General features: G+C 36.7%; 1 protein-coding gene and 1 long non-coding RNA gene across 2 annotated transcripts; one reads left to right on the top strand and one right to left on the bottom strand.

The window, feature by feature from the left end:
* Nucleotides 1-1786: 1786 nt before the first annotated feature.
* Nucleotides 1787-38152, bottom strand: ASIC5 (acid sensing ion channel subunit family member 5). Its single transcript, XM_003822561.6, has 10 exons — nucleotides 38062-38152; nucleotides 35324-35630; nucleotides 25969-26206; nucleotides 24125-24250; nucleotides 15632-15781; nucleotides 14158-14305; nucleotides 10771-10827; nucleotides 8751-8919; nucleotides 3887-3978; nucleotides 1787-2109 (listed from the first exon to the last, which is right to left on the bottom strand). Exons 1-10 carry the CDS (start codon nucleotides 38099-38101, stop codon nucleotides 1919-1921), a joined length of 1518 nt encoding a protein of 505 aa, XP_003822609.2. The 5' UTR covers nucleotides 38102-38152; the 3' UTR covers nucleotides 1787-1918.
* Nucleotides 26630-38079, top strand: LOC117980095 (uncharacterized). The gene is made up of 4 exons (XR_004671237.3): nucleotides 26630-26756; nucleotides 27190-27218; nucleotides 30722-30772; nucleotides 36385-38079. It is a non-coding gene; the product is annotated as an uncharacterized LOC117980095 (long non-coding RNA).
* Nucleotides 38153-72089: the final 33937 nt, after the last annotated feature.

Genomic DNA, 72089 nt, shown 5'->3' on the forward strand with positions numbered 1-72089 from the left:
TCAACTGCATATGTATTTGTCGTTTTCTTATCCCAGGAATATTGGAAGATAAATTCATGAGCCATATGTGATACTTAATATTTCTTAAAATATAGACTTCCTCAAGTTCAAAAAATAGGAGCATTTTCTCAATTATATTCTGCTACTTGACCCATTTTATGTTAGACACAACAAAATTTGTGGAGTCCTTCTATGAATCACTCAAAATACAAATTGTTTCAAGATTTTTCAATATATTGAAAAAAAGGGGTAAGAATGGTATCTTCTAGCTGAGTTTATTAAGGGGTGTCCAATCTTTTGGCTTCCCTGGGCATCACTGAAAGAAGAATTTTCTTGGGCCACACATAAAATACACTAACACTAATGATAGCTAATGAGATGGAAAAAAAAAACATCCATACATCATTTTCATAATCTCCACCACTACAGATAAGCAAAAAAGCTATTGCATTCAAAGGGTTACACATGGCTATAATTAGAATCAATATTTGGATAAGTAGGCCGGGCCTGGAGGCTCACGCCTATAATCCCAGCATTTTGGGAGGCTGAGGTGGGTGAGTCACTTGAGGTCAGGAGTTCGAGACCAGCCTAGCCAACGTGGTGAAACCCCATCTCTACTACAAATACAAAAATTAGCCAGGTGTGGTGGCAGGTATCTGTAATCCCAGCTACTTGGGAGGCTGAGGTAGGAGAATCGTTTGAACCCTGGAGGCAGAGGTTGCTGCGTAGGTTGCAGTGGCTGAGATCACACCACTACACTCTAGCCTGGGCGAAAGAGCAAGACTCCATCTCAAAAAAAAAAAAAAAAAGATAAGTAGAGGAATTGCAATAAAGTCAGAAGCTGCATGCCACATCTGTGGGAGAATTTCTCCAGAGTATTTACCCAAGATTGGGATTTCTGAGTCATGAGATATTCGTATTCCTAATGTTAGTACCATGAAATTGCACTGGCCTCATTCCCACGGAACTAGCACTTGCTTATCATTAAGCTGGAAAACAATATCAAGACTTTTAGGAGTTATTCTCTTACATCTGGGAGAAATTGCAATACCACCAAGAATAAATTAGGGGATAGATTCTTTGACTTGATTATTATTTCTTAAATATGTTTGAGAAATCTTCTAAAAGTCACCTTTAATTGAATATTCTGAGACACCAAAAGTAGATCTATTACCCGAGTGGGAGAGAGAACACTGAAACTCCTGAGTTTCCTCTCTGGACTAAATATGTAAATAGAAGTACTTGGGAAAAAAAATGAGAAAATGCCATGTATTTTCAAGATAGTACAGATTTAACTTTATTTTCATTTAGATTGATGTTAAGTACCACCTGTATGGGAAACAGATTTCTGTCCCTCTAAAAGTCATTTACAATAGAACACTCCAGATAAAAGGGAAAAAAAAGTATGTTGAATCTTAATGAAAATAAAAATTCTTTAAAACTTTATAAAGCATAAATTATACATATCATTTCTTGAATAAAGAAATATTTTGTTTCCTCATGTATAGTTTATTTATTGGGTCTAGTTTACATATTTAGTCATAAAAAATGTCTCTTTTTCACTACACCAATATTCATTCATTGAGAAACATTTATGAGATGTCTATTACATAATCTTGACTGTTCTAGGTGGAGGGAACACAAAGGTGAAAAAGATAATTCGTATTTCTTTATTTCATATATATATACACATACACATATATATACACATGTATATATACATACACATATATATATACACATATATATACACACAGACAAAGACAAATAGAAAGAAATATATATGAAGAGATACATATCTTTAATGGCTTTTATCGAACTCTCAAAACTATAGCAAAGTGACGTAACAATGAATTAGTCATGATAAATCTGAAGGTATCATGAAAAGAAAAGGAAACTATTTTATTCTAAGTGACCATTAACACTCCTCTATCCTATTTTTATTTGCCAGATGATTCTGAGGTGGAGGAGTCCACTGGGTCATTTCAGATATCTTCAGCAAAAAGAAAATGCATATCCAGTAGAAATTGGTGAATAGATATTCAATAATTTCTATGATCGTGATCAGACTGGCCCCACAAAATAGACCCAGCTGACCACCAAGATCTGCTGTAATAAAACCAATAAAGATTGAATGTCATTATTTTTCATAAAAAACAAATATTATTAGAAGTTAAATTAGTTGAAGCAAAATAGAGTCATAACTGAGATGAAGATTGGTTAATTTTATTATTTTAACATTTGATATGAATAAGGTAATAGCAATTGGTAATATCAAAGTGATATTCATACGAATCATCATAAAAAGCAGAGAAGAAAAGCAAACATAAAATCTGATTCCAAACATATAACTCTAAGACTTTGGAGGATATAAAATCTCGGTAAATTCATTAGAGATTCTAGATAATTACAAACTCATTTCTAGGTGTTAAATGAAGAGCAGAAAAGTGCCAACCAGAAGGCACTACTGGATGATGATGTTTTCCAGAAAATTAATTTCCAAGCAAGTTGTGATATCAAGTGTCAAAACTGTATTTCTTTTTATGCATTCATAATATTTCCTTTAACCAAAAATTAACATAACATTGCCTTTTTGATATTTTAAAATTTTATACTTATATTTACTGTTTGTGCTTTTTTATTGTGGTAAAATATATATACCCTAAAATTTACCATGTTAACCATTTTTAAGTATACAGTACTGTGGCAATTAAGTACGTTCACATTGTTTTGCAGCCATTCCATAATCTTTATCTATTTGCAGGATATTTTCATCTTCCCTAACTGAAACTCTGTATGCATTAAACTCTAACTCCTCATCCTTCCTCTCCTTGGCCCATGACAACCACTCTTACTTTCTGTCTCTGAATCTGATTACTCCAGCAGTGCTTTCATAAACAGATTACATTATTAATCATTATCTCATTGCCCTAGGCCATTCTTAGGACCATTCCGTTTTTGTAAAGTGTGATAATGAAGTATAGGCTTCTCCAAGACCTTTGGCAAATTTACATATTTCCTCCATATTCAGGGTCTCAGCTGTGATGTCTGACTGCTATCACTTTTGCCTGAGTCTAAGGCCTTCTTCTGTCTCCGACACAGCTTCCTCTAAGATGCGGTGAGATCTAGGAAATTAGCCATTATGTTTATTAGGGACTGTGGAGAAGGCAAGTGAGCAGGCAGTGGTTGCCTAATTTTGCTTCCTCAGGTTCTTCTTTTTAAGCCACTCTAGGGTAGAGCCCTGTGTGGAGGTATGAGGTGGCTGACATTTACCCAGGTGTAGCATTGCTGAAACATTCTACAAAGTCACTTGATGAGGGATCTAATGGTAAAGTTTGATGTGAGTGTGAGTAGGAGATGAAACACCACCAGCCTTTTCTTTATAAAAGTCCATGTGAGGTTGTACAGTGTTTTCTAGGGAGTGGAAATATGTCAGATTTAAATAGCAGCTGAATGACAAGTTCAGTTGATTCTTGTCCTCCACGTGTAAGCCAAACCTTAAATATCAAAGAAAAAAAACTGATAAAAATTTTTAAAAATAAGGAGCAATTAGGCCGGGCACAGTGGCTCATGCCTGTAATCCCAGTACTTTGGGAGGCCAAGGTGGGCGGATCACGAGGTCAGGAGATCGAAACCATCCTGGCTAACATGGTGAAACCCCGTCTCTACTAAAAATACAAAAAATTAGCCAGGCGTGGTGGCAGGCGCCTGTAGTCCCAGCTACTTGGGAGGCTGAGGCAGGAGAATGGTGTGAACCCCCTGGGAAGTGGAGCTTGCAGTAAGCCAAGATGGCGCCACTGCACTCCAGCCTGGGCTACAGAGCAAGATTCTGTCTCAAAATAAATAAGTAAATAAATAAAATAAGGAGCAATTAAATAACACTTACCAAGTAACTCAGACACACTCACCGCCTTTTGCTGCTGGGTTATCTTATAGTTTAGGTCACTATAGTTAATTTCAATTTTTACAAGATTCTCCCTAGGGATAAAAAATAGAGTTAATATAGCTTAAGATTGTCAGCATTACTTTTAATTCCCGTCGAATAAAGGTAATATTCATTTTTGTTTTGTATGCTATTTAATGTTAAACTGGACACAGAATTGTTAATATTAATCACAATTAGCAGGATGTAGAAGGCATTTTGTCATGTTGGTTTTTAAGAAAAAATAATTTTCCCCAATAATTTTCTGCACCTCATTCCTGAGAAACTAGAAAAAGACATTAAATGTAAATGTCTACTGAATAAAATATTTACAAACATTTAAATGTGTGTTTGATTTTCCTTCAAATCTTGGTTCTGTCTTTTGTTACTTACATGACCTTCAAGAAATCACATTGGTTTTTTTAAGTCGTGGTTTCCTCATGAGTAGTCAGGATTTTAGAGCTGAGCTCACAGAGTTGCAGTGAGGCGAAATTAAATTATGTATATGCAAAACTGACACAGAGCCTGACGTATATTGGGTGTTCGATGAACACTAATTATTAACTATATGTCATTAATATACCTAGGCAAAGACTCTGTTTTCTTAACGTCTGTTTGAAATCTTTATACGTGACCAGAGTGGCTAAACATCTTTTAAAATTATACTAATAGCTCGTTACACGGTCTTGAAAGCCCTCACTTTCTCTATCACCAGCCTAGACCCCTACCTTGAACTTCAATAATATATTCAGTTCATTCTTATATTTCTACTTGGATGTCTAATAGATGTTCCAACTTTAATACGTTCAAAGTCAAATCCTTCACATTTCCCTTATTTATAGTGTAAATTTTCACACTCCATAGCCAGTCCATCAGGAAAGCCCATTTTTTATGTTACCTTCAAAATACATCTGGACTCCTACGACCTCTCACCCCATTCAAAGCTACCACCTTTGCCCAAGCCTTCATGACCTCTCACCTGGATTTTTGCAATAGCTTGCTAACTGGTCTTTCTGTTTCCAACTTTAATGCACCCCACTTCAACAAATATTGTCAGGAAGGACTTTCCTAACAATAATCCACAACCCTGAGAACAACCCTCCCTGACCCTGGCTTCCCCACACTGCTTTTCTGCCGCCACTCTCTCACAGCACTTAATGCCATCTGACATGACTATATACAGTGGTCACCAATTTCCATCCCAGTGGACAGGAGTGCAGCAAGGCAGGATTTTTGTCTTTTGTACACTGAGGTATCTCTAATACCTAGACGACTCCTGAATCCTAACAAATAATAGATTGTCCCTTAGATATATGTAAAATGGACAAATAAGGGAGCAAATTAAAGATGAAACCAACAAATGAATGGATCAATATTACCCTGTCAGTGTTATAAGATGAATCTGAAACCAAGCACCTCATGATTTTAAAATGGCAATAATAATAATAGTATTCATTAAGAGTGGATACTATTAGCCGAGTTTCCTAGAATTATGTGGTGATCTTTAATACACCTAAAGAACATGGCTGTAAATCACTCTCCTTAATGTTTACAATTTTTGAAATCAATAATTCCAAATATACTTAATTCAAAATATATCATTAATATATTTACTTAATTTCCATTGGTTTAACCCTGAGTAACAGGAGAATGTACTATGTTTAAGTAGATAATCAGGGACTACAGTAATATTTACAAATGATAAAACAGTTTGCAAAGTAATGGAAAAATAAAGTTGTCTTGGAAGTCCAGAAATTTTAGTAATATTCCAATCTCTTTGGCCCCCATTGTGCTCCTAATTTGCATGTGCACTGATAATATTGTTTAATTTCCCAAGCAGAACATTCATAATCATATCCAAGCATTATCCACCTGTGATTTTGAGAGAAGATAAATTCTTCCCCTGCAAAAATATTGTGATATTTGCTCGACTTCTCTCAGGCAGTTGTTTTGTCTAATCATTTGGGTCTCACTGAATCTGTGCCTCATGGCAATAGTGAAATTGTTCAGGATTTAACAGGATTTGAGTCCAAAAATATTTGTGTCAGGAGAGGCACAATTATAAAGTAAAAACTAAAAACTGAATTTTTTTATTGTATTACAAAATAGTTTTTAAAAAAGCTTCCAGATGCTTGAACAGGAGTGCTGCATTAGGGGAATGAATTAATTTGGCATAAAGAAAACAATTTTATACAATTTTTATTTCAAAATTTGTTAAGTTAAAACAGAACAATTTTTAAAATTCACTTGTTTTGCTAATGACGTTGGCCTAACTTCAGACACAATTTACCCTTATCTTCAAGGGTAAACTCCACACTGCCTGCTATAGTCAAGCTAAGCCTCTCAACATTTTGAGGTACAGCAGCAGCCCCATGAGGCCGTGGATTGACCATGAAGTAGCATTTATTTCTGTCCCAGTAAGACAAACATACAGCTCCATGGTTAAGTTAGGGGTCGCTTCTTTTAAAATGACTGCTGCTAACATTTCACATTTGCCGTCCTGACAAACTGCACTTCTGTTTTCTGATTTACCACTCTCTAATTTCCAGTACCTTTGCACAAACCAGTTGCTTAATTATATGTGTGACTTCTAACTGTCTCTGTGTGGGAGTTGAACAACCCCTGAGTCCAGCCACCTTTGTTCAGCTGCTCACCTTAGTCTTCCTGGTAATGGCCTCCACTATTTAAAACCATGTAAGGTCCCTACATGTACATTATGTGATAGGATTAATTGGATAATAATTTATAATTATATGGACAGGAAACAGAAAAATACTGGGTAGAAGAGGGCGGTTCCCTGGCAAAGGCCCACCCTCAGACCTGGATACCCGTGGCCCTAAATGAGAACAGGCATTTCTGTTTTTGCACCCAAAAAGTTGCCTTTTGGCCCACTACACCCCCTATCCTGCCTCCATATGAAACCCAAACCCCAAGCTCCAGAAGAGACGAGAAGACCAACAGATCGACAAACCAGTGATGACAAAAAGATGTGGCAGAGAAAGAGAGAAGAGGAGGCACATCTGAACACCAAGGGGAGCTCGGCCGGGGGTGTTCAGAGAAGAATCTAGTCACAGGCTGCCTGACTCCACGCGAAGATCACAATCCCACTCCATACCTCCTTCTGGCTCCCGATCCATCTCACTGAGAGCCACCTCCACCACTCAATAAAACCTTGCACCCATCCTTCAAGCCCGTGTGTAATCCAGTTCTTCTGGGACACTGGGAAAGACTTTGGGATACATAAGGCTGTCACACTGGCCCTCTGCCCTTGCGATAAGGCAGAAGGTCCATTGAGCTGATTAACCCTCCAGCCATCTGTAGACAGCAAAGCTGAAAGAGCTTTGTAACCCTAGGGTTGCAGGCACCCAATGCTAGACACTACCATGGGGTAGGAGCCCAAAGCGCTTCCCCTGGCCTCTGCACCTGCCCGTCTGCATGTTCTCCATAGGAGTTTGAGCTGCGGGGATACTGAACAGGCGAGCAACACCCTGTTGCACATTTTGCAAGGGGAATCAGAGAATTCTCCTGTTTCAAGAACAATCTGAGTTTTGGAGAAAAAAAAAAAAGAAAAAAAAACAGCATTCCCTAAGATCCTCTTGTTTCATACATGGCTTTCTTTTCTGATTCACCAGTATGTCTCCAAAATCATGCCTACTTTCTCTGTATATTAAGTAATTATGAAACTCAGGAGATTTCTATCAACCAAAAGACACAGGAAGTGCTCTTCTAAGTCATATTTAAATACATCAGGAACAATATTAAAAGCAAATCAGTTTCCCACATTAAAACAAAATACATAAATAGATGTCTGTGCTGGAGTCGGAAGTGTAAACAAACATAATTGTAAATTTTACAGCCTGTTTATCATTTTATCTGCTGTTTGAAATCACTCCATTAGCCCTGTTTTGATGAAAATGTTTTTTCTTTCTGTAAAGACCACTTTATTACCTCAGCGTTTACATGGAAATATTTTTTTTATTTTATTAAAGTAAGCACAAGGCTAACATTGGAATCTAAGCATGCTTTCCAAATTATGCACACATCTGTGAAAATGTACGTCAACCTTAAGTTAGTTAACATATTTTTATTTTAATAGATATAACTACAAATACCAATATACTGTATATATTGCTGCTTCATGTCCTAGTCCTAAAAATACAAAGAAGAAACAAAGAGAAATGCTAATGTTGCTTCCCTGTTAAAAAACGAAGAGTTATTTATGAAGCTTGATTTGTAATTTTTAAGAGGCTGTATGGTATAGCAGAAAGAGGACTAATTTAATTCTCAGTTAATCAGGGGACGTGGAATCATGTATCTGAGTTGCAAAGACATGGGGACCAGCGTCAAAGTTCTTGGGCATAACTTCTTTCTGGGCCCCTGACTACCTTCACAGAACCATTTCTTAAAATACGATGTCCTTCAGTTTCCTCTTCTGTAAAATTAGAATATTAATTTCTGTTTCATCTACCTTGTACAGTTATTAGAAGACTCAAAGTGTATAACGTACAGGTAGGAAATTTTCATATTTTAAGGCATCCATTATTATCAGTCAACATTATTATTTTCCCCAGTTTGGGCAATAAATGTTTGATCATGAGCAAATTACTCAAGCAAGCATCATTTTCCTTTTCACACAATTACAGTAAGGAGTTGAAAGATATGATCTTATTTACTTTTAAAATTCTATGGTTTCATTGTCAGTTCAGTGAAAAAAGCCATTGCCTCCCTTGATTGATTAGAATTTCATTTCCTGAGTCTTTGAGGGTTTTCAATAAAGAAAAAAATATCTATGTTAATTATCAATAATTTAAAAGGCTAGTAAGGTTACCTGATGTATTTCCGGCTTTGATTCAACTTCTTGGAAAGATATTTCAAAGCTTTTTGACTTGGAAAAGAGGAATAAGAAATAGTGGCCGGGTATTCTATTTCTTCACAAGAAACGGGGCAGCTAGAGTTATGTGTTCCTACTGTACATAAATCCTTAAATTCAATGTGGTCTGAAATGAAAATCAGGACAGGGAATTCAGAGAAGAGAAATATTTCATCATGGGTAGGATAGTTTTATAAAGTTTATCATTTCACTTTCAATGTTAAAAAAAAGCGGTTACCAACAACAAATGGTGTTTATATGTTACTCTGAATATAGCAGAGGAGATACAATATAAGGCCTGGAAGTTCCTATCTTTGAATTCATTAAGTCACTGGATTGGGATCTTTATTGGATTTAAGAAATTATTTTCAGGAAGTATCTGTGTCTATTTCTGTAAAATATCAGATATTTGGACAGAAGAAAGATGGAAAGTGTGTAAACATCTTCAGATTTGTCTCAACATACAATGGTAAGAAATGTGCTCCTGAGTATTTGCAGTTCCTTATTTCTGTTGGCCCAGTCACTTCCAAATCAACCACTGAGGTTCTCTGTTCAGTGATCTCTCTTGGCTCCTTCAGAGCAACCAGGCTGTCCATGCAAATGCATACTAGAAAAAAGTCTCTGTAGCAGGTAGTGTTTGTCTCCAGCTTCCCTTTGGACCACCTCCCAGTGCTCATTCTCACTGCTCCTCATTCGTGGTAGATACTCAGGTTCTTGTTTTTCCTTTGGTTTTGATACTGAAACCCTTTGTTCTCGTGAATCAGTTGTTTACCAAGACCTCCTGGTTACTGACCAACTTTGGGTTTGCTTTTCAGACTCTAACTTTGACTTCTCTAGGAGAAGTCAAAGCATGCATCTGCTAGTTCTTTAGCATTGCTGGCAAAGACCACCACTCTTCCCCTACACTCACATGCACTCATACACTCCCATACACACATAGGCTCACATACACATACTCTCACACACACACTTACATACATATACTCTCATGTACATAATACTCTCTCACACACACAAACACACACACTCTTCTGACCCCCTTATCCCACAACAGTCCGCGCTGAACTGCATGCATGGTTTTTTTCCCCAAGCTCTCCCTCCAGCCTCCAACAAGGATAAGAAATCCGAAGAAATCTGGCAACATCATTTCAAGTCTATTGGTTAGTAATATGGCTTTTGTATATTCAGCCTGTGATCTACATAAAAAAAGATTCCTTCTACCTATAGCCATACCTTGAAATATTTTACAACCATTGAAAAGAACCTTTTAAATCTATTCCTGCTACCCTGGAGATATTTCCACAATGGGTTAGAAAAGCAAGTTGCATAGAAGGATATATATTGGGATTCTGTTTTAATAAAACAACCAATGACTTCAAGTGATAAATATGGAGATGTATATGTGGAGAAAGTTACGGTAGGATATACTAAAGTGTTAGCGATTATTGCAGGTGAAGGTAAGAGGTGTGAAAGCAAAAAAAAGAGGGGGCTCTTTAATAAGAACTTGTCCCCAATAAATATGGCATGTACAGTTATAATTCCATTTATGAAAAAATTTTATATGCCAAGTGCATGCAATAAAGTGAATGAATGAAGGACTATTCCCAAACAGTGAGATGAGTTCTCAGTAATAAAACTTCTACTTATTTTTACATGATTTCCTTTCTATTCTGTAGTATTTTAACTATTCACAATAAACTTGTTTTATTTGTGAAACAATAAAAAGCAACTAGGATATTTTGATTATAAAAAAGAACAAAATTTAAAAATTTAGATGTGTCTTAATATCAGAGGGTTTTTGTTTGTGTATACTGCCTGTGCTTGTTAGCTACTATTTAAGAACACTTACAAAAAGATCTTCTCTTATATACTATATTCTGTTTAATTTCTGGGCTATCCATAGTTTGACTTAATGTCTCATATTACTTTGAGCAACTTTAATATAAATCCTGAAAATAAAAGTAAATTAAGCACTTACCAAGTACAGGAGAAACACAGCTGAAGTACTTTTGTAGGTCACATTCTATCCCATATCCTTAAAAATAATAAGTGTAACATATAGAGACTTTACATTTTGTAAAATAAGTGATCTAATGACAAAAATACCTTTCTTACCTACATCTATCCATCCCTTCATCCATCCACCCATTCTTCTATATGAACATCTATTCTTTCATAAGCAAAACTATGGAATCAAGTTAGTATCCAGTGAAAATATGTGTTGGGGGGAAGAATAATGCTTTTGTTTCTTTCCATACCTCTTTCCATCTGTCTATATCACTCTAAAATCTTTAAGCGGGAATAATAATTTTAAAATGTGAGTAGTTTTCAAATTTAAAATTACTTTCACAGTTATCATCTCATTTGATACGGTTCACAATCCTGTGATATGAGAATTTTCATTTTACAGATAAAGAAACTAAGCCTCAGAAAGAGTGGCTTGCTCAAGACCACACAGTTAGGGGAAACTTGGTACATTCTGTATATCTTCCATCCTGCTCCCTCTATCCATTTACACACACACACACACACACACGTTCCTGACAGACTGCCATTCCAGAGGTAGGATGGGGAGGGGGCAGGTAAGTACCAATATTTGTTAAGTACCCACTATAGATTGTGAGATAAGTAGTAAAATCACTATGTATCAGAACTGGGTTTACTCCTACGGCTGATTCTAAAGACTTAGTCTTTTAGCCTTAATACAATATTTGTCTATTGCTATAGCCCATGTGACTCAGCAGTTAGCCACAATGTTTAGTCAGTAATCTTGAAAATAACCCAAAGGAGATTGTCCACTTACAATGTGCGGACAATTTGTGGAATGTTTGGCTAACTGTAAGGAAGTGCTCTTTATGAATAAAATAAAATAAGTAAAAAAAAAAAAAAAATCTACCTCCAACACTGAGTTAGGAAAAAACCTCATTTTTCTGAATTATTTCTTGCTCTGGCAATAATATTTCTTCCATTATAAAGAGCAATTCAGAAAAAAAGATGGTAGATGGAACACAGAAAACAAAAAGAAAAACAAACAAACAAAAGAACAATGAAATTCTGGAAATAACCAATATCTGAAAAGCTGTTTTGGAGATTGCTTCCTCAAATTGTTAGTGGAATTACCTCAGCGAATTTGTTTAACGTTTAGAATCTTCCGTTTATTCATATATCAGTACACTTAAAGGGATGTGTGAGAATCTAACCAAATAAGATCATATTCCTGAATGCATTTGATATATATGCTAAAGTTCATGCAGATATCATTCTTTGTGTTTTATATAGCACCTTGCCTAGTTTCTGGTCCACATTAGCCAGTAGGTTTTGGTTTAATAATAATAACTTTTTAGAATTGTAAACATTATTCTGCATGAAACAATTCAGACTTCTTTCCAGCAACTTTGCCAATAAATTAGGAATGAGAAATCAGAGCCAGAGCCAGCAGTTTTATATAGAACAGCAGTTTTTGCAGTGGCCAGAGATCAATAATCTGGATACTAAAAAGAAGGATGTGATGATTCTGGAAACCTCTGGAAAATAATGAAACCACTTTTGCAAAATTTATATCTTTTTTACTTTTATTATTTTTTATATTATATATATGTATATATAATATAATATATATTTTATATATATTTTATATTTATACATATTTTATATTTATATTTTATATATTTTTTATTTTTATTATTACAGTGAAAGAGATTTGACCTAATTGACTCCATCTTGTTTCTAACCTCCAAGCTGTCCTTGTTCATTCTTGGGCGTTAGCTGAACTAACTTTGGGAGGAACTTAGTTTATGGTTTAGCTCTGAAACAAAGACAATAACAGCCCTTTTCCAAAACAAACTCCCTTCCTGCCTGGGGACTAGATTGCCTATGTAGGGCTAACAAATTAGCCACAAGATTAGAAATTATGTTTAGGGGTCATGCAGCTGGAGAGTGCAAGATTCTAAACCTCCCCAAATTGCTTATAGTGATAACATTACTATTGTAAAAGCTAAGATCAGTGCTTGAGATATGTTGCAGACCCTGCCTCCAATGATCAGCTGGCACCACCCAGATCAAAATCTGGCCCATCTGGTTTTGTGACCCCTACCCAGGAATTGACTCAGCGCAAAAAGACAGCTTCAACTCCACATGATTTCATCACTGATCTCACCAATCAGAACCCCTGATTCACTGGTTCACTGGTCCCCTACCCACCAAATTATCCTTAAAAACTCTTATCTCTGAATACTCAGGGAGACTGATTTGAGTCATAATAAAACTCCAATCTCCTGCACAGCCGGCTCTGCATGAATTAGTTTTTCTCTATTGCAATTCCTTTGTCTTGATAAATCAGTTCTGTCTAGGCAGCAGGCAAGGTGAGCCCGTTGGGCAGTTACAATATTTTGGCAGGTAGATTGTGTTACAATATATCTTTCTAGATATGCTGTGGGAGGGGGATGTAAGAGACCTGAATAAAAATATCTGACATTTACATAGACTATATCCTGTGCCAGGCACTATTTGAACCACTTACATACCCCTTTCATTCTTACAACAACCCTATAAGATGGGATTATTATCCCCTCCTCCATTTGACAGCAGAGGAGAGAGGTTATGTCACTTGTTCAAGATCACCTAGGGGAGAAATTGTGGAGCCGACATGAGCAGCCTGGTTGAGATCCAGCTCTTATTCACCCTGCTCCATTGCTTCCTTGAATGCTTGCCTCTCACCCATGGTTCTGGAAAAGTTGCAAATTGTATGAAAAGGAGGCCTGAAGTTAATTTTACAGTCGCAAAGAAAATAGCTTTTCAACAGTGAAATCTTCAGGCTTGGTAAGACATATCCATGATCTAATTTTTCTTTCAAAATTAAGAAAATCTTGGTGTGCTGTTTTAGATATTTGATACCGTCAAATTTTAGCCTTTGGGAGTAAGTATTGGGGCCCCACACTGATATCACAATTTTCTCTTCCAGAAATATCTGCAATGATTTTATAATGTAAAATTTGTCAGTCGAAGTTGTACTTGGCAAATGGATAATTTTCCAGTGTAGAATTTCAGAAGAATGGAAAACAATTTAGTGATATGTTGATGTGCTATGTTTCAAATTAAGTAAATATAAACATAAAATTCAAAGATATTTAGGACTAAACTTCTGGTGACTTTGTCATTAGTTGTCATTTTAGTCTGCAAAGAGAAGGAACAGGCTTAAGAATATAATAATTTTTCTGTGAATGGGTCAGCAACATCTGTAATTACACTTAATAATACTTAATATTCCATTTGTATTTCAATACTCTATTTCTCCCAGACCTTTTGTAACCCTCTAAGAAACACTTAACTGTCTAGTTAAGTAAGGGGGCAGTTGGTCTTTATTTACCAGGAAGAAGAAAAGGCACACATCCACATTGCTTTTTTATGTGCTGGGCTTTGCATTCCTTCAAGCAACCGGAAGTGCTGTAGCTGCTAAAATTCTGCAGCTTGATGTTAGGATTGCATTCTCCCCAAGGGTATTCTTGATGAACTGTCTTAAGATAAGATAAATACTGGGTTCAGGAGATGTGTTTACATCAATTCACTTATTTTCCATCAAGAAGCTGGCACACATTTTTATTTTCCTCTCAGAGCTCTTTGATTTTCAAAACCAAAATTGGTTACATTTGTCTATTTTGCCTACTTTATTGACCTGAAATTCCCTGAAGCTAAGTATAATAGTGATCCTTAAACATATATCCCAAATGTGAATTAATAAAGTCAGACACATTGAGTATTCCAAAAATCAACTCATATAAGGAAAAAATATCATTTATGTAAATGTTATATTAGTGTAGTAATCAGCTCACCTACAAAACAGTGAAGAAAATCACATTTTAAAAAGATCCTTTAATAAGCAACTATTATGTGCCAGGCAACATGGTGTTGCAGAACTTTCTCCTTAGTTCAGCTAAAACTGGGCTCTTGTCACATGACCAGGAAAAATGAGGCTCGCGGACAAATAGAAGGGTGAGGAAAATGGAATTTATTGGGTGCAAAGGAAAAAAGAAAAATGACTCTCAGCTAAGTGAGAGAGAGTCCTGCTGGTAGGTTTCCCACCTCACAGATTGAATCTCAGACCACCCCACAGGAACAGGAGAGGCCAGGCTCCTCCCCACGGCAAACAGTGCAAACTTCCCAAGGCTCCACCCCTTGCTCCCAATGTGCAGGTGGGCATTTTTCAGAAAGAATCAGGTGGGAAAGGATAGCCTTCATCTGGGACAAGCAGTCCAGTTTTTCAGCCTTCAGGCTGTTTTAGGCTTGAAGGTGGGGTTTCACCAGGGGCCCTTGGCTGTCTCCTGTGTCTATCAATGGTAAGTGCTTTCTTTATGGTACTTCACTTAAACTTCCTTACTATGAAAGAAAAATATTACCCCTTCCCTATTTGTGCAGAGAGGAGATGCAAATTCAGGAAGCTAATTAAAGAAGTTACCGAGCAAGTAAGTGGCTGGCAAACAGAGACCTACCAGACCAGCCTGACTCCAAGATTCCTGCTTTTCCCACTAATTTTCTCCTTCCCAGATAGTCTCATTGAAGAATCATAGCTCAGCAACTTAGATACCTCTTTATACTTAATGACCCTTTCCATTTCTAATGAAATGTAAAGTTTGGATTTGATAGGCTTCCCAGCTTTCACTTATATAGTTTCTGTTTCCACTAATCATGTACCTTCAGATAAAGGAAAATAATCTGAAATGAAATTTTGGAATTTCTAATGGTGTTTTACAGGCATGGGAGAAAGGAATTTCTAGTGAAAAGCATTACTTATGTGTTTGATGCATTCACTACCGCACCTAATTTCCTCAGACTCAAGTATTTACCTTCACTTGGCGGATGGTTACCCTTGCGTGCATTCCCACAGGTGACAACAAGCCTAACCCATCAAACTGTGGCACCTTCTTTGGTGAATGGATAACAAAGATGATCCCAGCATCAACAAAACCAAGGGCTGGGTTATCAGTGAATGCCTCCTGAAACAAAAATATGTTTTTGCCCAAATTTCAAATTGACTATATCAGTTCTATACAAGTTTAGGATTTAGTTTTATCATCTCATGATAGCATTTGACTAATCCTAAATATTTTATGTTATATTTCTATCTCTTTTTGTCTAAAGTGTATGAAAATTAAAGACATACTTTAGTGGTTGAATCGGTGAAAGGAAAATATCTTGGGTCCCTTCAAGGTGGGGTCTACTCAGGACAGTCCTGAAATAATTGAGGCTTGTCTCATCATTTTTCTTGATTGATGTCTGGTAACCACAAAGGGATCCTGAGTGAAGGTGACCTGGCCTGCAGTAGCTAGCCTATCAGTGCTTGGTACCAGCTTGGGCACCTTATAGCCCAAACCAATAGGACGATTGCTGAACTCCAGGAACTCTTTCCTCCAGGGATCCCTGATCTTCCATTGTTTTTCATTTGGGGGTCTGAGGTTCATTCGCTATTTAAAAAACAAAAAACAAACAAACAAACAAAAACTCCTTTTGTTGTGGGAGTTTCCACTGCTTCCACCAAGGAATGTGAACCTACCTGCTTCTGCATCGGCAGAGAGCAGTTTTCAGCTTGGGCCCCATCACCAGGTAAGAAAACTGGTTTGGGATTCTTTCTTGCAAATTCTTTTTAAAGAACTAAAGTTAGCATTAACAACCAGCTGATGCTAATTTCTGCTTACACTTAGAGCGCTCAGAAATCATATAATTTGTGTAATCACTGTTAGTTTTGCTTAACTGTTTTGTTGTTTGTTTCTCTCTTGTGGGGTTTGTGTGTGTGTGTTTTGTTTTTTTCTCTCATTGGATTTGACCAACTCAAAACCCTCTAGCTCATGAGTATAGAATTTTCCACTCCAAAGAAATAGAGCACCTTGCTCCCCTAAGCCTTTTGGGACATTCTCATGTGACTGAGAATCACATGGGGGTGTCTGGGAGGAACACTCCCTAAAATGTGCAGTGGCTCTAAATAAGTATCCCCCTCAGAAGAACATACGTAGGGTCTAATCTCAGCTGGCAGGTGCATGTTAGGAGCCAACCCCTGCTGCATCTTGAGCACCTAACACACTGTGCCAGGTAGCTGCAACACAGGATGACTAATCTTGTTCAGGAGTAACAGCCCTGAAAAGCTAGGTCTGCTAGCAGCACATTTTGGGTCCAACACGTCCCAACTTGGTCAAATCCAAAGGGGAACTCTAAACTATGGGGAACAAGGCCTCTGAAGTGGAAAGAAAACAGCAATCAAGAGGAAAAAGAAAGGAAAGATTTTTTATTTTGACTACTAAAGGGGCTTTATTTACATAACAAAGCCACCTTTTTATCAGCCAGACCAAACTGAAAGAGCAATGGCTGTACTTCTGAAATATGGTAATGAGGTCTAAAAAGAATTTTTTTAAAGAAGCTCAGTGGTTCAAAGTCAACTTAATTAAAAGATTAACATCCAAGATGTGTGTGTGTATGTGTGCATGTGTGCATGTTTGTATTTAAAAGGCCTTCAGGTTTTTGTGGGGTTTTTTTGTTTTTCTCTCCTAAGACTTTGTCTTTTTTTTGAGCAAAAGTTTTTTTTTCCTTCAGTTGACTGAATTCTGTTTTCACCTGATCTTTTGACTAAAATAGTTATTGCAACAGAGGCTACTCTTGGGTTTTTAAGGAAGAGTGTAGTTAAGACACTCAGAAATATCTTTGTTAAAAAAAAATTTAAGTGCACTCTGAAAGCATCACATGGTCTAACCTCAAAATAATTCTACCGTTTTTTGGAGACCCAGGATTCAATGTGAGCTCTGCCCAGAGCTTAGAGATCCAGTTAAAATATAGGTAGTCCCTATCTAAATAAAATTGGTCTCCTTATACAATATTATGATAGAGTTCTATAATTTTATGTTAGATTTGGCTCAAAGAAAAATAAAAGCATCTCCCTCTAGCACCAACAGACTTTTTCTCTCTGTACCTTATGATATAAAGTTTGCTATTTTATTTTCACCTGAGTTGTTTCCTATAATAAGCAAATTTAAGGCTATTTAGCTAATAACTGCCTAGGGTTGTAAAACAGGTTATCAAGAATCTGAATGTCTAAGATAGGAAAAAAATAATAAAAGGGTCTTCATGAATCTATAAAATGTACCTTTATTGGCATACCTAATATGTCTATGTATTTATATGTCATATATACAATATTTCACTACAGAAAATATATAAAAGGGCTCTAATTAATTGGCTTAAAGAAAAATAAAAGTGTTTAAATCATATATTTTATCAGGAAAAAAGAAAAGACAGTTCAAATTCTTTTTCAAGTTTATGTAACTTAAGTAAAATCTTTAATAAAAAAGCTAGCTTTAAAATTACTAGTAAAGTAATATCAGAAATGTCTTAAGAATTGCCAGCATACTTTTTTTGTTTATGTTTATTAATCAGGCTATTTCAACTTATCCCTGCTAAACACTATAAAATGTCAAAATTTGGCATAGAGATTACAAAACTGTAAACCCAGCCCCAAAGAGAATGATCATTACTTGTGTAGTTTTTAATAAATAAGACATTGATATTGGTTTAATGAAAATAGCTGCATCTTAAATTTTCAAAATTACCATAATTTTTTGTGGCTTTAGGCAGCCTAGTCCACAGGCAGTAAGGAGGTTTGTTTGGGAAAGGACTGCTATTGTCTTTGTTTCAAACCTAAACTATAAACTCAGTTCCTCCCAAAGTCCAGGAATGAACAAGGACAGCTTGGAGGTTAGAAGCAAGATGGAGTCAATTAGGTCGTATCTTTTTCACTGCCTCAGTTTTATTTTTGCAATGGCAGTTTCATAACTTTAAATCATGACTATCGCAGTTTTCCTAAATAATCTAGGTGAACAATTAAAATAAAATAGTTAGGTAAGGGATAAATACTTGTAGACAAACATGTCATAACTTAGAATATAAAGTTATATTCAGTTAAATAATAGATATTTCATTATGTGGGTATTTTCCAATAAATATAGAAAAACATTCTTGCTAAAAAAAGTGTGTCGTTTTTAAAAAAACATAAACAAATTTTGTCTAATTCAAAGCTTATCTAAAGGTTATGTATAAAACAAGGTAAGAAGAACAAGGAAACAAAAAGAGATGTAAAGAAAGTTATAAAAATAAGGAGGTTTTTTTGTGGTAAGACAGCTTAAAGAGAAATAATATGGTAAATTTAGTCCTAAAATAAAATGACTGGTGGTTTAAGAAAGGAGAAGTGTTCAGGTCAAACCAGAAAGTTCAAGCATGTCATTAATAGTCAGTGTAAGTCACAATAAGGATTTATTTTTTAAAAAACCAAAAACTTTAATATGATCAAGTTGTCACATTATTATTGTGTTGGTTTGCTTAGGAAAAAAACTGAGATAAAAATTTTTGTTTTCAAATTAAGGTTATTACATCCATGTATCTTCCTGTATGTGCTTTTAAAGTCCTTGTGACATTAAGTTACAGGGCTTTGACTCCAGGGTCTAAAAAGGATACCAAGTCCTACTAAATCTTAAACACTAACAGCAATTAAAGCCTCATCTTCAGGCCCCATAGCAGATTCCAATAAAAATAAAATGCATTCCTGGCCAGGCACAGGAATTCACACCTGTAATCCCAGCATTTTGGGAGGCTGAGCAGTTGGATCACCTGAGGTCAGGAGTTCCAGACCAGCCTGGCCAATATGGTGAAACCCCATCTCTACTAAAAATACAAAAAAATCAGCTGGGCATGGTGGCGCATGCCTGTAGTCCCAGCTACTTGGGAGGCTGAGGTATGAGAATCACTTGAACCCAGTCAGCGGAAGTTGCAGTGAGCCAAGATCATATCACTGCACTCCAGCTTAGGTGACAGAGTGAGACTCTGTCTCAGTAAAAAAAATAAATAAATGAATAAAATGCATTTTTGAGATGTGGGGCCAGAAATTAAAGCCATTCAACTCCTCGAGGCCTAGGGACTATTGAGGAAGAGGTGGGCATGTGAGATTGCAATGGGTGATATTAAAAGACAAAATAAGTTCAGTTTCTCTATAAATTAATCATGACTGTCAAAGGCACAATGATGCAAGACCAGCATATGGACTCCTGTGTCACATTAACAAGGTTTTCTTGAAGCATTAACTAACTCCTTAATAAAGATCATAAAGGTTATAAAAGGCTTATGGAAGTTATATTTTATGGGCAAGATTAAATTTTATAGATTGTTTACAAAATTTTGGAAAACAAATTTAATTGGCTTCATGCTGTTTTTATTAGGGATTCTTATTTGGAAAATTAAGTCTCCTCTCTCAAAGAATGAAGTTTTTTTCTTTTTTTAAAAAAAAATCCTTGAGTTATCACTTTGGTTAAATGAATGACTTTACAATAACCTGTAATCCTATTTCATAATATCAAGTATTTTACACCTTTGATATTTGAAGATCTTTCTAAAATCAAATTACAAATTATGTCTTTTTCTGACCTAATTAATCCTTTAAGATATTAGTTTCCCTAAAGTCCAAAAATGACATAATTTGGCTTACTTGGTATAAAATTATACAGGAAGCATTGTCAAATATGAAATGGTGTTTGGTTTTATTTGGGCTGTATTTATGTAAATGTTATTGGTAAGTGTTCCAGAATTAATGGAAAGGCCTGTAATTCTGATATGACTTAGTGTACATTATCAATAATAATAATAATTGTTATGTTAAAATTATTGTGTACCACTGAGGTAACAAATTTCCTTCTCAATTGTGTCTTTGACTATGTCTGCCCTAAAACCTTTTTTCATCCAAGGACAATTGTGCTCATGTTTTGATCCTCTTTAGAAGGTGTTTTTATAATCAGCTACAAAACTCTAACAGGTGCCCTTAAATGCAGGTTTCTGATAATTTTGGAGATTGTAACATCAGAAAAGAGGAAAAACTTTCAGGACTCATGGAGAGCTAAAATGTTCATGAGTATTAAACAGAACAGGAATTAACTGCATGGACTCAAATAATCTTTTTTACTTTTTACTTAAAATGTTTGCTGATCCTTTGTTTTGTTTTTCAGAGTCTTAAAACTTTTATTTTGAGCTACAATTTAGAATACTCCTATGAACAAAACGTGGAGCATACTTTATTCTGTCTGCCTGATTTCTCCAGAATTTGGAAACTATTTGTGGGTATTCTTAACTTGTGGCAATACAGTTATTTGCATAAGTGCAATAAGAATCTGTTTTCACTTGTAACAGGACACAATTGGAGAAACTGATTATTTTACCAAGGCTTTTACTGGAATGGTGTGCTTTCCTTTAAGGAATCAAACTTGGCTTATGAAACAAATAATGTCCTTGGAAAAACTGACCTCATATTTTGTGTACAGAGTCCCTGTACAGGGTTTCTGACCTGTGGTAAGTAAAGAATGTCACTTTCTGACAGGCCCAGAAGCTCCAAGTTTATCTCGGAACCTCGAGTGGCAAGGAGATTCACCCAACTCATAAGTACTTGATGGCACAAATCTATGGCTGGGCTCGGCTTTTAAAAAGTCTTATCTGAGATTCCTTCTATGGAACAAAGTTCCACCAAAGGCAATTTAAAAGCCTATGTAAAAAATAACTATTCTTGGTGCACTGTATACAAATAATTTGGCAAAGTAAAATAAAGCAAACTAGTCCTAACATGATTTGTCTTTAGCAAAAATGGGAAATTTTATGTCCTAATTAATCCTTTAGTTAGGATTAGAGAAGAGAGAAAAATTATGTTTCCAAAACTAGGGTACACCTGTTGTTAGATTCTAGTCTTGCCCAGTGTTTTTCAATTTTTATTATTTTCTACAGTTTGGACCAAATTCTATTTTTTCTTGGCTACAAGCCTTCAAAATAATGTTTTCAATTTTTTTCTTTTTTTTCCCCATATTTCCTAATTTGGAGTCACTGAAAACTAAGCTGTGCTTTCTTAAAGTCCGGCAAACTGAAGCCAGTCAATTTAAACTTTATAAGAAAGTAACTGCAGCCTATTTACATACATAAGCCACTTTTCATACCTGCCTACTGATGTATGGACTTCAAAGTAACGTGGCCTATATGAATTTTTCCAGGATTGTTCTTTTGTTTGCTGTTGTTTTTCTCCCTTCCTCCCCCTATTTTCTCTTCATAGAACATGAGACTTTGCAATCTGCTAAAAATAAGCTTTTGGGACCTACCCATCTAGTAATAAACCATCCTAACCACGAGAAATCAGATGAAAACTGAGACCAGAGACTCATATTCTCCTAAAATGCTTTCTCCTAAAGATTTTTTTTTTAAAGGGAGCAGGGGAATGGGAAAGGAAATTATCTTGGGCCCTGTCAAACTGGGAGCTGCCTCCCATTCTATTTAAAGTTATTCCTTTGCTCACTGAGATGAATGCCTATTCTGATTGCCTCCTTTGGAAAGGCCAATCAGAAACTCAAAAAAAAATGCAACCATTTGTCTCTCACCTACCTATGACCTTGAAGCCTCCTCCCTGCTTCAAGTTGTCCCCACCTTTCTGGATAAAACCAATGTATGTCTTAGATATATTAATTGATGTCTCATGTCTTCCTAAAATGTATAAAACCAAGTTGTGCCCTGACTACCCTGGACTACCTCAGGACTTCCTGAGGCTGTGTCATGGGTGCCTGTTCTTAACTTTGGCAAATAAACTTTCTAAAATGATTGAGACTTGTCTCACCGTTTTTCTCAATTGACAATCATTGCTCAAGACCTCTATAGTTTTCCATGGATCACATTTCATCTTAGATAGGTGCAGGTAAGTATTTACAATTACTGTTAATGATCTTGTTCCCTCTGGCCTTCTCTTCACCTAGTTGCCTTTTAGTTGCTTCCCTCTTGGCTGTTTTCTTTGACTCATTTGCTTAGAAAATCATTTGGCCCTCTTCATTTTGCAATTAAAATCCCTGCCCTTATGTAAAATTCAAATTCATTTTCCCATAAGAGTGAAGATTTACACTATTTCTTTAACACTAATGTTCTTTTTAATAAATCTTCTGTCAGATGAAGAAATTTAAGAGTAAACTTCTGGTGACTGTCATTAGTTGTAATTTTAGGCTATAAGAAGAAGGCACAGGCTTAAGAATATAAATATAAAGAATATCGCCTACGAATGGATCAACTGCCTATGTAATTACATTTAACAAACATACTAAATATTCTATTTGTAATTCAAAACTCTATTTCTCCTGGCCCTTTTGTAACCCTCTAAGAAACACTTAACTGTCTAGTCTGGAGAAGTATCTCAATGTTATTTACCTGTGGAACATTGCATTGAATTTGTAGATGTTCATTGCATTCTAAAAATATTTGGAAAATTCTAGTTTGTAAAAACTGATAATATAATGTTTGAACTGACCATAGGGCTAATGTTTGAATGACTCGAAAGTATTAATCAAATACATTACAAGTATATGTAGGTACATGCATTAAAGTTTGCAGTGTTATGTTTGGACATAAAGAAAAATATCTTGAATGGGATACAAAAGGAAGCTATGAAGAGTACATTACTGGAAATTCTTTAAAAGTAGCCAATGGCATGATTCACTTGGATTGGGAGGTGAATGCAGGAACATCAATTTTATTTTTCATCTTTGTCATTAATTGTATGATTTTGGATACTTAATCCATCAGCATTTTACAATCCTCTTTTATAAAACCATAATAATAAAGTAGAATGCCTTAAAATGTGTAATACTAGAAGTAGTTATTTAAACAAAAGGTCAGAATTAACTAATCTTGGGTGGGAGCTATACTAGGAACCCTTGAAGAAAACACCACTGCATTTCTTAGGTGTTTGAACATCTGCCTCCCAGGACTAAACACTTAGAACTTATTAGGTCAATTTCAGCTTTCCAAAAGCTGGGCTTGGACAAAATCTATTTATATAATATTCTTTATATAACCATTATGTTTTCCATCACTTTTCCAGATATACATTCTATAGTTTGTCAAATGTGTATGTAGAGTTTCTTTCTAAAACATGTGATATTTACATAAACGTATTTCTAAAATTATTGTTCAATGCAAAGAGTTCTCTTAAAATAGCTACATACATTGCAACTTAGAATCTCTGGGTTTTCTTATTTTGTGGCATGAACATTCCCTGGAGTCAATAATTTAAGTCAGTAGGATAGCTAAAAATCTCCAGTTTATGCCTCAAAATTTTGCCTGTTTAATTTCTAAGCCAGTAGTTATATAAAATCCATAGGAGTCTAGACTAAATTAACAAAAACTGAAATAATATCCAATGTGTGGGAACTATCTGATATGGCCTAATAGTCTGATCAAGTTTTTGAAACCCCCACACATTCTCGTTTGTCTTGAACCTGGAGAAAATTCAGTACCTGATTCACATTGAAGAGCAAGCTCAAACCTCTTCCAGAGACACTCACTTTTCTCTTTGCTTGGAGAGTTTCACCATGATTAAAAGTAAAACAATTTCCATATTCAGTGAAGACATGTGCAAAATCCTCCAATATGTAAATGAACCAAAAAAACCCATCAATTTGATATTTTTGTCACTTCTCAAGTTTGCTATAACCTTTTTTTAAAGCACAAATACCTAACAAGACTGCAGAAATATCAGAGAGAATAGTCTGATTTATATGTGTATTCAGTGATAGTTTTTTTTTTTGGTAATATGCATTCGTCAATTTGCATGTGATTATTTAAAGGAGACATTTTCATATAAAATTAAGCATGTATTTAAAACATTTAAAAAAATTACTTGTTTAATGTTTTCCTGAAGATGTATGGAAACATGTTTTTATCTGTGGAGCACTACTTCAGCATCCTTTCTTGGAGGAGCTATGCCTAATGTAACCTGTATGGTCACAGTGTGGCAGTCAATCACATGACCCTTTTACCCTCCTTTTACACTCCTTTTCCAACCACTACAGAGGTGTGCGTGGGACACAAGCTGGGCCAAGCTTAAACCTCACCTTCTTGCCTCAGTGGTTGGTTCAAGAATTGATATGTGTCCCAAGCGGAGCTAATCAGAGTCTTTGGTGAGATTATTAAGTGGATACTGGAGTGCTAAACTCTGATAATGAGTCTAGGGGGAGTCAGCAGCCATTTTGGTGAGGTGTGGGGAGAACTGATACAGAAAGAAGCCAACCAAAATTATGAGATGGAAACAAAGTCAGAATCTTAAAGACAGTCTTGGAGTCCGTTGGTTCAGCATTTTTTGAAGCCAGACCTACTGTTGGAGTTCCCGCTTAATTAAGCCAATTCATTACTTTTAGTCTTCAGTTTACTAGAACAGAAATGGGTTTCTGTAATATGCAACTGAAAAATTTCTCTAACACGAAATTTTTTGGTGGTAAGTTAAACATGTTGGTGAATAAAAACAGCATAAGAAAGCTTACTTTCCAAGTTAAGAGTTTAGGCCAGAACCTCACCTCTGTGAAATGTCTCTCAGGCATTTTTTTCTGCTTACTGTGTGCTAAGGCGGCCTACCAAAAACATAAGAAATTGTATTGAAGAACCAAGAATTTGTGTTTACTTAGGCTCCCCTAACAGCACAGGCTGCAGAATTGCTGATATGGGAAATATGGCATCAAATTGCCTGTATAGTTCTTTATTAATAGATTACAGATAGATCTAGTACTTTACCTTAAATGTAGATTAATTTTATAAACAATGATAACAGGATTTTGTATTTGTTATGTATTTGTTTTGTATTTGTTATGAGTGAATGTATTATATATAATATATACTAGTTATTATATATAATATATAATAATAATATGTAAATTTTTCATAGTTGGATGCTGGGATCCTCTTATTTTCTATAGTCTCTAATGCAATACCATAAGCATATAAGCAGAGTGATGGATATTTGGTGATTATAAAAATACTATGTTGGAATAGGTTGTTTGTTGATGAATGAAAAAAATTAAAATATCCTCTTGTGTTAAATTGTTTTTCTTTTGGAAGGACTATATTACAAGAAAGGCAATCAAGTTTTCTCTTTTCTATCTTTCCTTATCTAACTGCTTGAAAGAGGAAATTTGTCTCATGTGTATTCCATACCCCTGATATCATAAGGCTGAGCTAATGAAATAGAATCTGTAAGCAAATTTGGATTGATTCACCATGGGAGTAAATGCCGTGGGAGCTCAATGTGAAACAGTGCAGTAACGGAACTTATTACTTTGATTATATTTGAAGAATAGAAAATCGTTACCTTTGGGCTACATGGCTTTCCAAAAAACTCACAGTCCAACAAAGTGCTATTGTTGAGATAAAAACCTTTGTTCCTGATAAATTCCGCAATGCTGAAGTTTTGGTGACTTGCAGCAAAATCAGTAGCCTCTCTAGAGCCAGTGGAATTGGCAGTAATTTCTTGAAGATGGAGGACTTTGGATACAATGTGCCATAAGAAAAAAATAACACCAAATTTGGCTACAGCATCTGTTTGGAACCTATTAGCAAGAATGAAGGCAATAGTTAGAATAATGAAAACTTATAATTATCTGGAAGACAGATACCAACATCTAGATTCTATTAGCTTCTTCTTATCTCCCACACTCTCCCTTATTTGCAAGACATTTAAGCAAAATTTGATGCCTAAGAAGTCTTTGACCCATTGTGCAATTCATCTTGTATTTGCACATGTAGTTTCATTTACCTAGAATATTCCCCAGACCTTGATCTGGATGACACCTAATGGATCTTCAAGATTCAATTTAAAGGAAGAGGTGGGAATATATAGTTGTTAAAAATGCATTTAGGAGCCAGATTTCCTGTGTGTGGCCTTGTCCTGTGTCAGCTTAGCTAAATTAGAACTGCATTTCCCAGCATTCCCATTCTTGTATATATGTGAGTTTCACTGTCGTGCAGGAGCTGTGGTAGCTCACCCACACTGCAATCCATCTGCTGACTCAACTTGCTGGTATTGGGCAGCAGCCAGGACCACAGCTCCTCCAGCTCCTTTGTGACCTTTTCCTTCAGCTTCTTCAAATACTGGGTTAGGTAAGAGCGCAACCTGGTAAAGATGACAGCTATCCTGCAGGTCATTCACACTATCAAGATTGGAGGTAGTGAAAAAGAGACCTACATTTTGAGCTTGTATTTGTTTCCCCGACTTCATATCCATTTTCCCTTCCTGCTGGCCCTGCTTACTTCAGCCCCAGCACAAAGAACAGGCGAAAAGACTTACAAAGACTGCTTAACCAGCTCCTGCAACGAAGTGGGGCTTAATCCCTAGAAAAAAAGCCCTTTATTCTGTCATTCATGGTGATTCTGTTTCTCCAGTTAGGTTCTAATTGTTACAGCCACTTGATGGTATGACTTAGCAAATTTTTTTTCATTTCCTTCTGACTTAAGTTTCCTCTCTTGTAAAATCTGTATAACCTACCTCAAAGTGTTCTTTTAATGATTACATTGTTTTTCTTAAAATTTTTAGACACCTGCCTGGAATATAGTGAGTGTTAGGTAAGTACTTATTAAATAAATGATTCATTCTGGCCACCAAAGCAAAAGTAATCTACTTAACTTAACGACAGTATCACTTTCTAATTCTCTTATCTTGCCGGGCAATTTTGTTCTGCATTCCATATGGTTCTTCATTTGCATGCCTTCCATTCCTTTACAAACATGATGAGGACTTTCATATTTTAGATATTATAAATTTTGAAACTGAACAAATGTTCTCTCTTTAAATTGACTGCTAAAAGCATAGAACGGAATGCATATTCCATTCTTGGTAAGTATATGGTATATGTGGTTTGTATGTCATACCTGAACCTCCTTTGTGTCCCAGATTTTATTTCTATTTTGCTTTATATTATATTATCTTATTTAATATATAAATATATATCTATATGTGTGTGTATATATATACATATATATAAAGAGAGAAGAAAATAAAAATATTTACTCTAAAAGATATTTTTTGACATATTTTGAAATGGCTGCTGCAGGGTCAGCTAATGGAAGTGGCCTTGCAAAGCTGTCTTTTATGTGGAAAATTTGCATCTGTAGAAAACGTCCATTAATGCAGCCGGGCCTCCTCTTGCTAGGCATTTGCTAGGTATAGGAGAGATTGAGATTCTGACACCTTTAAAAGTCTAAAAATAAACATTTGCCATCTTGTCTCTGAAGAAGCCTTCATCTATATAACAAGGTCACCTTTGCTAGTCAAGCCTCTTCCTTTCTCCCTACTATAACCTGTATAACCTGTCTTGGTGTTAAAACCTGCTTTCAGTAATGTTCTGAGCCCACATTCTTTCTATAATCTCAAGATGATAAATAAGCCTTTGTATCTGGGTTGGGATGTTGGGCTTTATTCTGAAGGCTCATGTGTATACACATTAAATATCATTGTAAGCCTTTTCTTCTATTAATCAATCTGCCTCATGTCACTAATTTTTCAGCCTATCTTTAGGGGGCCCCCACAATATATACATATAATTTTTCTTTCAAATTCAAGCCATATTAAATCCTTTCTCAGTCAAGGTAGGGCATACACAAAACACAAAAATGGAGAAACAACCTCAAGCCAACATTACATACTCTTTAAGAGATGAAAAACTGTTTTCATAGTCAATAACTAATATTGTAGCTTGCTTAACTGGCTCTGATCCTTGCAAAGCTAGCCCAGGTCCTAAAACTCTGTAAATATCCTCCTCGGACTTCCTGATTCCAAGGCACTGTTGGTCATCTGTCATGGTGGTATTCTGTCTAACTACAGTTCGTCTAATAACCTTGCATTTCTTGGTCAAAAGTATTTCTTGGATCATTAAGGAATTAAGAGTTTACATCAGGAACAGATTTTGGCAGAAGTACAGTGTAAACCCTATATTGAGAGATGGACCTCCAAGCTACTTCAGGTTTCCAACTCCCAGTGACAGACAGGTTCCCAACAATCTGCTCCAAAACCCTACAACTGTGAAATCCTGCACAGTCAGAGCCAGTATTCCCTGAATATATTCATTGGATTATATTCAAAATGATTATGCAGAGAAATAAAGGAATTACTATACATATGGGAGCAATGAATACAATATACAAAAAAGTTAAATAGGAGGGCATCTTAAAATATTTTTAAGCTTTTTAAATTATACTAATAATATTTGAGACCATGAGAGTAATTTATATAGATTAATTAAATTTAATAAATAAAGCCTAACAATACTAAGCCAAGGAAGAAAATTTTTTGTGAGAAATATTGTTTTGCATAAAACAAAAGTGTTTTTCACTGAGTTTATTGTCAATTTTATTTTATTTTTTGAGACAGAGTCTCAATTTGTTGCCCAGGTTGGAGTGCAGAGGCACAAACATGGTTCATTGCAGCCTTGACCTTCTGGGCTCAAGCAATCCTCCCACTTCAGCCCCCCACATAGCTGGAACTACAGGTGTACACCACCATGCCCAGCTAATTTTTGTATTTTTTGTAGAGACAGAGTTTTACCATGTTGCCTGGCCTGGTCTCAAACTCCTGAGCTCAAGCAATCTGCCTACCTTGGCCTCCCAAAGTGCTGGGATTATAGGCACTAGCCACTGTGTCTGGCTTATTTTTAATTTTAAATTTAACTTCAAAACTCTTCTAAGTTTTCCTTTCAAAAACCTTGCTTAGCTAGAATCTGCCTTACTCTAATTTAACACAACTGGTAAGAGCCTAGTAGAAGAAAATAACACCAAAAATATATTAATTTGTTTAAACAATTTAACATCTGCTAACCAGTTATTAGATATGTCTTTCTTATGTATATCAATGGTTCTAAATGTACTTCTCCAAGTTATATGACCCAAATGAGTAAGTTCCATCTAAAATCCAAGTTGATGCCTGACTCAGGCCTTATTTGAGTCCTGCCAAAACAGATCCATTTCTCGTACATTTTACAGATAATTTTATGGAGAAGGAAAATGAGGAACAATGTCTGCCTTTTGTATTCTTCTCTGAGCAAATTTTAATGTCTTACCATTCTTTAATTAACTAATGAAACCTTTGTTGTGTCTTTATATTTGTATGAGAAGCAATGATTTTACCTTTGGTTAAAAATGCTTGAGCAATTTTTTCTTGCATCAAACAAATTTGAAATAAACAAAGAATCACAGTGATTATAAACATGAAGACCCAGTATACGAGTTACTCATAAACAATGGATCAAATAGCATCAGTAGTCACTACATCCAATTATTATTTCTGATTTTAGTGGGAGAAAATAAAATTCTGAAGTTTTTACCAAATGAATATAAATTTTTGATGAATTTTGTTATAAAGATATTTTAGTGAAAATTTTAGACACAAAGACATTTGAAAAGCACTAGAATTGATACCAAAGAACCAAGTCACAAACAGTATTACAATTTCTGGAATTTTTTGTGAAATGTGACTTTTTATGAATTTCTGCCAATTGTATTCTTAGGAGTTTGTCTTTCTGTTTGTATAACCATTGCTTCATGTGAAAGAAACTTTTGAAAATTAAAATTAATAAGTATTCTTTAATCAATTACAAGTAAAACTAGACTAATATGGCTGTGCTATGGAACATCAATACATGGATAAAGTTAATTTTGATGAAGTCATTGACAAATATTCATAAAGAGGCTAAAAAATGGAAATACAATGCTATTATTCATTTCTGTGTAAAACTAAAGAAAATGTCTGAGGGGAGCCCCAATCATTTTAGAGGTTTATTTTGCTAAGGTTGAGGATGAACCTGGGGAAAAGAAACAAAATCACAGAAATATCTGTGATCCATGCTTTTTCCTAAGAGGGTTTGGAGACACAATATTTAAAGCGGAAAGCATGGGCAGTAGGGGAAAAAGGAAAGAACTAAAAGGGGAGGGTAGATAATAAAGGCAAGCCGTTGCATTCTTTTGAAGCTTTGATCAATTTCACTGAATTTACATTTTACCTGTGAAAGGAGTGGGTAGTAGAATAGTCAACTATGTGTTTGTCTGGTGCTCAGTGAATCTTCATTTTTATATAGGATAAAGTAAACATAGACCAGAGGAAGAAGTCAAATACACATTTGCCTCAGGTGAGTAGAGGGATGACTTCTAGTTCTATATTTGTCCTGTACCTGTGAAGATAAGCTGTTGATTTATATTCTCAGGGTGAAATTCAGTACAACTTCATTTTACAGTAAGGATCTTGGGGCCCGCAGGAGATTTTCTGTGAGAAAATTGTAATAGAGGGCCCCTGAGAAGGTATGTGCCTTCTATCTTTGCGGTTATCTATTTAGGAACAAAATGGGAAGCAGTTGTGTGTGACGCAGTTCCCAAGCTTAACTTTTCCCTTTGGCATAGTGAGTTGGGGGTCCTGAGATTTTATTTTACTTTCACAACTGGAACAGATTTTTAAAACTTTAAAAAACAAAAATATGTCAGTGTCCAAAAAGTATTAATGCATTACTTTTTCTTATTTTTGTATTGTTTATTTTATTTTTTAACATTTTTATTGACATGAATATATAGGCCATTTTCATTATTTGTTTGATTTCATGACTATTACCAAAAAAATTTTGTCATATAGAGGAGGGAAGTATTAAAAAGGGATCTCTGACATACACTTGGTATAGGGTCCTGGTACCGATTGTGAAAAGTAAACCCTTTCTAATAATCCAAAGTCACTTGGCAAAGTTTCTTCATCTCAGGTGTCCATTTTCTACTCACAAGGTGGTTAAACAAAAAAAGTATAGAAATTGGGATCTATCAGCAGACCTGTCCAGTTTCTAACTTGGTAAACTCTAATTAAATTACAGTGTTAAGCTTTACTTTTTTTTCAAAAGAATTAGAGAAAATGCAACTTAGAACAATGGGCTTCAAACTAGAATGTGCATATGTCTGAGTGTTCTCCTGCACAGAGAATTTTAAGGAAATAAATGTTCCCATCCTCTTTTTACAATGGTTCTTCTCCCATATATAGAAAAGTGTTAACTTGTCACCCATCACAAATCTTAACACAGAATGCATACTGGTGTGTAACAACCTCAGGGCTCCTAATATAGGCATACAAATTGTATTTTGCTTCAGGGGAAGACTCCTTTAAAAATTAATCAAAGCTCCTAAAATCTTGTCTTGGCTTGTCATACACATATTTGTAGCTAGGGTGAAGTTCTGCGTTAGACACAGGGTATTTGGCCCTTGCTTAAGACTGAATTGACAAAGTCTTAAGTAGAATAATGAAAGTTGTTATTTTAAATGTAACTAGACTATTTGTTAAGGCTTCCACATTTTGGGTTATTTGAATATAATCCACAGATAAAAATTAAAATGATTTCTACTGGTGTATTTTAGTCAATAAAGCAGTTAAAATTTCATGAAAATATATGAAATGTTTATTCCTATTACAGTAAATCCTTATCCTATTTTATCTCATAAATATAATGATATATAATACTTATGTTTGTGATAATATAATTTGATATAAAATACAATATTTTTCACCTCCTAAAAATAATAAATAAATATACTTAGGGTTATGGCTAAAAATATAGACATAAGCAAGTTAAATACACAGTTTTTCAAATTTTTTATATAGCACATTAACTAAAATATTTGAAGATCATTGGCTCTGAGAACTAGAAAATAGCTTGAGTACTTTTCCTGATCTGTCATTAATTTGCTGAGCAATGCTGAGTATAATGTTTAAAGTGGGAATCCAAATTATCTTTCTGTAAAATTATACTTTGGGAGCTGGAGATACCTTCAATGCCTGTAAACTGATATTGTCTTAATTTTTTGTTCCCTAAGGAAGAATAATTTTCTTATAATTAAGAATTTTCCTGTTCTATCATTATAGCCTCTAAAATATTAAATCTTCTTTTGTTGGTCTGGATACTTATATCTAACTGAGCTAGGATATATTATCTTTTTTTCAATGTCATCTAACACAAAAGCTGTAATCATTGATTTGAGATTTGAGCTATGCAAAATGGATTAAGTTTCCATACCAAAAATTATAAAAGTACTCAGATCATAGGTTATTAAGTATTTTTAGACTTCTTTTTCTTTTTAATTTAGCTGTTTACAGTTACAACTTTCCCTATAAGCACTGTTTTAGCTGCATCTCATAAGTTTGGTATGTTGTGTCTTCATTTTCATTAATCTCAAAGTATTTTCTAATTTTTTTTGTGATTTCTTCTTTGACTTCTTTGTTATTTAGGTGTGCATTGTTTAATATTTACATATTTGTGAATATCCCAAATTAATTTTGATTATTGACCTCTAATTTTATTCTATTGTGATTGATAAACATATTTGAATAATTTAAAATATTTTCCACCTACTTTACCTTGTATATGGCCTTGTATATGGTCCATTCTAAGAGAATGTGCCAGGTGCACATGAGAAGAATGCATATTTTGCTATTGTTGAGTAGAGTGTTCTAAGGATGTTTGCAAAGTCTAGTAGGTTTATAAGGATGTTTAAGTCTTCTATGTCTTCTATTTCCTTGTTTATTCTCTGTCAAGTTGTTCTATTGATTACTAAAAGTGGAGTATTGAAAAATCTAACTATATAGGTTCACTTATATCTCCTGATAGATTGATCATTTATTCAACATAAAATGACAATTTTTTATATCAGGTAACATATATTACTTTAAAGTCTATGTTGTCTGAGATTAGGATATCTACTCTAGCTTTCTGAAGGTTGACATACCTTTTTCCATTCTTTTACTTTTAACCCACTTGCATCTTCAAATCTAAATTGTGTCTCCTGCACACAACATATAGCTGGATCTTTCTAAAAAAATCCATTCTGATAACCTTTGCCTTTCAATTGGATTGTCTAATCCATTCTAATTTAATTTCATTAGTAATATAGTTAGATTTGCCTCTGCCATTTTACTTTTTGTTTTCTCTATGTCTTATGCCTTTTGTCCTAAGTATACCTTGGCTTGTGGCAAAACCTTATCAATCTCTGCTTCTATTTCACATGAATTTTCCCTGCTGTATCTCTGTGTGTTCTCTCTTCTCCTTATAAGAACTTCAGTCATTGGATTTAGGGCTCATCCTAGTGCAGTATAACCTCAACTTATGTAATTATATTTGTAATGACCCAATTTTAAAATATGATCATTCTGAGGTTCCAGTAGACTTGAATTTGAGGAGATACTATTTAAATGTTTCTTTTTTAAAAGAAAAGTTTGCCTTTTAAGATAAATATTTTTCACCAGTTATGGTTGGTTTTGAAGGGGATAGAGTTTATGGACTTCCTCACTTTGCCATTCTGGAAGTAATATCTACATTTTATTTCAGTCAAGGATAACTGCAACCAATCTCTGTTTTTGTTAGAACACATGCTACTTAAAACAGTATGAAGCAATAGTATTGAAAATCATTTTTTGGGGGGAAAGGATTGATTTGTTTTGACTTGTTAGGACCCTTGATACATATCTTGAGTTCTCAAAATATTGACAATCATACAAACAGGCTATAACATCTATTATATATTGAGCACCTGTTCTAGAAGTCCCCCAGGAATGAAACACAATGGAGTACTTATTACCTTATCTAATGTAACAACAAATATGTGAAGTAGATGATATTATCTCATTTTATAAATATGAAAATTAACACTAAGAAGACTGAGTGGCTTCCCTAATAGCTAAGTGGTGAGTCTTAAGAAGCCCTCCCTTCCTCAGCAAAAATCCTATGTATGGTATTTCATGCTTCACCACAGGCAATTACAAAGCATTGCCTGGAAGCCTAGTGGTGGAAAGTTGTCCTCCTCTTAGCAGATTTGGTGTACAGTCAATGGACTGCAGGTTTCTGGAATGAGTTGCAGTCAAGGACTCAAGACACTGGCAGTAGAGCATTGAATCAAGTGTAACCCTTTTCTAAGCTCAGGGCTCTTTGCAGCCGCACTGATCACAGACCCATGGAGTTGGCCTTGCCTCTACTACATTAAGTAGCTCATCATATGTACACCAGAACATTTTATATCGTTATGTGTTTGCAAAGTAGTTCCCTCTTCCATTTCTTCTTCATCTCCACTTAAAACGCTGTAATCATCTTTTAATACCAAGATTTCCATAACACCCAAGATGGAGACTATTAATCTGTTCTGTGGGATTTCAGAGCCCTTGCACATTGTTTTATTTTGTTTTGCAATTACCATATTGCACTATGACTATTGATGTTTCTCTTTTCTGCTAATTAATGAACTTCTAACATGCAGGGATCAAGACTTTTACATCTGGCTGGGCACAGTGGCTCACATCTATAATTTCAGCACTTTGGGAGGCTGAGGCAGGTGGATCGCTTCAGCCTAGGAGTTTGAGACTAGTCTGGGCAGTGTAGTGAAACCCCCATCTCTTTTACATCTATTTAATGATAGGATTTGGTATGTTACCTAGAATATGATTGTGGAAGGAAGGAAGAAAAGATGGAAAATAAGTGAAAGAAGAAATTAATGAATTCTTTGCTCCCTTAAATTTGTGCTTTTGAGTGCAATTTAAGTGCAATTTAATTCAGTGGTTTTACATATGATAATTTCCACATGAGAAAACTCTTTGTCAGTCATCCAAGAAAGATTATACTAGCAAATTTATAGGAACTAATTATTTTTAAAAAAGTAATTTTTACCTGTTCAAATTACAAAATGTCACAGCTGGGAACTCCATCTTTTCCACATATTGAACCTCAATGGACGTTGTGGTTGGCCATGTGAAGTAGTTGAGCAAGCGAATGTAGATCTGCCATGTCACAAGTGAGACTGAGCCCAGAACCACCACCAACCAGAGCACCCTGCGAATTTTGCTCCGGTTCTGAACAATATTGTGTATCCCATGAAAGGAAGTGGAGATGGCAAAGTCATGGTCAAACTTCTTTCGCTCAGTGGGAGATGGCAGTGGTTTCTTTGAAAGGCAAAGCTTTATCTTTTCTAAGAGTCCTTAAGGTTTTGCCCATAAAATGATTAAACAAAAAAAAGTAATTAGGAAACCTTAATGCTATCTGTAAAAAAACACAACTCACATAATTTAAAGAGGTGACTCTTTTTACTTGTAATTCATAGAAACTAAAAATTCATCTTTTGTTGCATGATTTATTCAGGAATCAAGAAGTGTAAGTGTTGGCTACATGGGTTTATTGAGAAGATGCTAATGCTATTCATAGAATGGCTATTATTAATGTAAATGTATTAGTGGTATGGTATTAATAAGTGACTTCCAGCTTTAAAACCAAGTTGGTTACAACAACTCATAAACTTTAAATATTAACTCTTATTTTTAAAATGCTCTTTCTCTCTGAAAGTCCTTTAGAAGTCATGAACAAAATGAGGCTGATTCCTCTGACAGTCCTAAGTATGGCTAAAAGTAATCTGTTCTTAACTAATGTTTGTCCTATGGTGGTATAATTTATGGTAAATGTAACTTTCATTCTCGTATACTTTAATGTACAGCTATTTTATATTTTGTTGGTTGTTTAGTCAGAATGTTCAGTGTTCAGTTGTAGTATTAGTTAAGTAAGCTATTTTCTACCTCTTCATGGAATTAATTCATCATTTCAAGTCTGTCAGGAATCAATCAATAATATTTATTGATATTTATTGGTAAGAACCAGGGAAGGTAACACTAAATTTTTTTGGCAATATATGATATGTTGACAATTTTATTTTGGTTAAATTTCTTTCCATTTGTTCATAGGAGAAGAGGCAATGAACCCCTTTGTGGAGGGAAAGGTTCAATATAGTTAAGAGCATGAGATGGGCTTCACAATGGAAGATCAGGCTTCTGGTCCATTCCTCGCCTCTTACAACCTGCACAACTTTAGCCAAGTTTCTTAGTCTTATACCTTTTCTGTCAAATGGCAGCAATGGTATCTGCCTTATGAATTTGTTGTATTAAATTTGTTGATAATACCTGGAGAGAGCTTAGCACATTATCTAGATCATAATAAGTACTCAAGGGTATTAGCTATTTTTATTATTCTGCTAATGTAGTGGTGATGTGGTAAATAGTAAAATATTCAGGAATTTTAAAAAGCTTTAAAAGTATCTTAAAAAATTAGTTCTTAATGGCTTTATATATGTTCATAATTAAGTGAATTAACTTTTATATCCTTTGCCAAAATAATACTTTTGGAATATAGGTATTCAACTATCCAGCATTAATTTACTTACAAGACATTTCAAGCTTCATTTATTATTAAATCATTATTTAATACAACATAAATAACCAATCAATTAGCTAAGCTTTTTATTCAGTTATAGGACATATGCTATAAAAAGGTGTCTATTAACATTTTCTAAGGGAGTCCATTTCATTCACTTACAAATTATATTATTATTATTTTACAAATTATATTATGATTATTATTCACTAAGCAGGATAGCTTGTATTAATATGATTAGCTTGAAGTTGGACTAAAATCTTAGAATAGCACCGTTATTAATGTTGTTTTTAGTATAAAATTAATGAACATGTATCAAGTAACTGGCATAATCCCAGAGAAAAATCAGAAACAAGAAAAAAGTTATTGTTACTAATTAGCAAAATATATTTAAATATGCTCTTATGTGTATTCTTTAGTCATGACTTGCAAACATATGTGAAGAATTTACTCTGATAAAAGAACAACTCAGTGTCTGGATAACTTGTACCATTCCTACAATAGGGATCAAAACTATTAGAAGGGGAAGACTAATGTAGTAACTAGTTACTGACAAGCAAAGTGTGGCTAGTTGCAAGCATTACCCCAAAACATTTAACTTTCAAGTTTGCCTGTCAAAAATCAACCCATTTAATATACAACTAATCCTTGACAATTGGTTTGGCCGTTCTGGAGTAATACCAACTATTTTCTAGTGTTTTAATAGAGTTTTTTTATTATTGTTTTAGGTAAATGTATGACTGTCAGGAAGATTAAAATTGGTTGAATAAATGGCCCACTAGTTTGCAAAGCAGAAACTTCTTACTCTCCTGACTGAAGTATATACAGTGTCATTATGACAACTAGACCTTGCATTGAGTGCTGATCAACATAGAAGCATTTTGAGGAACATCAAATTGGCTTTGTTACATTTAAAAAATAAAACCTGCAGGCCCAGGATAAATAGAAACCAAAAGAAATAAAACAAAACAAAGAAACAAAATCAGATTCTGGCATATAGTAATATTTTAAAACTATTTTTGAGTCCCTCATACAAATAACTTTTTTTCTAAGTAAAACTATTCATTTTTAAAACTTATATTACTTGTATTGTGTTCAAGTAACATTGGAAATCAAATTTCACAAATGAAGAAAAAAAATCTCTCTTTTCTTACTTCTGGCCTCTAGAAATGAAAACTATTACTGCTCTGAGGAGTTCACTCTTTACTCACCGTTCTCAGCATATACTTTTGATTTTTCTGTCTGCTCCATTTGTGATTTCAGTTAAGCAAGAGTCCTCAGGGTAACCCAATTTTCATCAATAACAGTATTCATTTTGTGGCCTTTATATAAAATACAGCAGTTGAGGTTGTAAAACATGGAAGCAATTTAAATGTTTGTGTTGCTATGTTTTGCCTCATAAAGCACATAATCTGAAAACCAAAAATGTTGACAGAACCAGGTATGGGCATTTATGGACTGATGAGAAGCTAACCCAGAGTGATTTCATGAGTGAAAAGCAAAAAGTATCATTAGGAAACCATTTTCTCACAGTTAAAGGGACACTTCCTATCAAATATCTGTAGTTTAGCAGCAGCCACTGACCAGGCTAGTTGACACTCCAATGACTCACCCGGGAACGTCTTCTTAGCTTTTCTTTTTACCTTTGTCTTTATTCAACTTCAAATCAAAACGCAGCTGGAATAAATTTTTTTTTATGGGAAAGGTGTCTTCCCTTGTCGGTGTTTCTTTCTTAGTAACAGAAGCTGTTTCTAACAGAAATAATAGCCAATAAACATGACAAAATAAAACACCAAAAAATATCTGCTCAAGAATAAATGATTACTGAAAACAACTTACTAAAACATAAAGTCTAATTATTTTTTATAGGAACACTTTTGGAAAATTGTTAGAATTTATTATATTGAATAATAAATGGAAGAATGTGCATTATTGTGCATGAATGGCATCATCTCTTGACAGAATTCAGTGATTGCATGTATCTGTACCTAATAGAGCTTGTTAGACTCACCATTTTATAAGCATCTCACCATTAATCATCAGTATGATTATGTATATTTTGCATATATTTGAAAACTTGTAAACTCAGCACTATAAGTTCAAACTAGTCTTATACGGAGGCAAACTAATTCCAAGTGATGTAAGTAAGGAATCTGGCTAGAGGTCCTCAGTTATCACAGTAAAGATTTCAGGAATAGGATAAATTTCATGATATATGAATTTCTCCATTAAAGAGCTCTTCTTTGGGGTTAAATTATGTATTATTCTGTTCTCACACTGCTGATAAAGACACATTCAAGACTGGGTAATTTAGAAAGAGGTTTAATTGACTCACAGTTTCACATAGCTGGGAAGACCACGCAATCATGGTGGAAGGTGAAAGAGGAGCAAAGTTGCATCTAACATGGAGGCAGGCAAGAGAGTTTGTGTAGGGGAACTTCCCTTCATAAAACTATCAGATCTCTTGAGCCTGTTTCACTCTCATGAGAACAGCATGGGAAAGACCCACCTCCATGATTCAATTAACTCTCACAGCGTCCCTCCCACAGAACATGGGAATTATGGAAGCTATAATTAAAGATGAGATTTGGGTGGGGACACAGTCAAACCATTTCATTCTGCCCCTAGCCCCTGCCAAATCTCATGTCTTCACATTGTTCAAAGCCAATCATGCCTTCCCAAAAGTGCCCCAAGTCTTAACCCATTTCAGCATTAACTCAAAATTTTGTAGTCCAAAGACTTACCTGAGACAAGGCAAGTCCCTTCTGTCTATGAGTGTGTAAAATCAAAAGCAAGTTAGTTACTTCCTAGATACAATGGAGTACAGGTATTACGTAAATACACTCATTTCCAAATGAGAGAAATTGGCACAAATAAAAGGGCTATGGGGCCCATGCAAGTCTAAAATCCAATAGGGCAGTCATTAAGCCTTAAAGTTCCAAAATGATCTCCTTTGACTCCATGTCTCACATCCAGGTCATGCTGATGCAAGAGGTGGGCTCCCATGGCCTTGGGCAGCTCCAAACCCTGTGGCTTTGCAGGGTATAGCCCCCTCCTGGATGCTTTCATGGGCTGGCATTGAGTGTCTGGAGCTTTTCCAGGTGCATGGTGCAAGCTGTTGATTGAGCTAACATTCTGGGGTCTGGAGAACAGTGGCCCTCTTCTCACAGCCCTCTTCTCACTCTTTGTGGGGGCTCCAACCCCACATTTCCCTCCTGCACTGCCCTAGCAGAGGTTCTCCATGAGGGCCCTGCCCCTGTAGCACTCTTCTGCCTGAACATCCAGGTGTTTCCATATATCATCTGAAATCTAGGTGAAGGTTCCCAAATCTAAATTCTTGACTTCTGTGCACCTACATGCTCAACATCACATGGAAGCTGCCAAGGCTTTGGGCTTGCACCCTCTGAAGCCATGGCCTGAGTTGTACCTTGGCCCTTTTAGCCATGGCTGGAACAGCTGGTAAACAGGACACCAAGATCCTAAGCTGCTCATAGCAGGGGGACCCTGGTCCTGGCCCACAAAACCATTTTTTTCTCCTAGGCCTCTGGGCCTGTGATGGGAGGGGCTGCCATAAAGGTCTCTGACATATCTTGAAGACATTTTCCCCACTATCTTGCTGATTAACAAATAATAAGAGGAAAGCAAGCTTCTTCTTAAACTTATTTGCTCAAATTTGTTCCTCTCTTCTATGATATTTAAAAACAATAAATGTATTTGCTCTTTCTCACACAAATCTGGTAACTCCTCATCTCTCTTTTACTTTAAAATTAGCTTTTAAACACTTTTCTCCTTCTGTCTTTAGCTTTGAAAGTACTTCATTCTCACTTCTACCTTATTACTGATTTTGGTAAATTTAAATTCCATCTTCTCTGTTGAGTTAGGAAATCTTCCATTTTCCTTCATCTCCCCTAATTGAAATCAAAGCCAGTATCCTCTTCACAGTTATACCTTGCTTCTCCTTTGTGACCTCAAGTTCCTTAACTTTCTAAGATATCTCATTAAAAACAAATATGGAAGTGCCCACTTTCCTTCCTTCTACTTCATCTGGTCATTAAAGTTGTTTTGAATAGCAAATGTGTTTGACAAAGGTAGATTTTCATTGAGAGGGACTTGTAAAAAAAAAATAAGAAAAAAATTTAAAAGATAGATTTCAAATTTTCTTCCTCTCTCCCATACCACCCAAATACCTACACACATAAGGTAGGTAATTACATGACAAAACAAAACCCAGTGAAAATCTAGAGTTCTGAATAATTATTATCCAATACCTCTGAACAGGTAGCATCAACAATAACAAGAAAAAAAAACTACCTATTAGTGTTAATAAATGCAAAGGATGAAATTAAAAAGCATGCATAGAAAAACAATGCAACCAACTTTTATCTGACCCTGCATTTGAAATTAGAGCCTAAGCAACATTAAAAACAATATGCAGTGTCTAGAGGAGTATATTCTTTCTGACCCATTACCAGTTATATAGACACATAAATGTGTGTTGGTCAAATATTTCCTGTTAATTCTATTTTTAAAAAATCTTATGTGTTTTAATACAAATTATGATTCTGTTAAATTGGCATATATCTAAAGGTATAAAAATCTTTGACTAATACTTTTTAATTTAGCTTTAAATTAAAATTTTATATTTTATTTTCTGTTGGTGATACATGACCATTAATAATGATATAATTAATCTTTTTAGATTCAGACAAACAAGATAGTGCCTACAAGGCCTGCAAACAAAGACAATCTAAGGAATCTTTTTTAAAAACCTGAAATAGATATTTTATTCTTAATCTCAGAAGGAAAAACCAAAGCAACCTCACAGCTTAGAATGTTTTTAAAGTAATAAATAATTCAGTGGTGTCTTGCTTTGGGTCTGTAATAATACAAAAGACAGAACTAATAGGGCCATTTTCTGTTATGGACTATGCATAAGTGTTGTTGGTTAGTGTTTTTATTACAATATTTTTATAGAGCTCTAGGTGGACGAAATTAGCCACGGTATATCTATTCAAAGCAAACAAATTCATGCATCTGAAATAATTCCATGTAGTGAGGAAAGAGACTACAAAATATCAAATCCAATACTTATTATCATTCCCCACCCTCATCTATTTAACAATGGAAGCTCAGAAATAAGGAGAAAGAATGGAAGTTCTACAAAGGAAGGACTTTTTGCCTGTTTTGTTTGTTTAGCTATCCAACTGCAAAGAAAAATGATGCTCAATGAGTGAGTAAGTCCGTCCCTGGGCTGGGCGTAGTAGCTCACACTTGTAATCTGAGCACTTTGGGAGGCCAAAGTGGGGAGATCACGTGAGGTGAGGAGTTCGAGACCAGCCTGGAAAACATGGGGAAACCTTGTCTCTACTAAAAATACAAAAATTAGCTCGGCCTTGTGGTGCACACCTGTAATCCCAGCTACTCAGGAGGCTGAGGCATGAGAATCACTTGAACCCAGGAGGCAGAGGTTACAGTGAGCTGGAATCAGACCACTGCACTCCAGACTAGATGACAGAGCAAGATTCTGCCTCAAAAAAAAAATTTTTCAAAAAAAGAAGTTTGTCCTTTTTATTGCATATTATAATGAAAATTATTGTAATTTTTCAAACATTTTATTTTAAAAAGTGCAAACTTATGGCAAAGTTACAAAAATTGTACAAGGAATACCCACATATACTTTACTTTAATTCAATGATTTTTAACATTTTCCCACATTTGCTGTATCTTCATTATTAAATGTATGAACTTCCCATCTCTTAAGCAGGATATCCTCCTGCACAAATACAATATAGTGATCTCATTTAGAAAACTTAACTTTTATACAGCACTTTATGTAATATGCAATTCATATTCAAATTTTCCAAATTCTTCCTCAAATTAAATTTATGATGTTTAATTTTCCTAATCCAGAACACAATCAAGAATCACAGCTGACATTTAGTTTGCATGTCTATTAGTCTCCTTTAATCCAGAAAATTTCCCTAGACATTAATTAATTTTTTATTTATTTGTCTTATCATTACATTGCTATTTTCAAAGAATCCATCTCAGAGGCTTTGCAAAATGCCTCTCAGTTAAGAGTTGTTTTCTTCTTCATGATTAAGTTCAGGTCAAATAGCTACAATAGGAATAATGCATAGGTGATATTGTATCCTTCACAGTGCGTGTACATATCAGGAAGCATGTGATCTCAGGTTCTCCTATATTTGGTGACAGTAATTTTGATCTCTTGATTAAGGAGATGTCTGCAAAATTTCTACTTTGTAAATGTATCGTTTTCTTTTTGTAACTAACTAGTAATCTGTAGAGGCAATTATTTTAGGTTAGAGTATTTTGTTCCCAATCTTTCACACAATGTTATTAGCATAAATCAATGAATCCTGTCTGAAATAAATACTTTTATGGTGTTTCAAGATGATGACTTTTCAGTTTCTAGCATTCTTTCTATATTTATTTGTTGGCACTCATGTGTATAAAAGAAATTCATCTTCTGATGTTCCTAATTTTTAAATGTTTTTAAATGTATTTGTGGACTCATGGATTATTTCAATATTTTATGCATTATAACCTATGCTGTGGTTACTCATTTAAGAAATTCTTCAAATTGGCACCTTTTCTAGAAGGACTAATTAAAATGAGTTTACTCATTGTATTAGTCTGTTCTCACACTGCTAATAAAGACATACCTGATACTAGGTAATTTATAAAGGAAAGAGGTTTAATTGATGCACAGTTCCACATGCCTGGGGAGGCCTCATAATCATGGCAGAAGGTGAATGAGGACAAAATACCATCTTACATGAGAGCAGGCAAGAAGACGTGTGCAGGGGAACTCTCCTTTATAAAATCGTCAGGTCTTGTGAGACGTATTCACTGTCATGAGAACGGCATGGGAAAGACCCACCCCCATGATTCAATTACCTCCCGTCAGGTTCCACCCATTGTTTTAGAAAAAAAAACCCAAAAAACCGGGTTCTTGTCACAGGACCAGAAAACGTTAAGCACACAGACACTTCGAAGGGTGAGGGGGAATGGAATTTATTGGATGAAAAGGAAAACTAACTCTCACCAAAGCAAGATAGAGTCCTGTTAGCAGGTCTCCCATCTCACAGATTGAATCCCAAGTTCCCACCCAGGAACAGGAGAGGCCAGGCTCCTCCCCACTGCAAACAACATGCACTTCCAAGGTTCCATCCCATCCTCCCAGTGCACAGGTGGGCACTATTCAGAAAGAATCAGTCAGGAAAGGGCAGGCTTCATCGGGGACCAGCAGTGTGGTTCTTCAGCCTTCAGGCTATCTTAGGCTTGAAGGCAGGGTTTCACTGGGGGACCCTTGGCTGCCTCCTGTCTCTATCATTTCCCCCTCAAAAGAAGTATACCTAACTGCTGTTGGAATAAGGATAAGGACAAAGACTCATCTGAACTGCTTTCTGCTGACAGGGGGCACTGCTTGGGGAAAACGGCAGTCAGAGCTCCCTCAGAAGCCTATCAAAGGGTCCCTGGCAAAAGGGGCCCTCATCCAAGTCTCCAGTTGCATGAACGTTTGGAGTTTGATTGCCTGAAGGTGAGAAAAAAACCAGGTTATAGAAAACATGTATCAAAACAAAATGGGGGTGGGGGTGAGGACAGCTAAAAAATTCTGAGGCCTTTTACCAGTTTGCACAGGGAGAGGGAGGCCAAAAACCTAACTGGTAAAAAAAAAAAAAACTTTTACCCTTTAGCCAGCATGTCAGGCTTCTGGGTTCCCTTCCCCTGAGCCCAATCCTAAGCAAACTAGGTTAAAGTTTGAGAAATTAACTCTCCCCAGTTTGGAGAATGCATCTGGGTGAGGTGTCCCATAGTACGGAAACACAATTACCTATCTGTGAAGAGAGGACAGAGGAGAAACACGAAAAAAGAAGGGTCTTTTTTTTCAAAGGGGTCCTAGAAACTCAGGATGCATTTGAAAGGGGTACAGATGGCCGGGTGCAGTGGCTCATGCCTGTAATCTCAGCACTTTGAGAGGTCAAGGCAAGCAGATCACCTAAGGTCAGGAGTTCGAGACCAGCCTGGCCAACATGGTGAAACCCTGTCTCTACTAAAAATACAAACATTAGCCGAGCATGGTGGTGCATGCCTGTAATCCCAGCTACTCGAGAGGCTGAGGCAAGAGAATTGCTGGAACCCAGGAGGTGGAGGTTGTAGTGAGCCAAGATCACGCCGCTGCACTCTAGCCTGGGCAACAAGAGTGAAACTCTGTCTCAAAAAAAAAAAAAAAAAAAAAAAAAAAAAAGAAAGGTATACAGACTAATGATGAATGGCTACTCATCTACAAAAAGGGGAGCAGATTCCTCCTTCCTTGTATCCCGAAGTCCCAGATACTGTGACAGGGTGGGTGTCAAAGCGGTCTTCACTTGTGTTAACAGGGAGGTCTGGGGGTGAGAGTATTCACTTTTACCCTTGTATACCCTATCTCCCCTGCTGTCCATAGCCTTTGGATTCTCCAGACCTCATTTATGCCATGGATACTAGTGTGACCTTTATTCATGAAATGGGAAGCTTGGCTTATTCAGCAGGAATCAGTCACACTCATCTGCATTGTGCCTTTTAACTTCCATTATCATCTGCATCTGGGTCCTTCAGATCTAGTTCCCCCTGCCCCCAGGGCTTTGATGTGAAGCTTAGAATTGAGTTTGGGACAAAAATGTGTCTCAGAGGCTAGCATGGATTTCTTATTATAAGCCAAATGCTTAGGTGAGGCTGTGGAATTGAGTCCTCCTCCAACAAGGAAGAGGGCATCTTGTGACATGCCCAGATAACTGGTGGCTATAGTTATCTTTGCTAAGATTTGGGTGCATGGGGCTTGGCTTTGGTTAGCTCCCTTGGTCTTACTTTCCCAAAAAGGAAACCTCCAGGTGATGGGCATCCTATTTATTCCCATCACCTGGCAGGATTTGCAGGCTAATTGCTCAGAACTAGAATGTTGATCCAAAATTTTGACATTACCCATCCCTTTTACTCCTTCTGAGCTTTAGTTGGAGATTACTGGTTGGTTCACAGGAACAAGCAGGGTTACTCTAAAATGTAGGCAAAAACTTAAAAACAACTGATGAGTCTAGAATTTAATAACAAATGTATGATAAGTTTTGAAACATAATTTCTCTCTCTCCAATCCTCAATTCTGTTTAAAAAAAATCATGATAGGGATGAGTTGTTTGTAAAATAGACTTTAATCTTACACTTGGGCTGATTGTTTGCATAAAGTGCAGAAGGAATAACTATTTCTACATAGGCCTTTTACATTGGTTTTGATGGAAATCTGTTCCACAAGGAATCTCAGATAAGACTTTTTAAAGCCAAGCCCAGCCATCAGTTTATATGCTCAAATACCTGTGAGTTGGGTAATCGTCTCCTCTTAAGGTCCCAAGATAAACTTGGAGCTCCTGAGCCTGTAAGAAAGTGACATTCTTTACTAACCACAGGTCAGAAACCCTGTAGAGGGACTGTGTAGACAAGGGTATGAGGCCAGTTTTCTCAAGAAACTCTTATCGGCTCTGCAAGTTGAGCTTGACTCCTTAAAAGGAAGCATACCCTTCCAGTCAACACCTTGGTAAAAAAACTAGTTTATCAATTGCACCCTCTTGCAAAAGAAAATGGATTCTTATTGCACTGATGCAAACATTTATATTGCCATAAGTTAAGAATATTCACAACTAGTTTGCAAATTCTGGAGAAGCCAGGCAGAGAGACAAACATGCTCTGTATTTTGTTGACAGGAGTATACCTTACTCAATTATTAAAAGTCATAAATAGTTCAAAATAAGTTTCCTTGACACTGAAAAAAAAACAAGGATCAGCAATATTCCAAGCAAAAGTCAAAAAGATTGCCTCAGTTTTTTTATGTATTTGTGAATATTTTAGCTCTTCATGAGTTCTGTGTGTTTTCCCTTTATTCCAAAGTTATCAGAAACCTGTATTTGAGAGCACCTGTCAGAGTTCTACAGCTTATTATAAGCCATCTTTTGAAAAGAATTAAAACAAGAAAATTGTCTGTGAATAACAAAATGTCCAGGTTAGTTACAGTTAGAAACACAATTGACAAAGAAGCTTGGTTATCTCTGTCATTTACAATTATTTAACATAAAAACCTTAATTATGATAGCATATACTCAGACATTAGAATTTTTAAAATCCCATACAAATTTGAAACACATATTAGTATTATTTACCAAAATATAACCTAAAGAATATTGAACACCATTTTGGCAATCTCATATACCTAAATATGTCAAATAATCCTGTTTTCCTCTCTTTTGGATACTCCAAGGGCTCTCTGAAGCATCAAAAAGCCAGGCATCAGGAAAGAAAATTTTGAAACTGAATTTGATTTTCAGAAGCCTGTTAAATGTGTTAGCGGTTTAAAACACTTGATATTATGAAATAGAACTCCAGATTACCTTGTTATTTATTTTGCCAAAATGATGAATCAGAAATTTAAAAAACAAAAAACTTTTTATAACCCCTTAAAAATTTTGCTAAAGAGCAGATTAGTGCCTTAAGAGAACCTTGTTTTGCTTTTATTTTAATGCTCAATTTACAAGAAAACCATATAATATCCTTTTGAATTTAGTCAATATGTTCATATATTGAATTTTTGCAAGATTAATTTGTACAATCCCTTTACAACTTATTTGGACTTTTGGCTTTATCTTATCAAATTCAAAACAATCTTTTAAACCTAAGCAAGAACTTACATTTCCACACCTTCTTATAATCTTTTACTAAAAACACATCCTACTGTTCTTATACAGCTTGCATGTAAATCTATTTCCAGTAGTTTCAATTACATGTTATAATGGTTACTCCTAGCAATTTTTAACTTTAATGTAAAACTTGGTAAGTTGTTTTGATTATGTGCTAGGTGCATCCAAGGTTTGACTAATTCCAGCATAATTAAGGGCGTGGTTATTTCTATATGTCCCCAGGCCTTACCAATTGTGGAGCAGGCAAGACAAATAGTTCTCAAAACCCAAAAAGCAGTTTATGACCTTAAAACATTTAGCAAACCTAGCAGTTGACCTGCATAATTTAGTCCACCTATTTATATTTTGATGACATCTGCACTTTACCAATAATCTTTTAGGCTGTTTAAATTTTTTGAAGATGAAAGTCATATGAACTGAAAGGTACCACAGCTTTTATTTTACCCTTTAAAAAATATTTGATCCAAGCACTTATCTTCTTTTAGGCCAATTAATTAGACCTTTTTTTTAAAATAGACATTACACACCCAACACATATATAACTACACAGACAGGAAGAAGAAAACCCAGTAGCCATACGATTTTTCATTTTCTGACCTCCTATTTGGATTATTGGTCCCTTTAAGAGGGAGGGCTAGGAAAACAAGCAGCTTTTAGAGCCTAATAGGCAGGCATTACTGGGAGGCGAAAAGAGATTTTGAGAGGGTTCTATCCACTTTTAATTCCTGGGGTTCAATGAGAAAGACAGAGATCTCTCCCCTCTCTTGCGTGCATTAAAATTGGCAAAGCAGAATGGAGAAAAATAATACAGCCAACTGAGAAAAAGCCGTTTTCCAGCAAAGCAAGATCCCAGAAGAGAAAAAAATAAAATAAAACAAAAAGGCCTTTTAAATATACCTGTAACTTAGATATTCATCTTTAATTAAGTTGAGCACTCCTTAAGAAAATCCTTTTAAATCTCCTATTACCTGACTTTAGCCATACCAAGAAGCCAATATTTCAGCCTTTCAAACTTTACTAAAGCCTCAGAGAAAGGAAAATCCAAGATGGTTCATGGAGGAGAAGAGAATCAACAAATAGAAAAGTTACACAGATATCAAACCTGAAAGGACTCAGTTGCTAAGCCATGACTTAACCTGGGTTGTGCAGAGGCTAAGCAAAACATTGCCATGGAGTTACCCGTCATTCCCCCAAGTCCATAAACCAAGATGGAGGCCTGCAGCAAAGTTCACTGCTGACCATACAGAAAGTCATGCAAAGGCCTGGAGTTGTGGCTCATACCTATAATCCCAGCACTTTGGGAGGCCAAGGCAGGTGGACCACCTGAGGTCGGGAGTTTGTGACCAGCCTGGCCAACATGGTGAAATCCGGTCTCTACTAAAAATACAAAAATTAGCTGGGTGTGGTGGTGCGTGCATGCCTGTAATCACAGCTATTTGAGAGGGTAAGGCAGGATGATCACTTGAGAGAGAGAAGTGGAAGTTGCACTGAGCTGAGATGGTACCACTGCACTCCAGCCTGGGTGACAGAGTGACACTCCATCTTTAAAAAAAAAAAAAGAAAATCATGCAAAGCATACCAGATTGGCTACAGCTTAAAACCAACCTCATAAAGAATTTGTCACAATTAAAACTCTACAGAAAATATAAACAATGATCCCCATCACTCCTGGCCTAACAAAACATCTTCCAAAAGGAAAACAAAAACAAAAACAAAAACCCTTGCTTAAGTCAACTGCTGACCCAGTGGAGAAAAGGAAAAGACGTTTAAATGCAGGGCTGTGTTAACTGCTGACAGGGTGGAGAAAAGAAAAGATGCCTGTGGAAGAACCTCTTATTCTTATGCAAATAGTTTCCTCCACAAGGGAGATACATTTAATTGCAGTCAATCAGAGTACAATTTTTGGCCGGGGGAGGGGAAGGCTCCATGGTTGCATGGCAGGGAGCACTGACCAGCCTGCTGTTGGGCACCCTTGGGCCATGCAGCCCAGCCCTGGCAGGGAGGGGAGCGAGGAACCCACCATTTATTTGCCCATCCTGTGTATGCCTGCAGCCATCAGGGTGGGGTAGTGCACAGTTTCCTCTCCCCTCAGAAGAGGTCTGAGGAGAAAAAGGCTTAGAAGCAAAAGGAAAAAAGATTTGTTGGTTTGCATGATACTCACCCTTCCTCAAGCCGAATGTTGGCCACCAAAAATGTTGTAGAAAAAAACTGGGTTCTTGTCACACAACCAGGAAAAGTTAGGCACACAGACACGTTAAAGGTTGAAGGGGAACAAAATTTATTTTATTAGGCAAAAAGGAAAACTAACTCTCAGCAAAGCAGGAAAGAGTCCTGTGAGCAGGTTTCCCACCTCACAAATTGAATCCCAGGTCCCCACCCAGGAACAGGAGAAGCCAGGCTCCACCCCCCACAAATGACATGCATTTCCTGAGGCTACGCCCCATTCTCCCAGTGCACAGCTGGGCATTATTCAGAGTCAATCAGGAAAGGGCGGGCTTCATCCAGATTGGCAGTCTGGTTTTTCAGCCTTCAGGCTGTTTTAGACTTGAAGGTGGGGTTTCACAGGGGTGGAGGGGGCTGGGGTAGGTGGGTTATGAAGGGTAGCAGAACCCCTGGCTGCCTCCTGTCTCTATCATCATGACATTTGGGAGCTACAATTCAAGATGAGATTTGGGTGGGGACACAGCCAAATCATATTATTCTGCCCCTCTCCCCTCCTAAATCTCATGTCCTCACATTTCAAAATCAATGACACCTTCCCAACAGTCCCCCAAAGTCTTAACTCATTTCAGGATTAACTCAAAAGTCCACAGTCCAAAGTCTCAGTCTGAGACAAGGCAAGTTCCTTTCACCTATGAGCCTGTAAGATCAAAAACAAACTAGTTACTTCCTAGATACAATAGGGGTACAGGCATTCAGTTAATACAACTATTCCATGGGAGAAATTGGTCAAAATGAAGGGGCTACAGGCCCCATGCAAGTCCAAAATCCAGCAAGGCAGTCAAATTGTGAAGCTCCAAAATGATCTCCTTTGACTCATGTCTCACAGTCACGTTGTACTGATGCAAGAGGCCGGTTCCCATGGTCTTGGGGCACCTCTGCCCCTGTGGCTTTGCAGGGGCTGTCCCCTTCCTGGCTGCTTTTACAGGCTGGCATTGAGTGTCTGCAGCTTTTTCAGGTACACAGTGCAAGCTGTCAGTGGATCTACCATTCAGGGGTCTGGAGAATTTTGGCCCTCTTCTCACAACTCCACTAGGCAATACTCCAGTGGGGACTCTGTCGGAGCTGGAACCCCTCATTTCCCTTCTGCACTGCCCTAGCAGAGGTTCTCCATGAGGACTCTGCCCCTGCAGCACACCTCTGCCTGGATATCCAGGCATTTCCATACATCCTCTGAAATCTAGGCGGAAGTTCCCAAAACTCAATTCTTTTTATTTATTTATTTATTTATTATTATTATACTTTAAGTTTTAGGGTACATGTGCACGATGTGCAGGTTAGTTACATATGTATACATGTGCCATGCTGGTGCGCTGCACCAACTAACTCGTCATCTAGCATTAGGTATATCTCCCAATGCTATCCCTCCCCCTCCCCCCACCCCACAACAGCCCCCAGAGTGTGATGTTCCCCTTGCTGTGTCCATGTGTTCTCATTGTTCAACTCCCACCTATGAGTGAGAATATGCAGTGTTTGGTTTTTTGTTCTTGCGATAGTTTACTGAGAATGATGATTTCCAATTTCATCCATGATTTCTGTGTACCCACCGGCTCGTCCCGAGACTGCACAAAGCAGCAAGGCCCTGGGCCTGGCCCATAAAACCATTTATTCCTCCTAGGCCTCCCTGCTTGTGATGAGAGGGGCTGCCATGAAGATCTCTGACATGCCATGGAGACATTTTTCCCATTGTCTTGGCAATTAACATTTGACTCCTCATTACTTATGCAAATTTCTACAGCCCACTTGAATTTCTCCTCAGAAAATGAGTTTTTCTTTTCTATGGCATCATCAGGCTGCAAATTTTCTGAACTTTTATGCTCTGCTTCCCTTTTAAACATAAGTTCCAATTCCAAACCATATTGTTGTGCATACATGAAACTCAATACTTTTAACAGTACCCAAGTCACCTCTTGAACACTTTTCTCCTTAGAAATGTTTCTTGCACCAGATGTCCTAATTCATCACTCTCAGGTTCAAAGTTCCACAGACCTCTAGGGCAGGGGCAAAATGCCACCAGTCTCTGCTAAAACATAGCAAGAGTCACCTTTGCTCTAGTTTCCAACAAGTTTCTCATGCCCATCTGAGACTACCTCAGCTTGGACTTTATTGTTCATATCACTATCAGCATTTTATTCAACAATTCTCTAGAATGTTCCAAACTTTCCCACATCTCCCTGTCTTCTTCTGAGCCTTCCAAACTGTTCCAAGCTCTGCCTGTTACCCAGTTCCAAAGTCACTTCCACGTTTTTGGGTATCTTTATCGCAGCTCCCCACTCTACTGGTACCAATTTACTGTATTAGTCTGTTCTCATGCTGCTAATAATGACATACCTGAGACTAGGTAATTTATAAAGGAAAGAGGTTTAATGGACTCAGTTCCACATGGCTGGGGATGTCTTACAATCATGGCAGAAGGCAAATGACAAAGTCCCATCTTACATGGCAGCAGGAAAGAGGACATGTGCAAGGGAGCTCCCCTTAATAAAACCATCAGATCTCGTGATACTTATTCACTATCATGAGAACAGCAAGGGAAAGACCTGCTCCCATGATTCAGTTACCTGCTACTGGGTCCCTCCCACAACATGTGGAAATCACAGGAGCTACAATTCAAGATGATATTTGGGTAGGGACCAAGCAAAACCATATCACTCATTTTCCACAATTATCTATTAAAAGTAAGTAATGTAAATATATTTTGGAAGAAAAAAACATTGCTAATTTAATAACTCAAACTTGTAATGCTTTAAAATTGGGTTTCCCAATTTAAAGCACCAACATGTTTAGCTGTAGAAAAGGAGATAGAGTTCCTGACCATTATAGCCCTCGATAATTTGAGTGGTTATGAAGAGAGACTTAAGGCAACATATAGAAATACTAGCTTCTGGATGCTCTTTTTAAATAAGAATTTACTTATGTTATATTTATTTTATACTTTTCTATCATATATACTACCAATCAAAATCCTAAACTTCTTGGGTCAAAACAGAAGTGAATCACATACTGCTTATTTCTTTATTCCATTTTTTGTACATGACCGTAGCTAGCAAGATGTTGAACTTGTTCAATTCTTTTGATTTTTACTTTCATGTACTGATTGCATGAAATGTTCATCCTTAGATCTTTAAATATAGGAAGCAACTCTTTTTAAAAATAATATGCACAGGAGTAATATACATAAGTAAATACTACATGCCTGTGACATCATTATCAACAAACATTTATTAAATGTGCCATGGATATATCCTAATCATTTGTACTTTTTTTCTTTTTTGAGATGGAATCTCACTCTGTTGCCCAGGCTGGAGTGCAGTGGCACCATCTCCGCTCACTGCAATGTCTGCCTCCCGGGTTCAGGTGATTCTCCTGCCTCAACCTCCTGAGTAGCTGGGATTATAGGCATGTGACACCACACCAGGCTAATTTTTGTATTTTTAGTGGAGATGGGGTTTCACCATGTTGGTCAGGCTGGTCTTGAACTCCTGACCTCGTGATCCACCTGCCTTGGCCTCCCAAAGTGCTAGGATTGCAGGCATGAGCCACCGTGCTCAGCTTCATTTGTACTTTTTAAAAAGCCCATACCTAGCCGGTATGTTCAGTCTTTTGAAAACAAAAGGCTTTTGGGAACCTGTTGATGAGTTTCTTATTTCAGTTCTCCAGTTTCTTGGTCAGTTACTGGTTCAGTTTGTGGGAGGTTTCTGTTTGTCACTCAGCTGCAGCCACACCATTAGTGGGACAGCTTCAGTTTAAAACAACTCCATGGTTTGCCATAAATATTGAAAGTATTCCTATTATTGGTCAAGAGATGGGGAAGGACTCCACTAATGCTTAACTTGTAGGCCCATTAGCTTGCCAAATTATGTGTCCACACAGTACATGATTTCATGGGTCAAGGTGACTTGGACAGGGTTTCTTCAAATATTCTCCCTGCAGTTTTAAGTTTCGTTTTCTCAACTCTGATCGCTTATCTCTGTGTACTAGAACATCAGGGAGACATTTACCTGACTGTCAATTATTTAGAACAAAAATATTGATTTCTCATTATTTCCATAACTTTGGGCACTATTCTAGTAGAAGGTTATTAGTTGTGTGGTAAATGCATTTTCTAAAAAAAAGATCAAAATAAAACAAAAATAACTCAAAGATAGCAAAATAAACAATAGAACATTGAAAAGGCACAATTCCTGGGTGATAATATAACATAAGTGATTGTCAATTTTTTCTCATGTAGATTTTACACACTGTAGTAAAATAGTATTTCCCAAAATTCATGTCCATCCAGAACTTTAAATTATGACCTTGTTTGGAAATAGGATCTTTATAGTTATAGTTATTTAAGGATACCAAGGTCCTGCAAAGAGTAAAACAGTATTTCCCAAAATCCATGTCCATCTAGAATCTCAGAATGTGACTTTCTTTGGAAATAATTTTTTGTTTGTTTGTTTTGTTTTGTTTTGAGACAGAGTCTCACTCTATTGCCAGGCTGGAGTGCAGTGGCATGATCTCAGCTCACTGCAACCTCTGCCTCCCGGGTTCAAGCAATTCTCCTGCCTCAGCCTCCTGAGTAGCTGGGACTACAGTTGCGTGCCACAACACCCAGCTAATTTTTGTATTTTTAGTAGACATGGGGTTTCACCATGTTGGCCAGGATGGTCTCGATCTCTTGACCTTGTGATCTGCCCACCTCAACCTCCCAAAGTGGTGGGATTCAGGCGTGAGCCACTGTGCCCGGCCAAGATTTTTATAAATATAATTATTTAAGGATCTCAAGATCCTGGACTTAAGGTGGTTCTTAAATCCGAATAACTGGTGTCTTCATAAAAGACCAAAAAGAGAAGAAGATTTGGACACGGAAAAGTGCAGAAAGGAAAGCTGTGTGAAGATGGAGGTGAAGCAGAGGTGAAGTTAATGCTGCCGCACGCTCAGGAATGCTAAAAGCTACCAGAAGCTGGAAAGGGCAATGAACATAGTGATCAGCTGTGTCAAACGTTGCTGATGGGTCAAGCACAATGAGGCCTGAATATTGACCATTGATTTCAGCAATGTGGCAGTGTTAGAAAAGTGGTGGAAGCAAATAACAAACCACTGTCTTGAGGAGTTTTACTACTAAGCAAAACAATAAAATGGTGCTGACACGGAAAATGTAACCAATAAAAGTTTTTTCATAAATTAGAGACATAATACCATTTTTATAAATTTATAAATTCGTAAGTATAAATGTCCTAAAAAGTAAATATGTGGGAGGAAGAAGGCCTATTTGTCAGAGCACAATTCTTGAGGAGTTCGATGAATCATGATTTAACACCCAAATAGAGAGTTTGCAATAGATAGTTCATTTGTGATATGAACATAGGAATTCAGATTATATGGGAATACATACTAGGAGGCTATAGATATCAAAATGGTAATATTCCTCTGATTATTTGAAATTTCTTAGTGAAAAAGATATTAGAGTAATCAACTGAAAGTAGAAATAGAGGTTTGAGAGAGAGGCTAAGGTGTGAAAATGGATAAAATCAATGGTCTAGTAGGCCAGGCGCAGTGGCTCACACCTGTAATCCCAACAGTTTGGGAGGACAAGGCAGGTGGGTCACTTGAGGCCAGGAGTTTGAGATCAGCCTGGCCAACATGGCAAAACCCCACCTCTAATAAAAATACAAAAATTATCCACATGTGGAGGCATGCACCTGTAGTTGCAGCTACTCAGGATGCTGAGGCACAAGAATCACCTGAACTTGGGAGGCAGAGATTGCAGTGACCCGTGATTGTGCCACTGTACTCCAGACTGTGTGACAGAGAGAGATGTGATGCTGTCTCAAAACAAACACAAAAACAAAAACAAAAGAATGATCTCAAAATGTATCACATGATGTCCTAGCAATGTGGAGAGTCCACTTGACATTCATGGTTATGATTTTAAACTGAATCTAGTAAATTTGGTTTTGAGTTTTTGTTTATTTGTTTTTTCTCCAGCCGCATTCAGTTGCCAGAGAGCAGGCACCAAGTCACTGGAGAGTGCAATTTATCCAGGATAGAATTTTGGCTCTAGAAGTGTGACCAAGTGAGAGAGAACAAGGGAACTGAGAGTAAATGGCAAGGAGTGACTGAAATCACTAATCATTAATCGCCATGTGCAACAAGGTGAGAGTGGGGCAAGCACACTCAAGGGGTGAAGGACAGAGAAACGTTAGTTAGTTCAGTGCATCAGAGATCCCAGAAAGATTGCTGAGGTCAGGATGGTAAAACCAGTAAGCTGTAAACAGAAAGGTAGTGGGCAAAAAATGGTATGCAGGGAGTTAAAATTATAAAGAGTGACAGTTATTTGTTGTAGAAAAGTCCAGGATGGAGCCATCCAATAGAAATATAGTTCGAGACACATATATAATTTTGGATTTTCCTGTAAAAATGTAGAAAGAAATAAGCAAAATTTAATTTTTTTTTTTGGGACGGAGTCTTACTTTATAGCCCAGGCTGGGGTACAGTGGTGTGATCTTGGCTCACTGCCCAGGCTGGGGTGCAGTGGTACAATCTCGGCTCACTGCAACCTCCACCTCCCTTGTTCAAGCGTTTCTCTTGCCTCGGCCTCCCAAGTAGCTGGGACTACAGATGTGCACCACCATGCCCGGCTAATTTTTGTATTTTTAATCAAGTTGGGGTGTCACTGTGTTGGCCAGGTTGATCTCACAATCGTGACATCAGGTGATCCGCCTGCCTCTGCCTCCCGAAGTGCTAGGATTACAGGTGTGAGCCACCACACCTGGCCTTAAAATTTAATTTTAAGAATAGATTTCATTTGACCAAACAATCAACATAAGAATTGTTCAGGAGCTATTTTCCATCTGTTTTAGTGCTTACTGTTTGAAATCTGGTGTATATTTTGCACTCACATCTCGATTTGAACCTGCCACATTTCATGTGCTCAATAGCCACCTGTGGCTGGTGGCTATGGCAAAAATTCTGAGACCAGTTCTTTCCTTGAGAACTTTTAACTTGATATAACCTCTCTCCTAAAGAAAGCATTAGGTACTTTAAAGAATTGCTAAGTGAATGAGGTTGTTTTCTGTGTGCATTTGTAAATATCTAGTCAGATAACGATTGCAAAGGACAACTGAAGTAACCAAATAGTTAATAACAATTCTGGGTGTTTACAATACACAAAGCAAACACCAACCTTTACCAGGATAAACATGTTTCTCAGGCAGGACACCAAGGCAGGTGGCTAAAAAAAAGCTGAAATCTATTGGTATACACATATTGCAGTGTTGCTGAGAAATTATTATCGATGCATGAAATGGATTTAACAATCAATGAGAGAACAATGGGTTTTTACCTTCTATAAAATAAAATCTGTCCCTGGTTGGTGGCAGCAGCTGAAGGTTTGCAGGTCATGTGGTTCCTTTGAACTAGCCTTTTTAGCCTAAGATAAGGGAAAGATTTGGCTTAAAGTAAGCTACAAGGCCCCCAGGTCAGAACAATAATTTGAATTAAAAAACAAACAAAAGTTAAAAGCTGCCATTAATTTTGAGTTTATTTTTATAGACTTTCTTCTTCGAACATTTTGTGGTTCTCCTACTTATCATTATTATAGTTCATCAAGTTGATAATATTTTGTCAAGTAGTTTGAATTAACTTTAAGATAATATACTCTTTTAGGAGACAAAGCAACTTCATCAGTGGCAAGCAGCATAACAGAGTAGAGAGAATGCACAGTATTTGAAATCAGATGAGATTTGAATTCTGGCTCTATCATTTACTGACTGTGTAACCAAGTATGCGTATTTTCTAAAAGATAGATTAATCGTTTTTTTTCTATCTTTATTTTCTTTTCTTGTTTCCCTGGTTCCCCACTTCCTACTCAGCCCTTTAGAAATGCAAATATAGCCTTTTACCCCATTCACCAGACACTTTGTACAGGGCAAGTTCATATAAGTACGTGCTCCAAGAGAGAGCTCTCCTCTAGAGTTAACAGTTGATTTACAAATGAAAACATGACTGTGGCCAGGCACAGTGGCTCACACCTGTAATCTCAGCACTTTGGGAGGTGGAGGCAGGCGGATCATGAGGTCAGGAGTTTGAGACCAGGCTGACCAACATGGTGAAACCCCATCTCTACTGAAAATACAAAAATTAGCCGGGCATGGTGACGCATGCCTATAATCCCAGTTACTCAGGAGGCTGAGGCAGGAGATTCACTTGAACCTGGGAGGCAGAGCTTGCAGTGAGCTGAGATCGAGCCACGACACTCTAGCCTGGGCTACACAGCGAGACTCCATCTCAAAACAAACAAACAAACAAAAAATAGCATGACTGTCACAGAACTCTCACTTACCAGGAGATTGCCTCAAGAGGTGACAGTCAAAAAGCGTGCCTGCTGCTATCTCCTAGCTGGGGAGTTTCTGGCCTATTCCCGCCCATGAAGGTGCCAGCAGTCATCAGCTTGACTGCACAGTAGGTAAGGCACCAGAGCTAGCACATGGACCCCTCTCTTGCTCGCTTTCTCCTCTTCCTTTCAAAGTGTCTACTTTCTGCTCCAAAAGCAAAGTAGTATCCTCAGGTGGGAAGCCTGTTTTTCTTCCCCAAACTAACTTTGGAATAAATCACTTTCTTTATACCAGAAATCAGTCTTGTTAATGGGACTCCGCAAGTGGCAAGTGCCTAACCTGTATTTCAGTTACACCTGTGTAACCGTGAGAAATCCCTCAACTCCTCCAACGTACTTTTCCTTCTGTATAATTAGGACAATAGGGTCTCATAAAGCTGTTGTAAGAATTAAGTGAGATAAGATATAAGCTTGATACATGTTAGCAATTATTATTTTAGATTAGCCTGTGTTGTCTGGAATAATTCATATATTTTTCTTTTAAAAGGTTGATGCTAATTATAATTACAAGCATAAATTCATAAATTTTAGGTATAAAGATGTCACATTATTTCAACCCTCAAGTCAGGTCTTGTCTTTAGACAAGTCAGTCTTTAATTTGGCATTTACCATTATTAAGAAAACCTTTTACACAATCAAGTCAATCATGTTGTTTCATTCAGTCAGTCACAAAACTGTAGTGTTTATTGTGAAAAGAAAGTAAATCCTTGGGACCCCAAATTCACTAGGCCAAAGGGAAAAGTTAAGCTTGGAAATTGAGTCACACAAGAAATTGCCTTTCCTTTTGTTTCTAAGCTGATAGCTACAGATAGAAAGCCAGATGTCTGTACGAGTAACTGCTCTATGTTTACTTTATTTTATGTAAAGTGCAGATTTACTGAACACAAGAGAATACATAATTAACTGTTTCCCTCTACCCTCTACTTATCACATGCCACACGTGGATTCAGTAATGTTATACATGCCCTCTTTCCCCCCCTGCACACTTTTCCCTGTTAAACATTGAAGCTCTCAAAATCCTCTTAGGAAAAGGCATGGCTTACAGATAGTCCTGTAGTTTTGTGTTCCTTTTTCCTGGGCATGTTGATGACATTGGCAAAATACACCTCTACATTGACTGAGACCTATCTCAGATACTTTTCAGCTTACACTATCATGACAAGACAAGCTATTGTGCTCTCTGGGAGATACAAAACATGCACTCTAAATGCAGAGACAAAGCAAACACTTGTCAGATAGTTTAATAAATTCTCTGGAATCATAGAAGTTTGATTTCATGGTGCACTGATGGTGCTATGAGAAGACATCATGAGAAGGAAAGGAATTTAACCACATCTTAAAGACTTAAGGAAATCCAAGGGAAGATATCCATGTTATTTTGTACCACATGAAGGCATCTTATGAAGCTGGGCTTTTTACTTGTTGCAGCAAAGAAGACCACACACAATGAACTCAAATTCCCTTTTCTACTAACTTGAAAGAATCCTACTTCTGTTACCAGAAAGGGGTCCCGATCCAGACCCCAAGAGAGGGTTCTTGGACCTTGTACAAGAAAGAATTTGGGGTGGCTCTGTAAAGTGAAAACAAATTTATTAAGAAAGTAAAGAAATAAAGAATGGCTACTTCATAAGCAGAGCAGTGGCATGGGCTGCTCAGCTGAGTATTCTTATAGTTATTTCTTGATTATATGCTAAACAAGGAGTGGATTATTCATGCATTTTCTGGGAAAAGGGTGAACCTCTCCTTTTTAGACCATTTAGGTTAACTTCCTGATGTTGCCATGGCATTTGTAAACTGTCATGGTACTGGTGGGAGTGTCTTTTAGCATGCTAATGCATTATAGTTAGCGTACAAGGAGCAGTGAGGATGACCGGAAGTCACTTTCAACGCCATCTTGGATTTGGAGGTTTCAGGCCTGCTCCTTTTCTGCAACCAGTTTTATCAGTGAGGTCTTTATAACCTGTATCTTGTGCCTCCTATCTCATCTTGTGACTAAGAATGCCTAACCTATTGAGAATGCAGCCCAGCAGATCTCAGCCTTATTTTACTTAGTCCCTATTCAAGATGAGGTCACTCTGGTTCAAATACCTCTGACATCTCCAGTGAAAATTCTAGTCCCACTTTTTCCATCTGCCTCCTGGATGAAAATTACAATACCCAATCACCAGTCACTATCTGTTGCATATCATCGTGCTTCTTCTTGTATTTTATTTTATTTTATTTTATTTTACCAAGTTTGCACAGTAAAGGTCATTTCCAGATAAGTCATCAAGATTCTAATGTGAGTTAGGCAGTGTTTCAGATATCTAGCAGAGGACTTCTCAAATTATGTTCTATATAATACCAGTTCATTGATAAATTTCTTTGATTTTTTAAACGTCACCTAAATTTGAGAGTCACCATGCACTTTGGCAACTTTAAAGGTTTTAAGAAGTTTTGAAGGATCTATATTGGCTTGTGTACAGCCAGCCTTTGATTACAGAAACTTTCCTTTATTACCCCTAATAAATCAATGGCAGAAATTCTGTTTCAGACCACTTACTAAAGTGCTGAGTTAAAACTGCAGCATATTAATAAAACTTCTTAGAGAATTTAGGCACATCATAATTCTCAATCTGTTGATGAGAATAGATATTAAGGCACAATCTATTGATTGAGAATTATGATGTGCCTAAATATCAATTGAGATTAGTGTCCAACTCACTGACATTCTAGGTAGTCTTATATTAGAATGAAGGGATTTTCTCTTTCCCAGGGCTGCTTGTGATGTTCCTGAAAACTAGTTTATTTTTATTTTAGTGGGACTGTAGATTATCTACTTACGTAATTTCCTTCTTTGTGTTGGCTGCCAGAAAACTTGGGGCCAAATTTGGACCCATGTCTAACAACTCTCGTGATTCTTACAGATCATGTTGTAATCATCTCATTCACGGCTTAATAATATTTTACTACATGCATTTTTCTTTTGCCCCATTCTCCCTATCTTCCTGTTTTTAGCTGCATTTTTTCATGTCCATTGAATGTATATTTTAAATTTTTTAAAGTTTTTTTTCTTTTGGAGCTAATAATAATATTTCAACAAACTGTCTTGTAAGCATTTTGTTTAATGAAAGAAGTTTTGAAACGTAAGGGAACAATCATTGCACTGTTGAAGTCATGAGACTTTTAAATGGCTTTATTCCAATTTCACCTCTAATTAGCTGATGCACTCAGGCAATATTTTGAAATTCTCTGGACTTCCGTTTCCCATCTGTGAAGTGAGTCAGAAATAGACAGCCTTGGTTAAAGATTACAGACCAAGTCATTTTGGCAGGCAACGTAATGCAACTTCTGCCAGCTGTAGAAAAAGAGTAGAAAGAGATGGGGCTAGCTTCAGTCAGACATGAGGAAGAAACAGGGCTGGGCTAAGATATGTGGGCAATTAGAGTTAGCTAACAATTTGGTTGCCATTCAAATACATATTATCTTACAGATTTGTTTGTTTGGTAGAAGAAGAAAAATTTTTATTTAATTAGAATTCTTTTTAAAAACAGACTCATTCCTAGTATCTGAAGTGAAATGAATAGATAGAAAAAATTCAAAAATGGCATCTATATTATTATTTCTGGTTTAAACATTTTTTTCTGAAACCAGCATAAAAAAGGATTGAAAAATTACATGTTGAAAATAACTTGTTCCCATTAAATGGAAATATTTTTGCATGCTTTTGTTTAAGAATTTTAGCCAACTGTGTTGCACATGCTTATGAGAAGAATGTTCTACTGCAGTAGGTCAGAGCTAATGAGGAGTTTTCCTCCATGCTCCCAGCCTTGAGAGTGCTTCTATGTTGGCAAAAGAAAGCTCCATTACGTTTCACCGGTGATACAAGAAGATATGCATTTGTTTATATGCATGTCATCACCTGGTACTTTTCTAACTTCTGTTCTAAGCAAATGAGAAAAGAACACAGGTGAGTTTCATAGGTATATGACTGTTCACACCAAGCAAATGCTGGATGTTATCACTATGTGCTATTGGAACGGATGTTTTAGGATTGTATGAATAGACAAAGAGCTCGAGAAATTGAGGCATCACACGGCTCCATCATTGTAGACCAGCAAGACTCAGAAAACCTGTGTTAAAACACTTGTAAATAGTCACACTGTGGCTGATACCTCAGTTTCAACAGAACATTAAATTAGATTTGTAAATTTAAACATGTTTAACATATTATTTTATTTTGTATGTTTTTATAAATTTGTCTTGGAATTAAAATTCTGTAAAAGGTACATGCATCTTTATATCTGATCTTATGTTCACCCAGATCTGTGCCTGGCTGATTCCTCACCATTTGGTTTCCATTGGTGTCTCCCTCTCAGAGGAGTTTGCCTTCACCTTCCTTCTCTGCTATTCCCTGTTCCATGACCCTGCTTTATTTTTTTTCATAGCCCTAATTGTGAACTAAAATCATTTTATATTGGGGGAGCCAGCCCCCAGTATTTCAACGTAGGTTATTTTCTATTTTCCTTAAGTGTCGGCCGGTCTGAGAAATAAAGAGAAGGAGTACAAAAGAAAGAAATTTTACAGCTGGGCCTCGGGGGTGACATCACCTATTGGTAGGTTCCATGATGCCCCTGAGCTGCAAAACCAGCAAGTTTTTATTAGAGATTTCAAAAGGGGAAGGGGGTACGAACAGGGCATAAGTCTCAAAGATCACATGCTTCAAAGGGCAATAAAAGATCACAAGGGAAGAGAGGCAGAGCAAGATCACAAGGCCAGGGCGAAATTAGAATTACTGACGAGGTTCCATGTCCCGCTGGGCACATATTGTCTTAATAAACATCTTAACAGGAAACAGGATTCAAGAGCAGACAACCAGTCTGACTAGAATTCACCAGACTGGAATTTCCTAATCCTAGCAAGCCTGAGGGCACTGCAGGAGACCAGGGCATATTTCATCCCTTATCTTCAACTGCATAAGGCAAACACTCCCAGAGCAGCTGTCCATAGACCTATTCCTGGGAATGCATTCCTTCTCCAGGGTTATTCCTTGCCAGGAAAAGAATTCAATGATATTTCTCCTATTTGCTTTCTACAAGAAGAAAAATACGACTCTGTTCTGCCCGGCCCTGTAGGCAGTCAGATCTTATGGTTATCTCCCTTGTCCCCTGAAAATCACTGTTATCCTATTCTTTTTGAGGGTGCCCAGATTTCATATTGTTCAAACACACATGCTTTACAAACAATTTGTACAGTTAATGCAATCATCGCACAGTCCTGAGGCGACATACATCCTTAGCTTATGAAGATGATGGGATTAAGAGATTAAAGTAAAGACAGGCATAGGAAATTATAAGAGTATTGATTGGGGAAGTGATAAATGTCCATGAAATCTTCATAATTTATGTTCAGAGATAAACATAAGAAATGTGAGAGACAGGTGTAAGAAATTGCAAAAGTATTAATTTGGGGAACTATTAAATGTCCATGAAATCTTCATGATTTGTGTTCTTCTGCTGCGGCTTCAACGGTCCTTCCATTCAGGGTCCCTGACTTCCTGCAACAATCTTATTTTCTAATTTTGTTCAAATTTTTTTTTTTGTTTTCTTTCTTTTTTGAATTATTATACTTCATGTTCTGGGATACATGTGCAGAACGTGCACATTTATTAAACAGGTATACACGTGCTATGGTGGTTTGCTTCACCTATCAACCTGTCAGCTACATCAGGTATTTCTCCTAACGCTCTCTCTCCTCTAGTCCGAAACCACATGACAGGCCCCAGTGTGTGATATTTCCCTACCTGTATCCATGTGTTCTCATTGTTCAACTCCCACTTATGAGTGAGAATATATGGTGTCTGATTATCTGTTCCTGTGTTAGTTTGCTGAAAATGATGGTTTCCAGCTTCATCCATGTCCCAGCAAAGGACATGAATTAATCTCTTTTTATGGCTGCATAGTATTCCATGATGTATATGTGCCACATTTTCTTTATCCCTTAGGGGCAGACTGACACCTCTCATGGCCAGGTACCTCTCTGAGACAAAGCTTCCAGAGGAACAACTGGGCAGCAACATTTGCTGTTCAGCAATATTCGCTGTTCTGCAGCCTCCGCTGCTGATATCCAGGCAAACAGGGTCTGGAGTGGACCTCCAGCAAACTCCAACAGACCTGCAGCTGAGGGTCCTGACTGTCAGAAGGAAAACTAACAAACAGAAAGGACATCCACACCAAGATAAGAACTACATGATGAATGCACAAGCTTCAGTAGCCAATTCAATCAACTAGAAGAAAGGGTATCAATGATTGAAGATCAAATGAATGAAATGAAGTGAGAAGAGAAGTTTAGAGAAAAAAGAAAAAAAAAATGAACAAAGCCTCCAAGAAATATGGGATTATGTGAAAAGACCAAATCTACATCTGATTGGTGTACCTGAAAGTGACAGGGAGAATGGAACCAACTTCAAAAACACTCTGCAGGATATTAACCAGGAGAACTTCCCAAACCTAGCAAGGCAGGCCAACATTCAAATTCAGGAAATACAGAGAACAACATAAAGATACTCCTCGAGAAGAGCAACTCTAAGACACATAATTGTCAGATTCGCCAAATTTGAAATGAAGGAAAAAATGTTAAGGGCGGCCAGAGAGAAAGGTCGGGTTACCCACAAAGGGAAGCCAATCAGGCTAACAGTGGATCTCTCGGCAGAAACTCTACAAGCCAGAAGAGAGTGGGGGCCAATATTCAACATTCTTAAAGAAAAGAGTTTTCAACCTAGAATTTCATATCCAACCAAACTAAGCTTCATAAGTGAAGGAGAAATAAAATCCTTTACAGACAAGCAAATGCTGAGAGATTTTGTCAACACCAGGCCTGCCCTACAAGAGCTCCTGAAGGAAGCACTAAACATGGAAAGGAACAACCAGTACCAGTCACTGCAAAAACATGCCAAATTGTAAAGACCATCGAGGCTAGAAAGAAACTCCATCAACTAACGAGCAAAATAACCAGCTAACATCATAATGACAGGATCAAATTCACACATAACAATATTAACCTTAAATGTAAATGGGCCAAATGCTCCAATTAAAAGACAGACTGGCAAACTGGATAAAGAGTCAAGACTCATCAGTGTGCTGTAATCAGGAGACCCATCTCATGTACAGAGACACACAGAGGCTCAAAATAAAGGGATGGAGGAAGATCTACCAAGCAAATGGAAAACAAAAAAAGGCAGGGGTTGCAGTTCTAGTCTCTGATAAAACAGACTTTAAACCAACAAAGATCAAAAGAGACAAAGAAGGCCATTACATAATGGTAAAGGGATCAATTCAACAGGAAGAGCTAACTATCCTAAATATATATGCACCCAATACAGGAGCACCCAGATTCATAAAGCAAGTCCTTAGAAACCTCGAAAGAGACTTAGATTCCCACACAATAATAATGGGTGACTTTAACACCCCACTGTCAACATTAGACAGATCAATGAGACAGAAAGTTAACAAGGATATCCAGGAATTGAACTCAGCTCTGCATCAAGCAGACCTAATAGACATCTACAGAACTCTCCACCCCAAATCAACAGAATATACATTCTTCTCAGCACCACACTACACTTATTCCAAAATTGACCACATAGTTGGAAGTAAAACATTCCTCAGCAAATGAAAAAGAACAGAAATTATAACAAACTGTCTCTCAGACCACAGTGCAATCAAACTAGAACTCAGGATTAAGAAACTCACTCAAAACCACTCAAGTACATGGAAAGTGAATAACCTGCTCCTGAACGACTACTGGGTACATAACGAAATGAAGGCAGAAATAAAGATGTTCCTTGAAACCAATGAGAACAAAGACACTACATACCAGAATCTCTGGGACACATTTAAAGCAGTGTGTAGAGGGAATTTTATAGCACTAAATGCCCACAAGAGAAAGCAGGAAAGATCTAAAATTGACACCCTAACATCACAATTAAAAGAACTAGAGAAGCAAGAGCAAACACATTCAAAAGCTAGCAGAAGGCAAGAAATAACTAAGATCAGAGCAGAACTGAAGGAGATAGAGACACAAAAAACCCTTCAAAAAATCAATGAATCCAGGAGTTGATTTTTTAAATAGATCAACAAAATTGATAGACCACTAGCAAGACTAATAAAGAAGAAAAGAGAGAAGAATCAAATAGATGCAATAAAAAATTATAAAGGGGATATCACCACCAATCCCACAGAAAAACAAACTACCATCAGATAATACTATAAACACCTCTATGCAAATAAACTAGAAAATCTAGAAGAAATGGATAAGTTCCTGGACACATACACCCTCCCAAGACTAAACCAGGAAGAAGTTGAATCCCTGAATAGACCAATAACATGCTCTGAAATTGAGGCAATAATTAATAGCCTACTGACCAAAAAAAGTCCAGGACCAGATGGATTCACAGCCGAATTCGACCATAGGTACAAGGAGGAGCTGGTACCATTCCTTCTGAAACTATTCCAATCAATAGAAAAAGAGGGAATCCTCCCTAACTCATTTTATGAGGCCAGCATCATCCTGATACCAAAGCCTGGCAGAGACACAACAAAAAAAGAGAATTTTAGACCAATATCCCTGATGAACATCGACACAAAAATCCTCAATAAAATACTGGCAAACTGAATCCAGCAGCACATGCAAAAGCTTATCCACCATGATCAAGTGGGCTTCATCCCTGGGATACAAGGCTGGTTCAACATATGCAAATCAATAAACGTAATCCAGCATATAAACAGAACCAAAGACAAAAACCACATGATTATCTCAATAGATGCAGAAAAGGCCTTTGACAAAATTCAACAACCTTCATGCTAAAAACTCTCAATAAATTAGGTATTGATGGGACGTATCTCAAAATAATAAGAGCTATTTATGACAAACCCACAGCCAATGTCATACTGAATGAGCAAAAACTGGAAGCATGCCCTTTGAAAACTGGCACAAGACAGGGATGCTCTCTCTCACCACTCCTATTCAACATAGTGTTGGAAGTTCTGGCCAGGGAAATCAGGCAGGAGAAGGAAATAAAGGGTATTCACTTAGGAAAAGAGGAAGTTAAATCGTCCCTGTTTGCAGATGACATGATTGTATATTTAGAAAACCCCATTGTCTCAGCCCAAAATCTCCTTAAGCTGATAAGCAACTTCAGCAAAGTCTCAGGATACAAAATCAATGTGCAAAAAATCACAAGCACTCATCTACACCAATAACAGACAAACAGAGAGCCAAATCTTGAGTGAACTCCCATTCACAATTGCTTCAAACAGAATAAAATACCTAGAAATCCATCTTACAAGGGATGTGAAGGACCTCTTCAAGGAGAACTACAAACAACTGCTCAGTGAAATAAAAGAGGACATATACAAATGGAAGAATATTCCATGCTCATGGACAGGAAGACTCAATATCGTGAAAATGGCCATACTGGCCAAGGTAATTTATAGATTCAATGCCATCCCCATCAAGCTACCAATGACTTTATTCACAGAATTGGAAAAAACTAAAGTTCATATGGAACCAAAAAAGAGCCCGCATTGCCAAGTCAATCCTAAGCCAAAAGAACAAAGCTGGAGGCATCACGCTACCTGACTTCAAACTATACCACAAGGCTACAGTAACCAAAACAGCATAGTACTGGTACCAAAACAGAGATATAGATGAATGGAACAGAACAGAGCCCTCAGAAATAATGCCACTTATCTACAACTATCTGATCTTTGACAAACCTGACAAAAACAAGAAATGGGGAAACTATTCCCTATTTCATAAATGGTGCTGGGAAAACTGGCTAGCCATATGTAGAAAGCTGAAACTGGATCCCTTCCTTACACCTTATACAAAAATTAATTCAAGATGGATCAAAGACTTAAATGTTAGACCTAAAACCATAAAAACCCTAGAAGAAAACCTAGGCAATACCATTCAGGACATAGGCATGGGCAAGGACTTCATGTCTAAAACACCAAAAGCAATGGCAACAGAAGCCAAAATTGACAAATGGGATCTAATTAAACTAAAGAGCTTCTGCACAGCAAAAGAAGCTACCATCAGAATGAACAGACAACCTACAGAATGGGAGAAAAATTCTGCAATCTACTCATGTGTCAAAGGGCTAATACCCAGAATCTACAAAGAACTCAAACAAATTTATAAGAAAAAAACAAACAAACCCATCAAAAAGTGGGCAAAGTAGATGAACAGACACTTCTCAAAAGAAGTCATTTATACAGCCAACAGACACATGAAAAAATGCTCATCATCACTGGCCATCAGAGAAATGCAAATCAAAATCACAATGAGATACCATCTCACAGCAGTTAGAATGGCGATCATTAAAAAGTCAGGAAACAACAGGTGCTGGAGAGGATGTGGAGAAATAGGAACACTTTTACACTGTTGGTGGGACTGCAAACTAGTTCAACCATTGTGGAAGACAGTGTGGCGATTCCTCAAGGATCTAGAACTAGAAATACCATTTGACCCAGCAATCCCATTACTGGGTATATACCCAAAGGATTATAAATCATGCTGCTATAAAGACACATGCACACATATGTTTATTGCAGCACTATTCACAATAGCAAAGACTTGGAACCAACTTAAATGTCCATCAATGATAGACTGTATTAAGAAAATGTGGCACATATACACCATGGAATACTATGCAGCCATAAAAAATGATGAGTTCATGTCCTTTGTAGGGACGTGGATGAAGCTGGAAACCATCATTCTCAACAAATGATCACAAGGACAATAAACCAAACACTGCATGTTCTCACTCATAGGTGGTAATTGAACAATGAGACCACTTGGACACAAGAAGAGGAACATCACACACAGGAGCCTGTCATGGGGTGGGGGGAGTGGGGAGGGATAGCATTAGGAGATATACCTAATGTAAATGACGAGTTAATGGGTGCAGCACACCAACATGGCACATGTATACATATGTAACAAAGCTGCATGGTGTGCACATGTACCCTAGAACTTAAAGTAAAATAATAAAAAAAAGAACAAAGTCTTGTTGAACCACCAAGGAGGAAGAAATTTTCCTTTTTGAGGATATCATGGAAAGCATCCCAGAAGAAGTCTATTTGAAATGTTTCTTAAAGAATGAGTGAGAGTTCAAGAGGTGGAGAGGTGGAGAGGTCACTGTAAGCATGGAAAATTTAAAGATTTCAGGACTTAGTTCCTATGCTCTAGATTTATCACTAGGTGTTTGTGTGGGAAGTCATGGGAAATGAGATCTGAAAATTATACAGTCTGCTGTAAATGTGTGAACTCTTGAGTTTTCTGCTAATAAGTTTGGGTAGTATGCAGATTTTGTTGATCATTTAAAGAAATCAATGTAACATGCTAGCATCAGAATCTGCTTCCCCCTTCTATCGGGGGAACCCACCCCCAATATTTCAACGTAGGTTCCGTCTATTTTCCGTAAGTGTCGGCCAGCTGAGAAATAAAGAGAGACAGTATAAAGAGAGGAATTTTACAACTGGGCAGCTGGGGGTGGCATCACATATCAGTAGGACCATGATGCCCACCTGAGGCTCAAAACCAGCAAGTTTTTATTAAAGGTTTTAAAAGGGGAGGGGGTATAAGAACAGGGAGTAGGTACAAAGATCACATGCTTCAAAGGGCAAAAAGCAGAACTACTAATAAGGGTCTAACAAAGATCACATGCTTCTGAGGGAACAGGACAAAGGGCAAAAGCAGAACTACTGGTAATGGTCCAACAAAGATCACAAGGCAAAGGGCAAAAGCAGAACTACTGATAAAGTCTATGTTCAGTGGTGCACGTATTGTCTTGATAAACATCTTAAACAACAGAAAGCAGGGTTCAAGAGCACAGAACCAGTCTGACCACAAATTTACCAGGGCGGAGTTTTCCCCACCCTAGTAAGCCTGAGGGTACTGGAGACCAGGGTGTATCTCAGTCCTTATCTCAACCACATAAGACAGACATTCCCAGAATAGCCATTTATAGATCTCCCCCCACGAATGCATTCCTTTCCCAGGGTATTAATATTAATATTAATATTCCTTGCTAGGAAAATAATTTAGTGATATCTTCCCTACTTGCATGTCCCTTTATGGGCTCTCTGCAAGAAGAAAAATGTGGCTCTTTTTGCCTGACCCCACAGGTAGTCAGACCTTATGGTTGTCTTCCCTTGTTCCCTAAAAATTGCTGTTATTCTGTTGTTTTTCAAGGTGCACTGATTTCATATTGTTCAAACACACGTTTTACAATCAATTTGTACAGTTAACACAATTATCACAGAGGTCCTGAGGTGACGTACCTCCTCAGCTTAGGAAGATAACAGGATAAAAGATTAAAGTAAAGACAGGTGTAAGAAATTATAAAAGTATTATTTGGGAACTGATAAATGTCCTTATTAAAATGAAATCTTCACAATTTATGTTCCTCTGCTGCAGCTCCAGCTGGTCCCTCCATTTGGGTTCCCTGACTTCCCGCAACACCCTTCCCTTTTAAAGAACAGATGTTTCTATTTTGCAATTTTTTCTGACTTGTGAACTACCTTTAGTAGTATTTTTAGTATTTAGTATTTACTTTAATAGTAATAATATGAATGCTATAAAATTATTGCTATTTAACCATTCCAACCTACAAAAGCATCAATTTCATATGGTTCAAACTGTATATTATGACAATAATACCTAAACTTTTAATAATTTTTTTAATAATACCTAAACTTTTAAAATGATTTTAATGTTTTTTATGTAGTTGATAATAAAATATGCTACTTAGTACTTTTAAAAAATTATATAATACATTATGATTTTATTATAAAGTTTATTTAATATAATTTATACTATTAAAATAATTGGTAACCTCTTCTTATTTACAAATAGAACACTTGTTTTTAAAAATACTATTAAATTATATAAAGAAAAGCATTTCTTTTCAAATTTTCAATGATAATATATCATGTTGATCTAGGAAAAAATGAATGTTAACGTGTTTATACACCAAAATATGGCCAAAAAATAGTTTTCATAACCTCACGTCTGAAATTGCTGGAACTTATTTAGAATCTCATTGGAATTATTTTTATTAAAATGTTAATGATTTTTAATAAATAAAGAGATAAAATTTATCTGTAGGCATTTCTCCAAAGCCCAGGATGAGAAAGGGTCTCCTGGTTCCTGGTTCCTTTGTGATGTGTTCCATGTGAGAGGCAGGCCAGTTTCCTTAACTGTAAGAGTGTTTAGTGTAACCTTATCTACATACATCTTCCAAGAGTGTCATTTATTTTTCCCTTGAAAACCAGTCATCCTAAATCCACAGAGATAAATGAAGTAGTCCTTTCACTGGTCCATAATTTCTTCCCTTGAAATTGGTGCCCTAAGTTTGTTTTCTGCTTTTTCTCAAGTCTGTCATAATTACAACTGAGCAAAGGTTAGTTGTTGATGGCTGTTTCTGAGTTTTATCAAAGAGACTTTGAAAACCTCCTAAGTGTGTGACTAAATTTAAATCCTAGCTAAGGAATTTTAATTCTGTTCAGACTCCCATCTATGGGAATCAAAGAAAACGTTAAAACAACAAAACAAGGTCAAGAAAAAAGCTACTTCACAGCACAAATGGCAATTTATCTTGTCAACTAAAGTTTATTGAATGGCTGCTATGTTTACAGATGCTTCTTGGCTTAGAAAGGAAAAATCTGTTAAAAAAAGTAATTATTCAATTCCTAAATATATTATAGCTCCTGATGAACAAGAGCTGTATGTATTAGATTGGCTTCTGCATAAGAAAGTCTGAGCCCGAGATAAGGATTTGGGGGATGGGGATTTATTTGGGAGATGTTCCCAGAAATTAGTGAGGGACTAAGGAAGTTGAGACAGGAAAAGA

The sequence above is a fragment of the Pan paniscus genome, chromosome 3, assembly GCF_029289425.2.
Source record: "Pan paniscus chromosome 3, NHGRI_mPanPan1-v2.0_pri, whole genome shotgun sequence".
Taxonomy (NCBI): domain Eukaryota; kingdom Metazoa; phylum Chordata; class Mammalia; order Primates; family Hominidae; genus Pan; species Pan paniscus.

Coding starts and splice junctions, on each gene's coding strand:
- ASIC5 (XM_003822561.6), bottom strand. CDS start 38,101: ATGGAGCAGACAGAAAAATCAAAAGTATATGCTGAGAACG. Junction 24,251..25,968: donor GAAAGCCATGTAGCCCAAAG/GTAACGATTTTC, acceptor TACATATTGGAG/GATTTTGCACATGTCTTCAC. Junction 10,828..14,157: donor TGTGCCTTTTCTTCTTCCTG/GTAAATAAAGAC, acceptor ATTATTTTTAAG/GATATGGGATAGAATGTGAC.